The sequence below is a fragment of the Rhinopithecus roxellana genome, chromosome 20 (assembly GCF_007565055.1).
Source record: "Rhinopithecus roxellana isolate Shanxi Qingling chromosome 20, ASM756505v1, whole genome shotgun sequence".
Classification (NCBI taxonomy): Eukaryota; Metazoa; Chordata; class Mammalia; order Primates; family Cercopithecidae; genus Rhinopithecus; species Rhinopithecus roxellana.
This window is the reverse complement of record NC_044568.1, coordinates 53,663,029-53,733,974: the sequence shown is the minus strand read 5'-3', so window position 1 is coordinate 53,733,974 and position 70,946 is coordinate 53,663,029. Positions and strand designations below refer to the sequence as shown.

Below are 70,946 nucleotides of genomic sequence, written 5' to 3'. Positions count from 1 at the left end.
CACCTCCTCCCACTCATTCATCCCATTTCACCTCCTCCCACTCATTCATCCCATTTCACCTCCTCCCACTCATTCATCCCATTTCACCTCCTCCCACTCATTCATCCCATTTCACCTCCTCCCACTCATTCATCCCATTTCACCTCCTCCCACTCATTCATCCCATTTCACCTCCTCCCACTCATTCATCCCATTTCACCTCCTCCCACTCATTCATCCCATTTCACCTCCTCCCACTCATTCATCCCATTTCACCTCCTCCCACTCATTCATCCCATTTCACCTCCTCCCACTCATTCATCCCATTTCACCTCCTCCCACTCATTCATCCCATTTCACCTCCTCCCACTCATTCATCCCATGCATTCACTGTATCTTGTGATTCAGGCAGTTCTATGGTATTTATTCACTCTAGGCCATGCCTCTGATTTTATCATTCTATTCATTCATGATAGTCCATTTCACTCCATTTTATCCACTTCATTCCTTTTCATTGCCTTCATTCCCTGTATTCCACTTATTCAGGTGTTTATTCCACTCTACCTTGTTATTGAATGAAAGCCGCATACTCCATTCTATGTGCCAGTGGCGTGCCAGGCACCAGGGCTTAGTTCTAGACTGTTGTGAGGTTGCATCCACTGGATTTTAGGGCAGAAGGTGGCACCTGGTTTACCTGCTCAAGGGTGTGTGTGTGTGTGTGTGTGTGTGCATGCATGTGTGTGTTGGGCACATGCATGCTGCTTTCCTAGGACGGGGAGGGGCTGTGCGGGCCCACACTCACTGTTCCTTGGTTTCTTCTGCTTTAGGGGAAGCTGTGTGTTGCTGAGGCAGTAAGTTGCATATGAACCTAGGTCAAGATGCCTAGTACCCATGGGGGTCAGATTCTAGTCCTTGGCCTCTCTGAAGCTAAATAAATGTGATTAATTGAACTGACCTAAAACAAATGATTTTGCAAAATCTTGGAAAACAGTTTCATTCCTTTTGGTAGGTCAAACACTTCTCCTGTAATCCCATTTCAATGCTAGAGAGGTACTTTATCATGTTATATATGTGAGCTGTCATTTATAGAAAAATGGGAGAGCAGAGGCAAGTAAAAAAGGGAGGATTCCTGATGCCACCCCCTAGAAATAACCAATGCTAATGTATTGGTGTGTATTTCTTCACATTTTCCAACGCACATGTGTACATAAAAATATGTGTTTTATGCCAGTGGCTCACGCCTGTAATCCCAACACTTTGGGAGGCTTAGGTGTGGGGATCACCTGAGGTCAGGAGTTAGAGACCAGCCTGGCTAACATGGTGAAACCTCGTCTCTACTTAAAAAAAAAAAAACAAAAAGTTAGCCGGGTATGGTGGCGTGTGCCTGTAATCCCAGCTACTCGGGAGGCTGAGGCAGGAGAATCGCTTGAATCGCACTCCAGCTTGGGCAACAAGAGTGAAACTCCATCCCAAAAAACAAACAATGGTTTTTTGCAAAAACTGAAATATAGAATACATTATTATATATAATTCATTTTTATCAATTAGCAATACATTGTGAGCATTTTTCCAAATCAATAATTATGTACCATTTCAATAGGGGCATAGAATTCCATTGCATAAATCTATATAATTCCATAACCAATTCCTTAAGCTTGAACATTTGCCCCACCCCGCCACTCCAACATTTTATGATCATAAGGTATGTCCCTGATGGGCATCAGTGAGCGCCACCTTCTTCTGTAGTTGTCTTTCTTGTTATTTCACTTAGCCAATCAGGTGGAGATGACAGATAAAACTCAAACCAGCTCTGTTCACATCATGACAAATTTCATTTTATAAAGGGAGGAGATTAACGAGGTCAGTTAAGTTGGAATCAGGCAGTATTATACTCTAGTTTAAATGCCTCACTTCTTCCCTTAGTAGCATCTGGCTTCTTCCAGCAGGGGGCGTTGTGAGCCAGAGCCTCATCAGGCGTGGACACTCTGCAGGCGCCTAATTGCATGGTGGGTTCCCGTCCCCTACCTGGGGCCCTACCTGTCTCACTGTCTGTTGGCAACTCTTTCTTTAATTCATTATTATTATTATTATTATTAAAAGTTCTTTCTTTAATTCATTATTATTATTATTATTATTAAAAGTTCTTTCTTTAATTCATTATTATTATTATTATTATTTTGAGATAGAGTCTGGCTCTGTCACCCAGGCTGGAATGTGATGGTGTAATGTCAGCTCACTGCAGCCTCAACCTCCCGGGCTCAAGCCATCCTCCCACCTCAGCCTCCTTAGTAGCTGTGATTACAGGCATGTGCCACTGTGCGCCTCTAATTTTTTTAATTTATAGTAGAGATGGGGTTTCCCTGTGTTGCCAGGCTGGTCTTGAACTCCTGGGCTCAAGCGATCTGCCTGCCTTGGCCTCCTAAAGTGCTGGGATCACAGGCGTGAACCACCATGCCCGGACTCTTGCTTTCTCTCTCTCCCTTCTCTTTTTCTTTCTGTTAATTCGATTATGCTCACTTACATCTACCCTGGACCAGGTCTCCCAGATTCTGCTAAATACACTTATCAAGGTAGCAAAAGCTAGAGTGCTATTGTGGCAATTATCCTAATACCTTTTAAAAGTTTCACCATTTTAAAGTTTTTAGCATTTAAGATTTTTCCTTTGAAGCCTCCTTTCATCTAGGGAGTAGTGTTAGCCACAGTAACGATATACAGGTGGCTGTCCTGTGGCCATGAGAGGTGTGGATATACCAAACAGAAATGTGTCCAGTGTTCGGGAAAGATATTGGTTCTGGTAATGCCTCTCAATATTGGGATCTGTTAATTTTGTAGATCTTAATTCTTTTCTGCTCTCCTCATTTAGAGACATGGTTTGCTTAAAATGCTGGCAGCAAACATCAGAGTCAATAGGAGCTTGCTTTGTGGGAAGGACTGATGTGATTTGTGGATGGAGATGATAGTGATCAATTTCTTAGTTTTCATTGGGCTGTTTTTCTTTTCATGGGTAGTCATTTTTAATTTGCATAGCACTCCTGTGCAGCAGGTATGGTTATCCCATTTGATGGGGAGGGAACTGAGGCTTGGAGAACTCACACACTTGCCTCAGTCTCATTTATGGGAAGCAGCAGGGCTGGGGCTTGAACGCAGGGCCATGCACCTCAGGGTCTTTGCACCTGCCATGCCCCCTGACTGGATATGCCTTTACTTCTCTCTGCAAGAGAGTTCCTTTTCATCCTTCCAGCCTTGACTAGGATGTCAGCTGCTCAGGGAGGGCCTCCCTGCCCCCCACCCTACACAAGCCGTTCTCATCACTCACCACTTGCTTTTCTTCATAGCACTCACCACTGCGTGGGGGTTATCTTGTTTGTTCATTTCTGTCTTGTTTATTGTGTCACATCCCCACTCCCCCCTAGAATGAAAAGTCCAAGGGAGCAGCGACCTTGTCTTTGACCTCTCTGAGTCTCAGTACCCAGCACATGGCAGATGCTCAGTAACTATTTACTTATTAAATGAACGGAAAGTTTCTGCCATCACTTTGGAATCTATCAGCTTTTGATCCAGTTGCGGCGGGTGAGGAGGCGGGGTGGGTGGGAAGAAGAAGAAAGGGAGATAGAAAATAAAGATGGAAAACCTTTTTGAGCAGGGAGGGCATGTATTTTGCAGTGAATACATGTGCTGCTCCTGAGTCTGCTGTCCCTTCCCTTCCCCCACTCCTGCTCTGCAGGACATCACAAAGGGACTGCCTCTTGCAAGCAGTGTGTCCCTGGCTCTCCTTCTGTCACTAGGCTCAGCCAATAGGCAGCATTGTGGGGAGGCTGAAGGGGAGGAAGAGGGAAGCCAGGGCATTTCTTCTCGCCTCTCTGGACAAGTCTCTCCTTGGATGGGGTTTCTACCAGTGGCCATGCACCCTCCGTGGCCCCAGCTTTACCGGGCAGGCTACTGTGACTCCAGCTTCCTTCTGCAGCCCTAGATCCTGGCTGGTAGAAACGCCCCCTCCTCTGTTTGTTGCTCGCCCTGCAGATGGGGTGGCACTTCTTGCCATTCGTCTCTGGGTTGCCCTTGTCACCCCTTTTGTGGCTTCTTGACCCTTCTCTTCCTTGTACAGCCAATTCTCTGCATCTCCTCTGTTTTCAATATCCAAGGTTGTTTCCATTTTCCCACTGATTAATAAAAAACCTGTGCCTTTGTTGTTAGAATAATGAAAATATAGGCCAGGTTCAGTGGCTCATACCCATAATCCCAGCACTTTGGGAGGTCAAGCGGGGGTGGATCATCTGAGGTCAGGAGTTTGAGACCAGCCTGGCCAACACAGTGAAACCCTGTCTCTCCTAAAAATACAAAAATTAGCCGGGCGTGGTGGTGGGAGCCTGTAATCCCAGCTACTTGGGAGGCTGAGGCAGGAGAATCGCTTGAACCCGGGAGGTGGAGGTTGCAGTGAGCTGATATCGTGCCACTGCACTCCAGCCTGGGCGACAAGAGCAAAACTCCATCTGAAAAATAAATAAATAAAATAAAAAATAAGCGTTAGAGAAACCATGGGAAGCCGGTTCTTGAGGAAGGAGAGAGGCTGAGCAGGTGCGTGGGCTTGAGCGGGGGCTGTCACCTTTCCCACAGGCCTGCTGTGTGTGAGCCCCGCACGCCTGGCCAGGCAGCAGCCAGGAGCTTGAGTTCTGGATTTATGCGCCCGTCACACTGTGATTTATTATCGGACAGCTTGTTTTTGCAAGCAATAGATTTATTTGCACCAGGAGCTGCATAATAAGGATCAAGGACTCTTTCTTTCTCTTTTATTTTTTTAAACTCCTGCCATGCTAACGTGTTCCCCAAGGTCCCTGCCAGGAAGGGCATCAGAGAACTCAGTGTGCTCTGCTGTCCCATGGATCACTCCAAGCCGTCACTGGCCTCCAGGAAGGAAGAAGGAAGGGTTCCATGAGGAGTCTCCATGCAGGTCGTGACAGTGGGGTCCATGGTTGAATGGCATCCAGTTGAGCTTCTGATCTCTCTTGGGTGGGCTCCTGGCTCTGGATGGCTGTGGATCATCAGGCAGGTCAGTGTCCTCAGCTCTTGGGTAACAAAGGATATTCCCAAAAAAAAGATGGCTCAGCTCAAGCTGAGGCTTCCCTTCCCTGCCAGGGCAGCTCTGTCACTGTTCTCCGGAAAGCAGGTTGGCCAGGTGCATAAGTGGATCTAGGTTCACATCCCAGTCCCACCGGGTGGAATCAGGCAGGGTCTTCACCTCTCAGCCTCTGTTTCCTCTTCTGTTAAGTGGGGACACAATAGTAATACGCACCTCAAAGGGCTGGTAAGAGGATTAAGGAGAGATCTACAGGGTAGGGCACACAGTAGTTGCTCATGAAATATGAGTCACTTCACTCCCTTTTCCCTTTTCCCTTCTGCTTTCACAGCTGCTCATCAGTCCGGCTGGATGAGAACGTGGTGTGTGTCAGTCAGGATATATTTGGTGGTCGGCAACAAAAAGCTCAACTCAACTAGCTTAACCCTAAAGAAGATTAGTTTGTCCCATGTAGCAAGAAGTCCAGAGGTAGGCTGGCTCCGAGACTGACTAAATTCAACAGCTCAGTGATGACACCAAGGACTCAGGGTCATCCCCGCCCGCCCCCACCCCGTGCCCCCACTGCCAAACACCATCATTTCAGTGTTGGTCTCACATTCTGACTGGCTTTCCTCACAGTCACAGAGTGGCTGCTGCAGATCTGGGCATCGTATCCCTACTGAGTAAAGTCCAGATGTGCACCTGAACCATCACTTTCCTGCATCTCTGAGATATGAGGACCACTTTCCCAGAAGCCGCTAACTTGACTTCCCTCCCACCTCATTGATCCAAATCCGACGACAGACTGATTCCTGAACCGATCACCAATAAGAGGGGGAAGGATACCTGGTTGGCTGTTGGGATATCAGCTGCCATCACCACTAAGGAGGGGCTCACTTTGAAACCCTGCTGCCATTGCCCTTCAATTTCTCCACTCATCTCTGGGTCCAGCAAGAGCCTTCCTGCCCCTCAAGACCCTCATGAGTTTACAGTCCAACAGGTATTAGGACCAGGGGCAGGTGTCAGGGAAATTCCTTCCACCACGGTCCACTTGCTTGACTGGCCAGCTTCCTCTCCTCTGTGGGTTTAGAAGTCACCCCGTGGACACCGCTCCTTCCTGCCCTGCCTTAAGGGGGTTTTCCAATTCCCTAACGTGCCTGAAGTCACTTTCCCAGGCTTTCTTAGGCTTTTGCGTCCTTACAGCATCGGTCTTCATGATCTTTGCCTTCCGACTGATGGCCACCTTCATGACGGAGGGATCCCGCTCACATTTTGTCCAGGTCACCTCGCCTACCAGGACCCCTACCCCTCATCACCAGGGCCCGCCGTGGGGCACCCCCAGAAACACAGGTGGAGCTGGCGTGTAGGAAGGTGGGAAGCAGTTACTTTCCTGGAAAGTTGGTGTCCTCTGGGAAGAGCTTGTGAAATTGCAAGCCCACCTCCTGGGAGACGCATCAGCACAGGGGGATGGTCTGACATCCAGCTTTTCTGGACTTAGAGTTGGTTATTTGTTAATGACATTCTTGGCAAGTGACAGCTTTGAATGGTTCTGCCTGGATCAGCTTTTATGAAGCCAACACCAACATCTTCCTGGATTGTCTGACTTTGACCCACTGCAGAGGACCTTGAGCCCCCAACCAGCCCACCACAGCGAGGTGGGGAGGATTAGCGATGGACTGACAGAAGCAATGACACTGGGGGTGCTGACACTTAGTTTTCCTGCCCTGACCTGGAGTGTGGGGTGTGGAGTCCTCAAATCAGTTTCTGCTAGCCAAGTCCTTTTATTTTCTACCTTATTTTTCATTGAAGTAAAACTCAAAAAGTTACTCATTGTAAGCTGAGCACCGTGGCTCCCACCTGTAATCCCAGCACTTTGGTAGGCCAAGGCGGGTGGATCACTTGAGGCCAGGAGTTTGAGACCAGCCTGGCCAACATGGCAAAACCCCATCTCTACTAAAAATACAAAAATTAGCCGGGTGTGGTGGCACATGCCTGTAATCCCAGCTACTATACTCAGGAGGCTGAGGTAGGAGAATCGCTTGCAACCGGGATGGGGAAGCTGCAGTAAGCCGAGATCACAGCACTGCACTCCAGCCTTGGTGAGACAGAGCGAGACTCCATCTCCAAAACAAAAAGTTCACTGCTGGAAAGTGTAAAATCCAATGGCATTTAGTACATTTGCAATGTTGTGCTGCTGCAGATGCGGGGGCCAGGCCAACCAGGTCTGCGAAGTGTGATGTCAGGAAGTGGATGACCCTCAGGTTGCTGGGTGTCTGAGGAAGTCCCTGCAAAGTCAGGACAGGAGCACCCATGCCTGCATTCGGTGAACGTTCTCTGAGCTACTGTGTGCGCTAGGTGCGCGGTAGATGAGAAGGAAAACAAAAACAAGAACAAAAAAGACTCAGTCCCTGTCCTTAGGGTGCCCACCATCCTGTGGCAGAGTCAGGCACTGACAGAAAAAAATGTCCCTTCCACCTTCAGGGTTGCATAGGTGCTGTCAAGCAGTGGGACAAGGCGCTATGAAAGTCTTTTCTAGGGGAACTGAGCTGGCCTGGAGATCAGGGAACATTTCCAGGAGAAAGGGACCGACTGTCTTGCTAAGGGCTGAGATCTGTGAAAGTTTTAACAATTTTTTCAGCAAAGAAAACAGAGTGCCCTGGGGAGCGAGAACGGGGTATGCAAAGGCTGTGTGGTGAAGAGTGCATGGTGAGTAGGCACATGGAGAGGGTCATTGTGCTGGGCTGGGAGGAGCGAGAAGGAGCACGGAGCGGGTGGGGGCAGGTTGGGGAGAGGCCAGATTTGTTGGGCCTCCTGGCCCTGGCTGCTTAGTAGAATCATGGGGGAGCTTTGGAACTAACTGGTTGGGATGTAACTGAGTCGGCTTCTGATTCGCTTGGTCTGGGGTGAACCCGGATGCGGGTGTTGTTGAAACGCACCTGCTGCAGGTGATGTCAGCATGCAGCCAGGCTGAGAAAGGCTGGGTCTTTCAAGGCCTTTGTCCTAAGAAGGCAGGGGCAAGGTTTTCAGCTTGGGAGGTGGGAGAGTGGGGGCGGGTCTCACAATCAGATTTGCTTTTGGAGGAAAAATGAAAACAAATGACTGAATGACTGAGCCACAAGCCCTACTTTGGGGGTCGTCCAGGTCCTGAGCTTACAATCAAGAGAAGAGCAGCAGAGGCCCAGCCCCTGCAGCTGGAGCGGGGCTGCGTCTGCTGAAGTTCTGGGCCTGGGTTTGGTGGGGGGAAGGGCGGCAAGGCCAGCCTGGCTTTTGGACTCACGCACTCCTGGTTTCCCGGCTTCCTACTGCTTGAAAGACGACCATGTTTTCCTGCAGCAGTCCCACATGGCAGAATGAAGCATGGGAGGCCATACTGACCTGAGCCCAGGGGTCAGTTTCTGGGTGGTCTGGCCCTGGGTGGGTCGCCCTGTGGGAGCGGGAGAGGGAGAAGAGCAGGCTCTTTGGAGTGTGAGGAAGTGACCCGGAGTCCCCTGCCTGGGAGGACTGTGTGGGAAGGGGGATAGGACCATAAGTGAAGGTCAGTAACAGGGCAGCAGGGATGAAGTGGGGTCGAGGTCTGGCTCTCTAAGAAGGCAGCCCCAGGGAACATCTGTTTCCATTCACAGCCTGGAGCGGGGCTGGGCGGGGCCAGCCTAAAGGCCAGTTGTGCAATGGGAGGTGCCTTTCCCATATCCCTGCTCCCTGCTCTTTGCGAAGGCCACAGTGAGGAGGGAACCACTGTGAACTAGGCACCTCCTAAGTGCTGAGGGCCTTTGGGCTGATCTACACTGTCTCATTTAATTTTCCTGACTTCCTGGCTCAGAGAGTTTGAAGGCTGGCCTCAAGTCACACAGCACAGTGTTTGGAGCCACGGCTGATTCCGCCCATAGACACAGCAGACACAGTGTCCAGGGTCTGTGAGACTTGGAGGGGCCCAGGAAGGTGTTTTAATTTTTCTAAAATAGGGGGGAAAAAAAGAATATAATCCAGCTTGTATTATTCATCTTTTAAATCAACGCACCTGTAAAAGATGATTGTGAATGTATTTTTTTCAGTAGAGAAAGGGGCCTGCAAAGGCAGAAGCGTTAGGGCTGGTCACGTAATGTGGCTCTATTTGGATGGTGCCATCCTACCACTCAAGCAAGGCCCAAACCTAGGGTCTGCTGGCCTCTTCCTTCCTCTCCTCCCCATGGCCAGTGGGCTCTAGCCCTTCTCTTGCCTTTGGCTCCATGATCCCTCCAGCTACATCAAATCCGTTACTCTGTGCCCGTACTGCACCTGACCTTCCTATAAGCGTATCGTGTAAGGGTTTCAAGCACAGGTTCTGAACACCAGTGTCTGGGTTCGAATCCAGCTCTGCCACTGATGAACTGTGCTCAGTTGACAAATTCTTAATCTCTCCAACTCTCATCCCTTGTCTGTAAAGTGGGGATAGTAGGAGAACCTACTTATCAGAGTTTTGGTGGATGAATGGTGAATGTTTTAAAACCACTTGATTGTTAATCTAAGACTCAGTTTCCTTATCTATAAAATGGGGGTGATGATAGTGCTCACCTAGAAGAGTTATAATAGGTTAAATGAGTGAATATTCTTATTTTGTTTTATTTATTTATTTTTTGAGATGGAGTCTTGCTCTGTTGCCCAGGCTGGAGTGCAGTGGCACAATCTTGGCTCACTGCAACCTCTGCCTCCTGGGTTCAAGTGATTCTCCTGCCTCAGCCTCCTGAGTAGCTAGGACTACAGGCACACACCACCACACCTGGCTAATTTTTGTATTTTTAGTAGAGAGGGGGTTTCACCATGCTGGTCAGGCTGGTTTTGAACTCCTGGGCTCATGTGATCTGCTCCCCTCAGCCTCCTAAAGTGCTGGGATTACAGGCATGAGCCACCATGCCCGGCTAGAGTGATTATTTTTAAAGCCCTCAAAACCATGTGTGGCACCAAATGGTACCATCTGAGTGATTATTAAAAATACTGATTAGTATCTGGCCCCTCTGTGTGGCAGTGAGCCTTAGAGGGGCTGTGGCTGGGCCTGGTTTTACTCTCCTTGGTGTCCTCAGGCATGACGCATAGTAAGTACTCACATATTTGAATGAATGAATGAATGTACTCTGCTCCTCCTCCTCATGCCAGTATGTTTCTCTCTGCTGGAAGTCATTCACATTTTAGTGTGAAGTATGAATGAGTGCTGCCTGTCCCCTTTGCATGATCTGATCACTATGGAAAAAAAGGTTCTACCTCCCTGGGAAAGGAATATGAGGCCTCAGTGACCAGGTTGGGGCATTTTATTGGCGGTAAGGATGTTTTCCTGGACTCTACACCTAGGAGCATGTCCTCTGCCTCCTTAGAGCGAGGCATCGAAGCACTTGTGCCCTTTATATTTTTAAAGATAATGACCAGGCGCGGTGACTCACACCTGTAATCCCAGCACTTTGGGAGGCCAAGGTGGGCGGATCACCTGAGGTCGGGAGTTCGAGACCAGCCTGACCAACATGGAGAAATCCCATCTCTACTAAAAATACAAAATTAGCCAGGCTTGGTGGCACATGCCTGTAATCCCTGCTACTTGGGAGACTGAGGCAGGAGAATTTCTTGAACCCAGTAGGCGGAGATTGTGGTAAGCTGAGATCATGCCATTGCATTCTAGCCTGGGCAACAGAGTGAGATTCTGTCTCAAAAATCATAATAATAAAAATAAAATAAAACAAATAAATAAATAAAGATAACATTTTCCTCCTTTTTCTGAGGGACAGAAGCCTTTGGCCGGCAGCACAGGTCAAACCCCAGCTCAGAGGAGACGAGAGGCCCAGCCAGTTCCAAGGCCTTCCCAGAGGAAACCTCGCCCACAGATCCGCAGGAAGTTGCAGTAATGAGGTGGTGAGTCCCCAGGAGGACTGCCCGCTAAGTTGGGATCAAGTTCAGGCTGCCAGGCCTCAGATAAACTAGAAGGGCCTCTGCCACTTGGGACATAAAGTTCTGAGCCTGGCAGGAAGCCGGGAAGGGGTGGTGGCCCTGAAATCATGATGGCACGCAAGCCCTGGGGAGCAACCTCAGGCCCCAGCTGGGAGCATCCAGTCCGGCTGTCAGGCTGCAGTCCTGCCTTGTCACTGATCAAAGGAAAGCAGTTGGTTTCCCTGGCAGATTTGTTCTGTGTTTATTTCTCCTCTTGGAGCTTTTCTTCTCGCACACAAGACCCGCAGTACTGCTGTGTTCTCCGAGTAGTTACCTTTCTTGTGTCAAAGGCTTCAGGAGGTGGTTTTATAAGTTAATGTTTGCAAGAAATGAACTGAAGAGTCACTGCTCAGCATCCTGGGTCCCTGTAGTCTGAACACCGCTGCGGAGCGGATAGCTCAATTGAAGGACATTTATTGAGTGCCTCATGTGTGCCAAGCCCTGTGTATATTGAGGAAAGCACTTTGGAGTTCAGTCACTAGCTGGGACTTTGGAAAATGCACCTAAATTCTGTGGCCTTCCATTTCTTTATAGAATAGGGATCATTCCTGGCAGGGCCGGGATGATGACATTGATTCTGTCCATCGGTCTGGGACTTACTGAGGGCTGATGACCCCGAGTCCCTGTGCAAGGCACTGGGTTGCAGGCAGTAAGAGATGCAGATACTTGACCTTGCAGAGCCTATATCCCACTTGTGGATGTAGGACCTTCCTCTTCTTTTAAAAAAATTTTTAAATTATTTACTTATTTATTTTTACCAGAGTCTGGATCTGTCGCCCAGGCTGGAGTGCAGTGGGGCCATCTTGGCTCACTGCAACTCCGTCTCCCAGGTTCAAGCAATTCTTCTGCCTCAGCCTCCCGAGTAACTGGGACTGCAGGCGCCCACCACCATGCCCAGCTAATTTTTGTATTTTTCATACAGATGGGGTTTCCCCATGTTGGCCAGGCTGGTCTCGAACTCCTGACTTCAAGTGATCTGCCCACCTCAGCCTCCCAAAGTACGATCTTCCTCTTGATGCTGTAACAAATGACCATAAACTTAGTGACATGGATGGAGCTGGAGGCTATGATCTTAAGTGACCTAACGCAGGAACAGAAAACCAAAGACCACACATTCTAACTTCTAAGTGGACGCTAAATGTCGACTACGAGTGATTGTAAAGATGGGAATGATAGACACTGGGGACCACTAGATGGAGAAGGGAGGAAAAGGGGGCATGGGCTGAAGAACCACCCGTTGGATGCTATGCTTATGGCCCGGGTGATGGGATCCTTGGGATCTAAAGCCTCAGCATCATGCAATTTACCAATTGTGAACTCAACAAGTTCACAAGTCTATGATTTTACAGTTCAGTTGATTAGAGGTCCCATCTGAGTCCCACTGGGGTAAACTCTGGGGGTTTGCAGGGCTGTGCTCCCTCTGAGGCTCTAGGGGATCACTTCCCTTGACTTTTCCAGCTTCCAGAGGCCGCCTGCATTCCTTGGCTCTTGGTCCCTTCCTCCATCTCCAAAGCCACAGCATCCGTGTCAAATCAACTTTCCCTTGACTTCCACCCCCACCCGACTTCCACCATTCATCTCCTTCTCTGACTCTCACTCTCTACTTCCCTCTTACAACGACCCTCGTGATTACATCGGTCCCACCCAGATAATCCAGGATATTCTCCCCATCTCAAGATCTTTGATTTAATCCCTTCTGCAAAGTCCCTTTTGCCAGGTAAGGCCACATGGTCACAGATCCTAGGGATTCGGACGTGGACATCTTTTAAGGGCCCATGATTCTGACTACCATGGGGAAAGAGACAATCAGTGATAAACATCATAAGTACATTATGGAAAAAGCAGGACAAAGGGGATTGGGAATTTACAGTGGTGTAAAAGAGACAGATGGTGATTTTAAAAGGTCAGTTGGGGTAAGCCTCATTGAGAAAGCAAAATTGGAGCACAGACTGGAAGGAACTGAGGGACCAGCTAAGCAGGTGTCTGGGGAGAGAGCAACTCGGGGGCTGTGCAAAGGCCCTGGGTTGGAAGCTGTCAAGGAAGAAGCTAGAGCAGAGCAAGCACGATGAAGAGAAGTGGAGATGGTGATCTCAAGAGCCCAGCACTGTGCCAGGCATATAGTAAATGCTCACTAAAAGAGGTTCCTGTCCATGTCCCCAAGAAAGCTTCAGAGATAGACAACACTCAGCCCTGTCCTCAAAAGTTTATGGTCAAGTGAGGACAGAGGAACATGTATAACCGTCTTCTACATACTATTCATTCAACACTCATGACAACCCTGTGAGGCAAGTATGCTACTCCCATTTTACAGATGCGTCAACCAAAGAACAGAGAGGGCAGGTGACTTGCCCAAGGTCATACAGCTAGGAGATCTCAGAGCAAGTATCTACACCCAAGCAAGCTGGCTCCAGAGTCTCTGTTCTTCTTTTTTAAAATTTCAACTTTTATTACAGATTAAAGGGTATGTATGGGCAGATTTGTGATGTGGGTAAACCACATGCTGCTGAGCCTTGGGGTCCCAGTGCCCAGCGGGTGGCTCTTCAGCCCATGTCCACTTTCCTCCCTCTCCCATCTACTGGACCCCAGTGTCCGTTGTTTCCATCTTTATGTTCATATGTATGCAGTGTTTCGCTCCTGCTTACAAGTGAGAACGTGTGGTGTTTGGTTTTCTGTTCCTGCATTGGGCCACTTAGGATCATGGCCTCCACCTCCATCCATTGGAGCCCTTGCTGCAGAGGGCATGACTTTGCTGTTTCTTATGGCTGCACAGTATTCCACGGTGTGCAGATACCACGTTTTCTTTATCCAGTCCGCTGCTGAGGAGCAGTCAGGTTGATTCTATGTCCTTGCCATTGTGAACAGCACTGTGTAACAAATATATGAGTGCACTTATCTTTATGATAGAATGAATTACTGTCCTTTGGGGATTGAATCTTAGAGAGGGAGTTTGATATCTCAGACCAGCACCACTTACTAGAAACTTAAGGCAAGCCACATGTGTAATTGTAAATTTTCTAGTAGCCATGTGAAACAGGTACGAAGCTGGGTGCAGTGGCTCATACCTGTAATCCCAGCACTTTGGGAGGCTGAGGTGGGTGTATGGCTTGAGCCCAGGAGTTCAAGATCAGCCTGGGCAATATAGTGAGACCCTATCTCAAAAAAGAAACAGGTACAGTTAATTTAATACCATATTATATTTAACCCAATATAGCATAAACATTAACAGTTGAATGCACAACCAACATAAAAACGCCTAATGAAATGTTGGCATTTTTTTTCTCCTATCTCTAGCCAACAATAGATGTTGGCAAGGCTGTGGAGAAAAGGGAACGCCAAGGCAGGAGAATTGCTTGAACCCGGGAGGCAGAGGTTGTAGTGAGCTGTGATTACGCCACTGAACTCCAGCCTGGGCGACAGAGCGAGATCCCACTGTCGGTGGGAAGGCAAACTAGCTCAGCCACTGTGGAATGCAGTTTGGAGATTTCTTGAAGAACTTAAAGTAGAACTACCATTCAACCCAGCAATCCCACGACTGGGAATATGCCCAAAGGACAGTAATTCATTCTGCCATAAAGACACATGTGCTCCTATGTCTTCCAAATCTGGTCTGCATTTTATTCTTATGACTGATCTCAATTCGGACCAACCGTGTTTCACAGGGAAGTACAGTCAGAGAGCGACAGCCACGTCGAGCCATCAAGCAAGCAGATGAAATGTGTTATGCATGACTCTTCATTCCACAGTCTTTATTGAGTGTCTGCTTTGCACCAGGCACTGCTTAGGCATCGGCGATTCCAAAGTGAACAAACAGATCCCCAAAAGCTGCCCCCTTGGAGCTGACATCCTAAGGTGGAGATATAGACAATAAACACAGAAAGCAAAGTCAGTAAAATACAGAATCTGTCAGATGGAGATGATCGCGAAGAATCTTAAAACCGAGAGGGGCAGCGTGAGTCCCAGTGGTATGGAAATGGTGGTTTTCAATCCTGGGGTCAGAGAGGACCACAGCAAGAAAATGACACGTGAGCAAAAGTCTGGAGGAGGTGATGGGCGAGGAGTGCCGCAGCTGGGTGAACAGCATTCCGGGTGGAGGGCGTTGCAGGGGCACAGGGCTGGCGCCTTGCCCAGCAAGGATGCTGAGAGAGGGCATCTGGAACCTCATCTACCCAGAGGGAGGGGAGTCATACTCTTGGCAGAAATGGGGCCACCCAGGGATTGAGAGAGAGAGAGAGAAAGGCAGGAAATGGGCCAAGACTGTAACATCAACGGGAAACGCCTACATTTTAAGGGGAAGATGGAGGAGATGGAGGATGAGCAAAAACCACTTGGGAGGCGTTGGCTGCCTTAGGAGAGTGCAAGACCCCAGGTTCCAAGGAGCAGGAAGTTTCTCAAATGGAACCTGGGCCAAGGGTGGCACTCTGCCTGGAGAACAGGGTGAGGGTAGAGGAGGCCCAAGTGGTGGTGGCGCAGAACGCTCATCTCCTAACAGCAAGCATGTGCTAAGCCTAGATCGTCACGTTAAGTGCAGCTGGGCCTCGTGGCAAACCTGCGGGTAGGTTCTGGCTCCATACCCCTGTTTCACAGATGAGAAAATAGAGGCACAGAGATGGGGCAGGACCTGTTCCAGGTCGTCCTGGTAAGTAGGGGTAGCAGCTCCACATCACCTATGTGGGTGGCTCCTGGCTTCTAAATAAACAGCCTCACCCTGCAGGGAGGGGCATTGAGACTGCGTCCCAAAAAGCTGAAAGAAGAGGCAGTGCAGCACCCTGGACAAGGCCCGCGTAAGGGCTCAGCCAGTAGTTTCCCGATGAAGAAATGAAGGAATATTCTAGAATCTAGGGTAAGGTAATGACCAGGGCTGGGCCTAGTGGGAGGCAAAGGAGGCATCTAGGGTCTAAAATGTAAAAAGACTCTCTTGGGTTCCTGCATTTACAGGACTCTGATGGTGAACTTAAATTTTGCATTGCTCACTGGGCAAGTGTCTTAACCTCTCTGTGCATGGGGTCCTAGACAGCACCTGCTTATAAGGCTAATATGAGACCTAAATGCATTAAAATGCAGGAAGTGCTTCAAACATTGCCTAACCCACAGACTATATGGTTTCTAAGTTGTTTGTTTTTGTTTTGTTTTGTTTTGATATAGGGTCTTGCTCTGTGACCCAGGCTAGAGTACAGTGGTATGGCTCACTGCAACCTCTGCCTCCCAGGTTCAAGTGATTCTCCTGCCTCGGCCTAACAAGTAGCTGGGATTACAAGCATGTGCCACCATGCCTGGCTAATTTTTGTATTTTTAGTAGAGACAGGGTTTCACCATGCTGGGCAGGCTGGTCTCAAACTCCTGATCTTAAGTGTTCTGCCCACCTTGGCCTCCCAAAGTGATCACGGCTCTCTGCAGCCTCAACCTCCCAAGCTCAGGCGATCCTCCCGTCTCAGTCTCCCAAGTAGCTGGGACTACAGGTGTGCATCACCACGCCTGGCTACTTTTTTTTTATTTTGTATTTTTTGTAGAGATGGGGTCTCACTATGTTGCCCAGACTGGTCTTGAACTCCTGGGCTCAAGGGATCCTCTGCCTCCCTAAGTGCTAGGGTTACAAGTGTGAGCCACCGCACCTGACCTACACGGACTATATGTGTCTGCTACTATTGTCATTCACCAAAAGGCCGAGAGGGGTTGATGGTACCTGCCCAGGGCATTCTAAAGGCTGTGCTGGCCAAGGGGTGGGGGATGAGGGTCTCTAGGGAGGGAGGAACCAACCTTTCTCGAGCACTCACTCTGTGCAAGTGTTGGGCATGGCTGGCACCCTCTCCTGTAGCCCCACATCGACCTCATGAGGCAGGTGCTTTCACATGCCCCTTTTACAGATGAAAGAACTGAGGACCGTGAGCAGGAGGCTTTCCAGCATCTCACAGAGGCTGAGCTGGGATCAGGCAGCTGCGTCAAGCCTAGTGCTTGTGCCCCTTCTGCTTCACCCAGGGGGTGCCACAGGGTCTGACCTACCTGGGTTCCAGCCTCCTCTCTGCTGCTGTTGCATGACCTCAGGCAGCACCCTCTGTTTCCTCATCTGGAAAGTGGGCATCAAAACAGTATCTGTTTTGGGGCCAGGCGCGGTGGCTCACGCCTGTAATCCCAGCACTTTGGGAGGCCGAGGCGGGCAGATCACTTAAGGTCAGGAGTTCGAGACCAGCCTGGCCAGCATGGTGAAACCCAGTCTCTACTAAAAATACAAAAATTAGCCAGGCGTGGTGGCATATGCCTGTAATCCCAGATACTTGGAAGGCCGACGCAGGAGAATCGCTTGAACCCGGGAGGCAGAGGTTGTAGTGAGCTGTGATCACGCCACTGCACTCCAGCCTGGGTGGCAGAGCGAGATCCGTCTCGAAAAAACAAAACAAAAAACCAGTATCTGTCTTGGAAGTGCTGAGAACAGACAAGGGAATATAAAGTTTGTGAAATGTTGAGCCCACTGTGCTACATTCCTGTAAAACACACACGTGCACACACGCACACACACGCACACATATGCACACATGTGCAGATACACAGGCTGACAGTGACAGCACACTCCTGTGTGCGAAATGCTTCATGTGCTCAATTTCATTTAAATCTCACAAGAAACACACGCTGTGAGGAACTACCCACAGGCCCACATCAGAGAGGAAGACCCTGGGGGGTGCAAGGGTGGGAGTCATCTCTTCACGGCCACACCCTTGGCCAGTCCCCGTCCAGCAGCCTCTTCCAAAGGAGCTTTTATGGGCAGATAGTTTGTTAGCCCAGCTTGAAATGTGAACAAGGTAACAGCCGAGCCCCCATCCATCCTGCTGCACTCCCCTGCGTGTCCAGCCCCAAGCCCTGCGTCAAGCACACCTCCTCGGGAGGAGACCGCCCCAGCCTGCAAGGAAGTGCTCATTATGGAGAGTGGAGAGTGACAGGCCACTCCCGGCCACGTCTCCAAGCAAGCCGGTGCCCCCTCCTCCTGCTGCCACCGCCCACTGAGCTGCCTGGACTGCAGACGCCCTGGTCGGAGCCTCTGGGGCCAGATGTTATAGGGCAAGCTAAAAATAACCGGGCAGGCCGGCCACCATCGAGGAAGGGGCATGTGCTGGACGCGGACACATGATCCAAGGGACTCTACTGGGTGGAACTAAGAAAGTCCAGCAGGCTGTGCACGCTCCTGTCCCCACTCGCAGGCCCACGCAGCGAGAGGGGCCCCTCTTCTGTGTGTGTCTGGAAGGTTGCTGTCCAGTGAGGAAATGCCTTTAACCAGCGTGGGGCCGGGCAGCCGCAGGAGGCAGATCATCCAGGCTCTGTGCCTCTTGCTACTTCTGCTCCACGCCGGCTCTGCCAAGAATATCTGGAAACGGGCATTGCCTGCGAGGCTGGCCGAGAAATCCCGTGTAAGTGCCTGGGATGGGGAGACTGGGGCAGCCTCTGTGGGTGGGAGGCAGCCTTGAGGAGAGGTGATCCCCGGACACTGCCTTCTCCTGTAAGTGCTCTCCCAAAACGTGGCAGGGCAGGCGTCCTCCTATCCATGTGTGTCTGAGTTGTGTGGTGGGCAGATGGGGTTCACCCCCCAAAAAGGACCCTTGCCTGTGAGTCAAGAGGCAGAAGACAAATCACATATATGCAAAAGAATCATGCCTTGCTTTTGCCTTATTACAAAAGTATACATGCTCCTGAAAGACAGCATCTAATTTCAGAGCCCCAGGACTTAAATGGAGCATTCCGTCTCCGTGATCAGTACCAAATGTTTGTGAAATATACTTACGCATTCATGTGGTTGTTTATTCATTCTGCAAACAGAGTGAATACATTCTGCTAAACAGAATTTAGCAGAAACCGCTCTGGGAAGGCACTGTCTGGGGTCCTGTGGGTGTAAGATGAAGGAGGTACCAGCCCCCATCCTCAAAGGTGGCGTGGCCGAGGTGCAGAGGCAGTTGGGTGACAAACAATGGCAGTACAAAGAGAAGGCACGAGGCAGCGAGTGGCAAGAAACACATGCCCTGGGGCCAGCTGTCTTGGTGTGAATCGGGCTCTGCTGTTCGTTAGCTGTGTGACTTCTCTCAGGCAAGCTGCTTGACATCTCTGAAGCCCAGCGATCTCATCTGCAAAAGAGAGAGGGATGCACTCCTTCTCACAACTATGTCTGGGTCGCCATTGTTTACCAGGCACTGGCCTAGGCTGTGGGGATACAGACCTCAGATCTCTGCCTGGGGAACTCACTGAGGGGCTGGGGGCAGCAGAGAATAAATGAGAGAGATCTCATTTATTAGTGTGTACAGTTGGCGAGTGCTGAGGAAACAATAAACCAGGAAGGGAACTAGGAGAGAGAATGGGGTGGAGGAGCCGATCATTTTTGCTTCCTCCCGCTCCCCAGAGATCACAGATCCGCAGGGACAGAGTGAGCCAGGACACTATCAGCACACAGAGGGATCGAGAAGGTAATGCTGGCACCCACAGCACCTGCGTGAGGATTAAATGACTCAGTATGCAGAACGTCTTTGCAACATAGCAAGCTGGCAGTGCATCTTGGCAGCTTTCAATCAAATAATTGTGACTTTGGTTGGTGTTGCCTAACAGGGTAGCATGTAGGTTCCTTGGGGTAGGGCGGGATTCTGTTTCACTAGCGTGTGCCCCTGGTGCCTGCCATTAAGTTGGCGCCTGGTACATTCTTGTGGGTGAATTATGAGCAGATGCAGTGGTAGCAGGGGATGTGTGTGCAGCTCTTCCCCAGGAGAGTCGGACAGGGTTTTCAGGGTTGGGGACATGGACCTGGGGCTTTAAAGGATAAATAGGAGTTTGCCAGCTGGAGAAGAGGGAAGGGAGAATGATTAATGACCCCAGGCACGGTGGGGTGCCCGAAACTGTATTGAGGCAAATCTGGGCCTCCAGGGCTCATATTCTCCATGTTGGGCACGTGCTTGTGGTGGGAGACAGGAGGCCTCCAAGAGGTGGAGAGAGTAGTAGAGTGAAATGATGAGGTGCTTGGAGAAAGGAAAGCTCATGTGAGATGGTGTAGTCACCTAAGGCCTCTTGGAGGAGGTGGAGACCCTGCCTGGAGCTTGGGGAAGGATTAAGAATTAGGAGGAGGAAGGCCATTCCTGGAAGAAGGCTCAGCATGAGCCGAGGCTCAGCTCATAGGCAGAAGTGGTGCATCTGAGAGCTGCTTGGGAGACCAGACCTGGCCAGAGGGGAGGCATTGAGGAGGGGTGAGAGACTCTTGCCTTCCATTCCCATGGGAGGCCCTTAGGGGAGGCTTCTAATGAGAAGTGCTGGGTCTCCGGCCTTCTATGTCTAAGACCTTCCAGAGGTTCCTTCTCCTATCTGAGCCTCAGTTTCTTCATCTGCAGCATGGGACACAGCAGTGCCTTCTTTGCAGGGTTCAGTAAAAAGGCCATGGAGCCTATGGTTCCCTGCCTGGCACAGAACTGCATTCCCTACATGTGTACTACAGACAAATTTAAAAACCCATTCCAGGCCAGCCACAGTGGCTCGTGCCTGTAATCCCAGCTACTCGAGAGGCTGAGGTAGGAAAATCGCTAGAACCTGGGAGGCAGAGGTTGCAGTGAGCCGAGATCGTGCCTTTGGACTCCAGCCTGGGCAAGAAGAGTGCAACTCCATCTCAAACAAACAAACAAACTAGCAAACAAACAACCCCATTCCAGAACCAAATATTTATGAGACTGAATAAAACAGACGCAAAATGTTTGTAAATAGTCCAATAACCTTTCCATGGAGCTCAGTCGTTTCTGTGGAGTTGGTATTTTTTGGCTTTTCTTTGCTGGCATTACATAAAACTCCTGAGAACAATGATTTACTGAGTGCTTATGCTGTGTCGGGACAAGCATTTGCCATGCATTCGCTCTTGGGAGCCTCTTGACGAATCCACCAGGTGGGGACCACGGCAGCCACATGTGGGTCTGGGTGCTGCGCAGCGTCTGGACTGGGCAGGACGGCCCCTGCTGTCAGTGTGACTGTGGGTCTGTTTTCCCCTCTAAGCACCCATCCAGGGCAACTGGAAATGGTGGTTCAGTTTGCACCCTACCCAGAGATGCCTGTCCTGCTGAGGGGGCCTCGCAGGGGCTACAGCAGCCAGGAGCAACAGATGCCACTTTCTCTTTCAAATGCATCCTGCCAGGCAGGGGGGCCCCATTGCAACTCATCTGTCTGGAGGCACCCCCTGTGCTAATAGCAGTAGGGGACTGTAGGAGCCAGCGGTGGCCCACACAACTTGCATTCCTCAGTTCCCCAACCTAGTTCTCCTTTCCCCCATTATTTCTGTGAGCTCTTGAAAGCCTTCCAAACATCCTTTTATTTTTTGCTGAGATAGCAAGAGTGGGAGAGGCAGATGGCCTGGAGCTGTGCTCTCAACATTCTGTGAGTTCTGACCTTCACCTTCACCTTCATCTTTATACCGTCAGCATCTGGGTCTGCTGGCCTGAAGGCTTTCTCTGGCTGCAGGAGCATGCTCAGCCCACACACAGGCAGGCCAAGGTGCCAGGGAGGTAACACCTGTAGGAGCAAATGGAACTGGAGCCCGATGGCCCGGCTGGCTTCTCACCTTTGGTGGGACACGGGTGAGGAGTGTTCCACACGGTTTCTCCAAGGTCCACTGGGTTTGAGCTCCAGTGCCCAGGTAGTCACCTGCCCATTAGCACTCCCTGAAGGGGCACCTTCCCTTTCCTGCCCAGCTTCACCACTCCCCAAATGGGGCTTCCTGGTATCCCCTCCCAAATTATTCCCTGCCCTCAAATTCTGTCAGATCCATGCTGTGGGTTGAACTGTGTCCCCCAAAAGATACATCCAACCCCTAACTCCTGGTCCTTGTGAATGGGACCTTATTTGGAAACAGGTTCATTACAGGTATAATTAGTCAAAATAAGATGAAGTCATGCTGGAGGTGGGTGGGTAGTTAATATGACCGGTGTCCTTATAAGAAAAGGAGAAGAGGCCAGGCATGGTGGCTCACACCTGTTATCCCAGCACTTTGGGAGGCCGAGGTGGACAAAGCGAGGTCAGGAGTTCGAGACCAGCTTGGCCAACATGGCGAAACCCTGTCTCTACTAAAAATACAAAAATTAGCTGGGCGTGGTAGTGCATGCCTGTAATCACAGCTACTTGGGAGGCTGAGGCAGGAGAATCACTTGAACCCCGGAGGCAAGGTGGAGGTTGCAGTGAACCGAGATCGTGCCATTGCACTCCAGCCTGGGCGACAGAATGAGACTTCATCTCCCAAAACAAAAACAAAAACAAAACAAAGGAGAAGAGACACAGAAGCAGAGACACATGGAGAGAAAGCCACACAAAGACAGAGAGTTGCAGAGATCAGAGTGATGTGTCTATAAGCCAGAGAACACGGGGGACTGCCAGCCACCGCTGGAAGCTGGGAGAGGCATGGAAAGGTTTTCTCCTTAGAGCCTCCACAAAGGAACCAAGCCTGCCAAACACCTGGATCTTGGCCTTCTGGCTTCCAGAGCTGGGAAAGAATCCATTTCTGTTGTTGGAAGCCCCCAGTGTGTGGCATTCTGTTGCAGCTCCCTGGGACACGAATCCAGTCTGCTCTGGGAGTGAAGGGAGTTAGCTTCTGTTGATTGCAGCTGGCAACCCTGATTGAGAGACATTTCACAGACAAGGAAAGTGAGACCATTGAAGAGAATGACTTACCTGTGCTGTTTGGCTGGGGGGACAGGTGGGGCTATCACTATATCCCCAGTCTCTGGGAGCTTTCTCTGCTCCTCGAACCATGTGAGCTCACACCCTGCAGGACTTCATCATCAAGACTATTAAGATGCTTCTGTCTTGGGGGTCAGCGGGTGCTCAGTGGGCTCCGGAGACCCCCAGCAGCACCCAAGAGGGAGTCTCCAGGGCTCATGGTTGAGAATCCCATAAAAGCCCAGGAGCTGCTGGGGTGCTGGAGAAAGGGGGGTATGTCGTACTGATGTGAAGCAAACTCATTGTAACCTTGGCCACACCCTGGTGTCTAGCCCAGAACCTGGCATGGATGGGCGAGTGGAAGGAATGAAAAGTCCATGAATAGCTGACTTTTGGGGGGACCTTGGACAAATCACTTTCTCCTTGCCGGGCCTGAGATTCCTCATCTGAGGTTCCAGCCCTGAAATTCCAAGCAGACATCAACGAGTAAAGAAGCATCCCAGGTCCCTGCGTGGTTATCACCCAGGAGAGGGAGACAGGAAAGCAGGACACCTCTGTGCCAGGACTCACCGGCGCCACAGGGCGGAGGCAGATGGATGCCCATGGGCTGAGCACATCGCAGTCTGTCCACTCAGGGGACCAGAACTCAGCCATAGAAAGGTACGGAGCCTGGACACACACCACTGCACAGATGAACCTGGAAGACACGATGCTGAGCACACAAAGGCCACAGGCATGTGGCACCGTTTGGATGCAATGTCCAGAAGAGGCAAATCCAGCAGGATGGGAAGGAGATTCCTGGTTGCCAGGGACTGGGGGAGGGAGGAATAGGGGGCAGCTGTCTGATGAGAACAGAGGTTTTGCCTGGGGTGATGAAAAAGCCGCAGAAATAGCTCATGGAGGTGATTGCACACATCATGAATCCAATTAATGCCACCAACTCGCACACTTAAGATGACTGAAATGGAAAATTGCATGTTATATTTATTTTACCACAATAATTTTTTCTAAAAAGCAGCGAGAACCTGAGGCACCTCTCAGGAATTCTGTGGTGGCACATAGAGTCCTGTGAGTTCTCTGTGTCCCCAGCACCAAGAGGCAGCCTTTCAGCAAGTGTCCGCGCACGGTGCCCACTCCGGCTCGTGGGCTATGGCAGCTTCATGCCCACCTCCTCCGAGGCCTCTCCGCGAACGCCTCGTTATGATTTCCCTTAAGCGTTTGCATAACAGCCCAGCTCTTCCTTCTTGGCATTTAGCTCTGTTGTTGTTATTGGTATGATTTGTTTAGGTTTCTCTCTAACTGCTTTTGCAGATGACCACAAAAAGCAATTCGTTCGTCTTATCTGTGTGCTGTTTTGTGCGGTGTCTGTGACTTGTCCTGAAACTGAGCCACGTGAAGGCAGGGCCAATGTCTTCTGATTTAACTCGGAACTCCCCATTTCCCGCCCAGTGCCTGAAATGCAGTGGGCCTGGGAATTATGAATTTACTATTGAATGAATGAATAAATTATGTTAAAACTTTCCGGAACAGAATAGATGGGATGGAAAGTTCTAGAGGACTCTCGGGTGCACTGATTGACAACGACATTGTCGGGAAGAGTTGGTCGAGTTTGCAGTCTTGTGAATTTCTTTCTTTTTTTTTTGGTCTCCCTCTGAGGAAGTCCTATTAACCTTGTGCCAAATTCTGTCCCCAGGGCCCAGTGCTAAGGGCGCCGGGCACCAGGAAATGGCATTCATCTACGCACGCTGAACTCTAAGCCCACAGTTCCAGGGAGAGACATATTTTTAGATGTTTGACGTCCAAATTCCAGAGGAAGAGCAAGTAATGCTTAGAGGAAAATTGGCTTTCTTCCTCCACCATGCAAACCAGTGCTGGGGTGCATTTCTATTGGTCTGGCTGCTAAGCTGCTGGAACTTTCCAAAGAAGGGTAAAAGCTCCTGCATGTGGAAGGAAGGGGGTGGTGAGCACTGAGGGAGGGATGTGGGTAGATTTGGTGGCAGCTCTGGAGATTGGATTCTTTTTCCCTAAATGGAAATGGTTTAAAATTCTTCTACTGATTATTAAAAGAACGATGTTTACTGTAAAAAAAAAATTCAGACAACACAGAAAGTTATAAATTAGTAAAAATGATCTGAATTCTTCCTCCAAGAAGAATTCTGGTGACCAAACTCTGGTGACATTCTGGGGCATCTGTCTAGATTGTTTCATGAAGCAGTTACAGCACACATGTTTCTTCTTAGTGGTATTTTATTCATACTGATTCAAATTTCTTGTATTGAAATGAAGTTCACATGACAGACAATTCACCCTTTCAAATGTACAATTCAGTGGTGTTTAGTATATTCACAGGGTCGTGCCTACAGGCAACCCCACAGCCATTAGCCTTCAGTTCTTCTTCTCTCTTCCTGCAGCCTCTGGCAACCACCAATCTACTTTCTGTCTTTATGGATCTGCCTTTTGTAGACGTTTCATAGAAATGGAATCATCCAGTATGTGCTATTTGGTGTCTGGCCTATTCACACTGTTTTATGTGTTGCATTTTCACTTAATAATCTGTGGGAAGTATGTTAACATGGTAGATTGGCATCTTCCTTTCTTTTCTTTTTTTTTTTTTTTTTTTGAGACGAAGTCTCAGTCTGTTGCCCAGGCTGGAATGCAGTGGCACAATCTCGGCTCACCCCAAGTAGCTGGGATTACAGGCACCCGCCACCATGCCTGGCTAATTTTTTGTATTTTTAGTAGAGAGGAGGTTTCACCATCTTGGTCAGGCTGGTCTTGAACTCCTGACCTTGTGATCCACCCACCTCGGCCACCCAAAGTGCTGGGATTACAGGCGTGAGCCACTGCGCCTGGCCGGGCATCTTCCTTTCTAAGGCCTGTATGGTGTTCCCTGTGCCTGGATACTTATGTATCCAGCCTCCTTTGGTTACACATCCAGCTTGTTTGCTTTAATAGAATCTGGACTTCGGCTTGCTGAATTAGGGTTCCCACTGCCGGAGCCCAGAATGGGCATTTCCCCACCTGCTTCCTAGGGATATCAGTGGCAGAATGGCTTTGCAAATCTATTTTTGTTCATCTATATGAACAAAATAGCCACCAGGTCGAAAATCTTAAGGGAATCTTTTTTTTTTTTTTTTTCTGAGACCGAGTTTCACTCTTGTCACCCAGGCTGGATTGCAGTGGTGCCATCTCAGTTCACTGCAACCTCTGCCTCCCTGGTTCAAGTGATTCTCCTGCCTCAGCCTCCTGAGTAGCTGGGATTATAGGCGCCCGCCACCACACCTGGCTAATTTTTGTATTTTTAGTCGAGACAGGGTTCCACCATATTGGCCAGGCTGGTCTCGAACTCCTGACCTCAGGTGATCCACCTGCCTTGGCCTCCCAAAGTGCTGGGATTGTAGGTGTGAGCCACCGCACCCGGCCGGGAATCATTTTTATCCAGGTAAGGCATACAGAACTGGAGAGCTCTTATCTGAGTTGTACCATGAATGTGTGCTCAGTGGCTGCTTTGAAATAGACTTACCATACAATCCCTGAGCAGGAATGAAAATAAAAGCTGCAAATCACGGGTTGCTCTGTGGTTTTCACGAAAGTGTCGTCCGTCTGGGGTGAGTGTCCTCCTTTCTCAGAGGGATTTCATGTGGCATTATTTTGTTTTCATCTGAGAGGCAACATAAGCTGGGAGGGAAGGGCTGCAAAGAAGGGGCCAGGACAAATGTGTACCTGGGGCCCCCCATTTTGACTCCATCCTGAGCTGGGGAGGGCAGAGGGAACACTTTGGGAGGGGGAGGGAGCCCCTGGACTGAAGGAATGGGAAGAAATTGACAGGCACCGCTGGGAAGCAACTCCCAGTTCCAGGCTCCTGGGTCAGGAATGCCCCTGGAGGAGTAGGACAGACCCAGGTTCGAATTCTGCCTCTGACACTTCACAGCTGCTTGCTTTTGGGCAAATGCTTTTAGTTTTTTTTTGTACCTCAGTTTCCTCATCAGTAAAGTGGGTTTAGAATAGCAGCAGCCCCAGAGGGTGACACTGAAGATTTGATATATGAGGACCCAGCACAGCATCGGCTCACAGTAAGAGCTTACTAAATGCTGCCTCCCTTGCCATGAGCTTGAATCACACAGCCCAGGCTCTAAGCCTGGTGTCTTTGTATGGTGACCGCGTACCTCCGTTTCCTCACCTATGCAATGGGGACAGCAGTGGTACCTACCGGAGAGGGCTGGAGGCAACTTCAGGTGATCCTCCGAGGCAATGCTCTTGCACGCGCTGGGTGGCTGTTTCCGCATGGCCCCTTCTCTTAGGAACCTGCGAGTTGTTTGCCCTGGTCTTATCCAGAAATGAGGAGGTTATCCAATCCCACATTTCACTGGTGGGTTTGCTGGTGGGTTTCTTGTATGTGTATCTGCAGCCTCAGCTGGATTGGAGCTCCTTAGGTTTCCTTTGCACCTGCTGAGCATCTAACCTAACTCGGAACGCTTCCTAACTCTTTTTCACAGCTGAGCTTACTCATCCTTTCGGGCAAGAACTTAGGAGCCATATCCCAAGATGGAAGGGACCGAAGCTCATGACCTCTTATACAGCAAAGGCTGCTTTGCACGGGGATTAAGGGCTCAGGTGTAGGAATCCAACACGTCTGGGTTTGAACCCCACGCTATGCTATGAACCCCATCTCCATGCTATGGAGATGGTGGGCGTTCACTAAATCATCAGTGAGTGAATTGAGGGAGGATACAGGGGAAGTGAAGAAAGACTGGAAGAGATGAAGAATGAAGTTACTATGAGACGAGAGGCTTCTGAGTCCATTGATTAAAAATAATAAAAGGAGCCAGGCATGGTGGCTGACACTTGTAACACCAGTACTTTGGGAGGCTGAAGCGGGCAGATCACCTGAGCTCAGGAGTTCAAGACCAGCCTGGGCAACAAGGCAAAACCCCATCTCTACTAAAAATACAAAAAATTAGCCAGGCGTGGTGGTGGGCACCTGTAGTCCCAGCTACTTGGGAGGCTGAAGCATGAGAACTGATTGAGCCTGGGAGGCGGAGGTTGCAGTGAGCCAAGATCGTGCCCTTGCACTCCAGCCTGGGTGACAGAGTGAGACCTTATCTCAATAATAATAAAAGAAATAAAAATCAAGTGAACTATGGATTAGCATTGCCAGTGCTGAGCCGAGCACACACAGGTGTGATCTCTTTTGATCTTCACCACAAACACCGGCAGCAGGTATTACTTTTGTGTCTATTTTGCAGATGAGGCTCAGATAAGTTAGTGACTTTCCTGCATGATCACACAGCCGTGGGGTTCAAACCCAGACGTGTTGGATTCCTACACCTGAGCCCTTAATCCCCGTGCAAAGCAGCCTTTGCTGTATAAGAGGTCATGAGCTTCGGTCCCTTCCATCTTGGGATATGGCTCCTAAGTTCTTGCCCGAAAGGATGAGGAAGCTCAGCTGTGAAAAAGAGTTAGGAAGCGTTCCGAGTGGAAGGAACAGCATGCGGAAGGCTCCAAGGCCAGGTGGAGCAGCGAGTCTTCAGAAACTGAGGACGGCAGAGTCCAGCTTTACATTTTGAAAGCATCCCTCCTCATCTCTGGAGTGTGGGATATTAAGACCCACTCCCCTAGTTCACATCCACATTAAGTGAGCATAGGAGTGTGATGATGCTTGCCCATAGCACAGCCTTACACAAACACAAAGGGCTGCCCTTGCACCTGTGTAGGACCCCCCGCTCTCCAGAACCCACTGCACAGGGCCCATGTGCAGATCAGCCAGTTAATGCGTGTTAGGCACTTAGAAGGGTGCCCAGCAAGCTGCCAGGGTGTGTTGACCATCATCATCCTCATCTTCATCATCATCATCATCACAGCTTTTATTCCACCCAAAGAATACGTACTGAGTACTTGCTATGTGCCAGGCACTGCTCTAGGAGCCAGGGACACAGGTCAGAACAAAACCAAGTTCCTGTCCCTAGGAGGGAGAAAAACAGCAAACCAATGAGTTCCTAAATACACAGTCCACCGAAGAGTGATGAGGGGTGTGAAGCTCCACCAACAGGGAGAGGAGGAAGAGAGGGCTGTGTGAGCAGACCCCGAGGAGGTGAGAGCCAGGCAGATATGGTGGGTGGGTGGGGAAAGAGCCAGTGCAAAGGCCCAGAGGTGGGACTGGGTGGCTGGAGAGAATGAGTCAGGAGGGGAGTGCTGGAAGAGACGTCAGAGACGTGGAGGAGGTCACGGACGCCAATTGCAGTCCAACCTCCAGGCCAAGAACCTTGGCTGTTGACTCCTTTAACCCTTGGGGGCCAGGAATAAATTGGAGGGTAAGCTGTTTGTTTCTCTGAGTAAAAGTTCTCTCTCAGAACTCCAGAAAATACCCTTTGTTTAGAACCCTCTTTGAGTGTCACCTTGCGTGACATGAAATATTTTTCAAAACATGTAATCCTTTAATCTGGACCTCTCAGTGAAATCAGTGCTTTATCACTCACGACCATCTGTTGTTTCAGCCACGCAGTAAATAACTCAGTAAATAAGATGGGGCTTCTCAGGCGCTTATCTCTTCGTTCTCTCCAAATTCTGAGAAACGACATTTGAATTTTCCTCTGAGACAGGGGCGCATCTAAAATTGATCTCTGCGTACCCTCCCGTCTGGGGCTGCCATTAAGGAAGTCACGGGACTGGGAGGCATTTGAGGTGGCTGAAAAGTGTTTTGCTTCTGATCACCCGGTTCCATTAAATTTCATAAATGAGGCTTGATGGAAAAATAAGCTGGGCAGAAAAGTAAGCCACTCCCTCTCGACGACGTACGGTGCATTCTTAACCACCCTCCGAAGGAGGCTGGGGCGGCTGTCATCTTAGATGAGGATTAAAAATAGTGGACCCCATCATGGGTCCAATTTAGTTAATTCCACAGCGAGTGAACTAAGAGCTAATGGCATGGGATTATACACCTGCTGCGACTGGAAAGTTATTAGTGATGGTTACAGGGGTGAGGGAGATTGGGCGGAGAAGGGGGTGATAAAAGGACTGATCCATGCTCTGGTCTCCCTTCTGTCTTTGGGGAAAACCACTCACCTCCTTAAGGCCTCGTCTCCATATCCACCAAATACCAGCTTAGTGGTCATTTTCAGTTTTCGTGAATTTAACAGCCAATGTCTACAAGAGTGAAAAGAGGGGTTCTTTGGGTGAAGCCCTCCCCAGGCTTTCCTGCCGCACAGGCCCCCCTCCTGCTTGGCCATTCCTGCTCTCCACCCCTCATGCCCTCAGTCTCAGGCCCTGAGGCTCCCTGGGGGCAGCTGAAAACCTCTGGCCTTGGTGATCCCACCGGTTCCCAGGGGCAACAGGCCAGGACCTGTTCCCGGGGACCTGCTGCCCCCTGCAGGGCATTGGCGGCACCGCGTGCAGTTTGCAGCTACCCAGATAGGGACGCAGGACTGCGCTCCGCCCCAGCCAGGCAGGGAGAGACACAGCCTCTGCTCTCAGTGTGGGGTGGCGAGGGCCTAAAAATGAAGAAGGATCATACTAGAAACATCCTGACGAGTCTGGGGAAAGCTGCCCTCAGAAGGCCGTTTAAGCTGAGGACTGAAGGGTGGTTTGGCCAGTAGAAGCGGATGGGAAGCCTTCCAGGCAGAGGACCAGCATGTGGCGATGAAGATCAGTGGCACTGTGCTAGACACCAGCCTGGGTATAGACAGCGTCCTTGGTGTAGATGCCATCCTGGGCATAGACGCCAGCCTGGGTGTAGACTCAGGGTACCCCAGGAGGGAAGTTCTATAGGGGGAAACTGATGCTTGCCCACAGTCACACAGCAAGTGAGTGGCAGAGAGGATTTAAGCCCTAGAACCGGGATTTGAACCAAGCCCGTTGGCTGCAGAGCCCACTCTGGTTGCCCCTCTGCTCTGCTGGATGAGACAAGCTCAGTTGGAGGAAACGGTTTGAAGAGAGGAATGTGCTTGGAGGGCGTGGGGAGGAGGAAGGGCAGTTTGCTGGTGTATAAGGACAGGAGGGTCGGGGCGATGAGATGAGGCCAGTATATCCTATATCTAAGTTATCAAATTGAAAAAGTAACATGTACCTGGTTGGCACAGGGCTCGGAGGTCAAGTGGGGAGCTGGGACTTTGTCCTGAGAGTACTGGGAAGCCTCTGGGGGCTTGGAGCACAGAGGTGACCGAATCCACAGGTGCCTTTCATAAAGTCTCTTTGGGCTGCAGTTTGGAGAATGGATGGATTTGGAGGCAGCGAGCCAGGGATGAGGCCACTGTGGAGGCACTGATGGGGACTTGGGCCTGGGGTGGCATTCATTTACAGAATGTGCCTGGCAGAGGGACAGATACCAAGTTTCCAGGGGCTGCTGTTACAAATGACCACAAACTGGGGTGGGAGGGGCGGTTAAACCAACAGAAATGAATTGTCTCATGGTTCCAGGGGCCAGAAGTTCAGCATCAGTTTCACTGGACTGAGATCAAGAGGTCAGCAGAGCCGCGCCCCCCACTCCAGAGATTCCTTCCTTGCCAATCCCTCTTCCAGTGGCTGCTGGCGATGATGGTCATTCCTTGGTCTGTAGACGCCATCTCTGCCTCCCTCTTCACATGACTTTCATGTGTGTGCATGTGCATGTGTGTGTGCATGTGTGTGTGCATGTGCATGTGTGTGTGCATGCGTGTGTGTGCATGTGTGTGTGTGCGTGTGTAATCTCCCTCTGCTCTCCTTTTCTCAGACACTTGTGATGGGATTTAGGACCCACCCAGAAAATGCAGGATTATCTCCCTATGTCAGGCTCCTTAACCTAATCACGTCTGCAAAGACCCTTTTTCTTTTGCATTTAGGATTCCAGGGAGTAGGGCCTGGTGTCTTTGGGGACTTTTATTCAGCCAACTGTATGTGCACGAGGAGACACAGGAGACTCGAGGGTTACGGAGCAAGAGTGACAAGGGAGGACGGGTGTGGGACACAGAAGTGGGCAGGAGGGGGAGGGGAGGGGCGTGGCTCTACCCCTGGCCTGGGAGGGCTGGTGTTAAGGAAGCACATCCCAGCTGTAAGCACTGATTTGAGTCTGGGGGAATGGTCCCTCTGAAGACCTGAAGGAATGGGTATTCGGCAGAGGACGCAGCCTGGGCAAAGGCCAGGAGGTGACGGCGCCCACACTGTCATCAAAGCAGCTTCAGTAGCTTTGTGAGGTTCTGTGAGTCAAGTCTAGATTGAGCAGGGGCTTGGACGATGTGCTCTCACTCTGTATGGAGACCATCTTTAAATTGAAAAAGTAATGTGTACATGGTAAAAAGATATTGAACCAGTGCAGAAGAGTATACAATAGGAAGAAATCTCTCTCAGCTTTACACCCTATTCTTCTCTCCAGAGGCAGCTTTCATAATGGTTTCTTGTGTGATCTTGTGTATCCTTCCAAAAACGTTCTAAGCCTATGCCAATATATACATATTACATCTGTGTGCATTTTTGAAAACACAGATGGGGCAGAACCTACACACTGTTCCGAACTGTGGCTTTCTTCATCAGCCACCACATCCTGGCAATCTTTCATATGTGGCACATTGAGTCTTATTTCGTTTTTTGCCAACACCTTAAGGGCAGGTTTTCATGGCTGTATACTATTCCAATTTGCAGATATGCCCTATGTACTTGGCCAGCACAAGCGGGCCAGATTTTGAATATGTTGGGGGAGGATTTGTGGGGAGTTAAGTAGGCAAAGCATTTTAGATGAAGGGAACAGTTTAGGCAGAGGCCAGGAGGCAGGGCAAGCCAAGGTGGTTTTTTTCCAAGTAATCTATCCTGTATCTAACTCTGTGTGTGTGTGCGAATGTGCACAACCTGCCCACCACACACCCCATTTTCACAGAAGCAGAACAGTGTTACTGGCGTGGATGGGGTCTGGTGTCAGGGGACCCAGGGCAGTTTGCCTGGTCGTTTAAACTTTCTCAGTCTTACCTTTAAAATATTGATCTTATTGGTCACTCACCCATATTCCTGTATGTTAAGCACAGTACTATATCTTTTTTTCTTTTCTTTTCTTTTCTTTTTTTTTTTTTGAGACAGGGTCTCATTCTATTGCCCAGGCTGGAGTGCAGTGGTGTGATCACGGCTCACTGCAGCCTTGACCTCCTGGGATCAAGCCATCCTCCTGCCTCAGCTTCCCAAGTACCTAGGACTATGGGAGTGAATGAGCATGTCACGACTAATTTTTGTTTGTTTGTTTTTTAGCAAAGAAAGGGTTTCGCTATGTTGGCCAGGCTGGTCTCAAACTTCTGAGCTCAAGAGATTCACCCACCTCGATCTCCGAAAGTGCTGGGATTATAGGCGTGTGTGCCACAGTGCCTGGCCCCTATATCTTATTTTTGAACTTTTTATTACAACATAATACTTCAGGCCGGGCATGGTGGCTTAAACCTGTAATCCCAGCACTTTGGGAAGCCGAGGTGGGTGAATTACCCGAGGTCAGGAGGTCAAGACCAGCCTGACCAACATACAGAAACCCTGTCTCTACTAAAAATACAAAATTAGCCAGGTGTGGTGGCGCATGCCTGTAATCCCAGCTATTCAGGAGGCTGAGGCAGGAGAATCGCTTGAACCTGGGAGGTGGAGATTGTGGTGAACCGAGATCACGCCATTGCACTCCAGCCTGGGCAACAAGAGTGAAACTCCATCTCAAAAACAAAACAAACAAACAAAAATAATACTTCAAAGCACATAAATCCTAAGTGTTCAGCTCCACGAATTCCCACAAAATAAACACACCATGTAACCAGTCCCCAGGCCAAGAAATAGAACAGAGCCAGCCCCTAGACCACGTGTCCCCAGCCAGTCACTGTCCACCAGATTCCTGACCTCTTATGCCAGACATCATCTTGGCCTGTTTTTGAACTATAAATATAAGTGAAATCCCACTGTGGTGTTCTCTTTTGATCTGGCTTTTATCTTTTCATTATTTTCTGAGATGTTTCGAAGTTGTTGCATGGATTTAATCATGTATGTATACATATATGTATACATATATACCATATATATTATGTATTATATATAATCTATCTCTCACACAGGGCAGATACTTAAGTAATTGTCCTCCAGCGAACACACCAAGATTCGCTTATCCTTTTGCTCTGGGCTTTCAGTTATTTCGTGCGGGCTGTTATAAAGAGAACCATGGTATCGCTGACCCCCGGAGCCGCCCTCCGAGTCTGGCTCTGCCTGCTTGCTGTTTCTCACCCGAGGAAACGCAGCCTCAGAGAGGCCCTGCGCACTGGCCCTCCCCGTGCACCCTCCGGGCGGGCCGGGACTCTCCCAGAGTTGCTGACACCGCCCTCTCCCCGCAGGCCGAGGAGGTGGGCGCGCCCGGCTTCTCCCGGCAGCCCCGAGCCGACCGCTGCCCGCCGCCCCCGCGGACGATGCCCCCTGGCGCCTGCCAGGCCGTGCGCTGCCAGGCTGACTCGGAGTGCCCGCGGCACCGGCGCTGCTGCTACAACGGATGTGCCTACGCCTGCCTAGAGGCCATGCCGCCCCCGCCAGGTAGGTCCTGGGCCCGAGGGAGGGGCCTGAGGGAGAAGAACAGGTAAACAGAGCTGTCCGGGTGGGAGAGAGCCTGACTCTGGGGAGAGGAAAGAGGAACTGAGCTTTAAGCTGTGCCACCTGGGTGGGTCCCTGGCGCCTCCACTGCGCACCTGTGAACTGGGATGGGCGCTCCTTGAGCAGGGATGACGCTGCTGTGCACTTGCTGTGTGTCCCACTGCCCTTGGGGACCTGCGTTGTGGGAGACGCCCTTCCATAGAAAATACCACTTCGGGCCGGGCGCGGTGGCTCAAGCCTGTAATCCCAGCACTTTGGGAGGCCGAGACGGGCGGATCACGAGGTCAGGAGATCGAGACCATCCTGGCTAACACGGTGAAACCCCGTCTCTACTAAAAAATACAAAAAATTAGCCGGGCGAGATGGCGGGCGCCTGTAGTCCCAGCTACTCGGGAGGCTGAGGCAGGAGAATGGCGTGAACCCGGGAGGCGGAGCTTGTAGTGAGCTGAGATCCGGCCACTGCACTCCAGCCTGGGCGACAGAGCGAGACTCCGTCTCAAAAAAAAAAAAAAAAAAAAAAAAAAAAAAAAAAAAAAAAAAAAAAAAAAAAAAAGAAAATACCACTTCGTATGAAAATGGGGTGGGGTCAGGGACCCCACATGCCTCCAGGGAGCCACAGTCCAGCAGACACCCATTCCTGGGAAAATGCCCGCTGATAGGAGGATGGGGGTGCAGTGGAATTTCTCATTTAAAAGATCCAAATTCGAGGTTTTTCCTTAAAATATCGGCTGCCACCAGCTGGAACCTCAGGTGCCCCTGGATGAGGAGGTGTCCTCTAGCTTCCCACTCACCCCACCAGGCCTGCCACACTTCTCATGCCTGGTCCTGGGGTATTTGAGGTGGAGACCCCGGGTGCTTAGCAATCCAGATGGGGTGTGCCCCAGAGAGGAGCGGGTGCTTGGCTTCAGATCCACTGGCCAGCTGTGACTTTCTTAAGTCTCCTCTCCTGTGAAACGGGTGGATTACCTGAGGTCAGGAGTTCAAGACCAGCCTGGGCAAAATGGTGAAACCCCGTCTCTACTAAAAATACAAAAATTAGCTGGGCATGGTGTCAGGAGCCTATAATTCCAGCTACTTGGGAGACTGAGGCAGGAGAATCACTTGAACCCAGGAGCGGAGGTTGCAATGAGCCAAGGTTGTGCCATTGCACTCCAAGATGACAGAGTGAGACTCTGTGTCAAAAAAAAAAAAAAAAAAAAAAAAAGAGAGAGAGAAAAGAAAAGAAAAAAGGGGAAGGAAAGGGAAAGGGAAGGGACAACGTGCAGCTCACGGTGGAGCTGCCACTCGGAAGTGCTCAGTGCTGCACGGGGCTGGGAGAGGATAATGAGATGTGTGTTGAATCAGGACACCAACCTCTTGGGGAGAAACAATGTTCAGGGAGTCGTCATTGGCAGGACGGAGTTTCAGATCCCTTTTGGAAAGAAGGTTTGGGAAGGGAAGGAGGTGACCCTATGGGGGACAGTAAGTGGGGGGTAGGGTGGACAAGTAGCTATTTCCTGTGGAAAATGTGCCCTTGGGTGGAGAGAATGTGCCCCTAAGTGGGTAGGATTTGGGGCAAGGAAGTTTTCTCCACCCTCAGCTCTGCTCAGGGTGATAACAACAGCTGTTTGGACTGTACCTTCGGTGAGAGGCTGTGGGTTCCCATGGGCCTTAATTAGGGAAGTCAGCTCAAGAAGTAGCCCAGCCCCTCCTCCCAAGGCCGAGAGGAGAGTTGGAGATGGCAAGAATGACCTCACTTTGTTTCCTTTGGGGTGAGGCCACAGCGATGACGGGGGACTCGGCACACTTAATCATGCTCACAATTACAGTCTTATAATGCTTATCAAAACAGACAGGGACTGTTTCAGTACTGCCTCTGGGCAGGACCTGGCCACTGCTCCAGGCCAGGCAGCCTCCTACTCAGCCTTCATAAGAAAAACTAAATGTTGCGCCTTATGGTGGACAAGCACATAAAGGCACTCCTCTCTGGGTGGGTGCCCCTTCCTCTGGAATGTGACCTGGCATAGGGATTCTAACCTTGCTTCCTGCCTAGACCAGGTGCTTTTGAGCAGTGCACAGGTGACACAACTGTACATGGCATTCCCAATAGCCTTTTCATGCATCATCTCAATTCATGCTCACACGGCTTGATGAGATAGATGACTGTTATCAGCCCTATGCCACAATTGAAGCTCAGAGAAGCTGAATCATTTGCCCAAGGTCACGCAGCAGGCAGAACTGCAGTTTCTATCCAGTTGTTTGACTGTAGAGAAGTGTTCATTGCCTTAGGCCGTGAGTGTGGGAATGTGGGGCCCCTGCCCTGGCACCTGGGACCACATGTGGGGTCCTTCATTACCAGGAATATCCTCCCCCAGACACCCCATGGCTCACTTCCTTGCCTCCTTTAGACCTATTTCCAAAGGCCGCTTCTCAGGAAAGATTTCCCTCTCTAAATGACAACCCTTCCTTGGCCATTTTTTAACCCTCCGTCGCTGTTTAATTGTTCTCTGTAGCATAATCTGGAAGACTGTGTTTTACTGGTTTGTTCATTGACCGTTTTCTCGCCACTTGAAGGTCAGCCCCACAGGGCAGGGAGTTTGTCTGTTTCATTCACTGCTGTAACCCCAGCGTCTAAAATGGTCTCCGGGCACATAGTACTCAATAAATATTGACTCATTCATTCATTCACTGGCCAGCAGGAAAAGCAATCTATCTAACAACGCTATCTAACGCCAGATTTCACAATCTTGGCATATTGACATTTGGGGTTGGATGATTCTGCTTGCTGGGAAGGGGAGGGGGGCACTGTCCTGTACACTGTAGGATGGGCAGCGGCTTCCCTGGCCCCTCCCTGCTAGATGCCAGACAACCAAAACGGTCTCTAATCTTTCCTAAATGCCTCCTGGGGAACAAAATTGCTCTGCGTTGAGAACCACTGGTCTAACGTAAGATGGCGTGGAGCACAGCAGGCCCTATTCCAGGCACCTTACTGCTTCATTGCCATCTGGATTTGGGTCCGTCCAAAGCAGACCCAGAGACAAGGACTTGGGCCCAGGTCATTTATTTGGGAGGTGATCCCAGGTAGTTCCAGTGAGGGCATGAAGAGCTGAGACCCCGGGGCCACCAGGCCTTTAAGGGTCTTCAACTAGAGCGATGGGGAGCCCGGACCAAGTTTTGCTTATTTCCCTGCTGCTCAGAAGCCTTTGATCAAGGCGAAAGAGAATACAAACAGCACATATTACTGCGTTTCTTACCTGAAAATGTTTCCTAACACATGGTCCGATGTAGTCGGGGGAAGGAGGGAAGAACCGAAAGGTTGGGCATAGAGGCCGCAGAACCATCATGTCATTCGCGTTTCGGAGGTCACAGACTGCTGGCTCCTTTCTCCGCTGTTCCAACTTCCACTGTCATAATCAGCGAGTGCTCCTTTACAGAAAAAGCCAACGAGCATTTTTACCAGTACCCATCAATGTACTTTAAAAGATGCTAGATAATCATTTTTCTCTTCTCTTTATCAAGATAAATACTAGTAATTTTATTTTTGTCTTATTTTGGAGTCAAACAAATGCAGAGGTCACAAGCAAATGTGATCCCAGAACCGTTTTGATCTCCAACATGCTTAAAGTTTTCTGCCCAGGCATGGTGGCTCACACCTGTAATCCCAGCACTTTGGGAGGCCAAAGCAGGAGGATCATGCGAGGCCAGGAGTTCGGGACCAGCCTGGGCAACATAGGGAGACGCCCTATCTCTACAGAATAATAATAATAATAATCATTAATAAAAAAGTTTTAAAATTACTTGTCAACACTTAAAAACCAGAAGATTTCTATTTTAAAATTGGCCGGGTGCGGTGGCTCACGCCTGTAATCCCATCACTTTGGGAGGCTGAGGTGGGTGGATCACCTGAGGTCAGGAGTTTTGGACCACCCTGGCCAACATGGCAAAACCCCATCTCTACTAAAAATACAAAAATTAGCTGGGCATGGTGGTGTACGCCTGTAATCCCAGCTACTTGGGAGACTGAGACAGGAAAATTGCTTGAACCTGGGAGGCAGAGGTTGCAATGAGCCGAGATTGCACGATTGCACTCCAGTCTGGGTGACAACAGTGAAACATTGTCTCAGAAAAATAAATAAATAAATAAATAAATAAATAAATAAATAAATAAATACAGACTTACAGTCTGGGAGCAGTGGCTCACTCCTGTTATCCCAGCACTTTGGGAGGCTGAAGGGGGTGGAACTCTTGAGGCCAGGAGTTTGAGACCAGCCTGGGCAACATGGCGAAACCCCATCTCTGCTAAAAATACAAAAATTAGCCAGGTGTGGTGGCATATGCCTGTAATCCCAGCTACTCGGGAGACTGAGACAGGAGAACTGCTTGAACCCAGGAGGCGGAGGTTGCAATAAGCTGAGATCGTGCCACTACCCTCCAGCCTGGGTGACAGAGCGAGACTCTGTCTCCAAATAAATAAATAATAAGTAAATAAATAAATAGAATAAGAACTTACAGTAAGAAAAAAAAAAAAAGAAAACAGTCTGAGAGCATTGGAAATGACTGGTCAGGGCTAACCAGCAGCTAATTCATCCAGGCAGGAGGCACTCTGCTTTGCCGTGGCCCTGCCTGATCTGCTTTCCTGTTGAATGTCATCTACCTGTCCCCTAGAGGCATTTGACTTTTTGACCCCTGCCTTTTGAAGGCCTTCCCATAAACTGTGTGGATGACTCTTTCTGTTAAAAATGTATTGGTTATACCTGGGTAACGGGATCACCTGTGCACCAAACTTCACCCATACACCAAACTTCAGCGACATGCAATTTATCCGTGCAACAAACCTGCACGTGTGTACCCCCGAACCTAAAAGTTAAAAAAATAAAGTGTTAGTTAGAGAACAGGCTATGCTGCTGCAATAAAAAAACCCGTAAATACAGAGACCCAGCCTGTGAGGCGTTTGCTTCTCTCAACTGTTAGTGTGGAGGTCGACACTGCAGCAGGCAGGTAGCTTTGCTCACAGAGCCATCTAGGGACCTGGCTTCCTTCCTTCTTGCCACTCTGCAGTCTGAGTGATGTCCTTGTCCACATGGTCAGGATGGCTCCCAGTCTGCAGGAAGGAAAAGAGGGAGGGAGGGGAGCAGAGAGCCCCTAATCGGAGGGCAAGATGGGAAGTTGCATGGTCACTGCTGCTCACATCCTTGTGGCCAGAACCCTGTCACATGGCCACACATAGCTGCAAGGGAGGCAGGGAAGGCTAGTGCCCAGCGTGGAGGCCCAGTGCCCAGCCCTCACTAAAAGCAAGGGGTGAAGGTGTGCCAGGAACCATGGTTATCTCTTCCACGGGGAGACTGTGCTATCATGAAATGGGGGCACCCCCACCCTCCAAGCCTGGGCATTTCTCAGCTGCCTGAGGAGGGCCTTGATCTGACCCTGTATTGTGTTAGTCTTAGACTGGCTGGTGCAGCCGAAACCTCGATGGCTTGGTGGCAATGGCTGGCTCCTGGATGGCCCTGAGGAGGTGTTGCAAGGTACCTGCCGGGTAAAGCCCAGACCCTACGTCCAAGCCTCGATCCCTCCTTCTCAGCTGCTTCCAGAAAGCTGGCAGCACCAGGCTGGCTGTCCCCCATGCACGGGCCCTTCGGCTAAACACTTAGCCGTCTTTGATCCTCCCCACCCCAGTGCAGACGGGTTGATGGCTGGGGGCTCGGCCAGAATCAAAGCCCAGGACAGAATAAGGGCTTCGACTCTCCCCAAGAGTGAGGCCTCCTCCTGGATGGCGAATTGAAGGGGAGGGCATTTAGGGTTGGTTTTCAAATTCCTAGAATTATAGGGGGTTCACGGCTGTCTAATGATGAGGCCTCCCTGGGGGTGGGGGAGGTACCAGGAGGCAGAGGGCAGTTTCTGGAAGGAAGAGCATACATGCCGGGAGCCTGGAGGCCTAGGAGGTGAGAGCGGGAACCCTTGCACACCCGTGGCTGTGCTTCTGACTCCACACCCATCTGTGTGTTGTGTGTGTCCAGCTAGACACAGAGTGTGCAGCTGTGTGTGCAACTGTGTGGCTGTCCTTGTGGCTATGGCTGAATATTTGTGTGTGTGTGTGTGTGTGCACGTGCTTGCAAAAGTGTGTGACTGTATTGTGAGTGTGTACACATGTGGGTGAATGTGTGTGTACGTGGGTGTGGATATGTGTGTACAGGATTTGTGTGTGGGGATGAACATGTATATATGTCTGTGTGTATTTGTGTGTCTGACATGCTTGTGTAAATGTGTGTGTGCCCGTGCAACTGTAGGGGTAAGTGTGTGTTTCAGGGTGTATGGGTGAACATATCTATATGGATACTGCTGAGCCTGTGAGAGTATGTTTGGGATCAGGTGAGCTTGGACTGCCTGTGTTTGTGTGCGTGTTTGTGGATGTGCACATATGCCACATGCAACGGAGACCCAGGGCCTAGCCTGGAACCTGGGGTGCAGAGGCGAGGCCGTCTCTCTGGGCGAGCTGCGTTCCCTGCACCCGTCCCAGGGGTCTGCCCTCTAGACCCCAGCGTGTGTCCCTCCCACAGCAGAGGCATGCAGCACCACGGAGGATGGGGCCGAACCGCTGCTCTGTCCCTCGGGCTATGAGTGCCACATCCTGAGCCCAGGTGACGTGGCCGAAGGCATCCCTAACCGTGGGCAGTGCGTCAAGCAGCGCCGACAAGCAGGTGAGTGTGGCACCCCCGCCCTGATCCTGGCCCCTGCCGCTGTCCCCTGCCCCTGTCCCCTTCTCCCTGTAAGTGCCTCTCACCCCCACGGACGACCTGCCCCGGGAAGCAGCCCCGGCTCCTGAGCCTGACCGAGAGCTTCTTACATCTTCCCCCTGCCTGGCTCCTTCTTTCATGGCCCCTACCCTTTCCCTGCCACACCAGCATGTGACAGAAGCTCTTGAACCAGCAGACTGGTTGCAAACCCCAGCTCTGTACCTCCCAGCTGGGTGACACTGGGATTAATTTCCTCCTTTCGCTGAGCCTCAGTTTTCTCATCTGTAAAATGGGGCTACTTCATGCTTGTGGGGGGGCATAACTGAAATCATAAGTGCAGAGCTGTTGGAGCAGCCCTAAGGAATAGTAGGTGGTCAGTAAACACTGGATATTTTATATCCACGTATGTGTAGATGGGCCCCGACTTACGATGGTCAACATATGATGGTTAGACTTTACGCTGGTGCAGAAGCAACATGCATTCAGTAGAAACTGTACTTCAAGTTCCCATTGAACCATTCTGTTTTTCACTTTCAGTATGGTAATCAATCAATTACATGAGACATTCAGTATTTTATTATAAAATAGACTTTGTGTTAGATGACTTTGCCCAACTCTAGGTGAATGTAAGTGTTCTGAGCACATTTAAGGTAGGCTCGGCTAAGCTATGGTGTTCGGTAGGTTAACTGTGTTCGATGCAGTTTGACTTAAGATATGTTCAGCTTGCAGGGGGCTTATCAGTACATAACTCCATTGTAAGTCAAGAAGCATCTGTGTCTATTTTAAAGGAGCATCTGTATCTGTTTTCAAACTGCATAGAATTAGAACTATCTGAGAATCCTTAACTTCCCAGAACTGCTGCCAGGACTGTTCAGTTTGACTTAACTTGGGTTTGTCTTTGGACACAAAGGCAATAAATAGATGAGTGAATGGTGTTGCTTTCATTGGCATAATTTTCCTAAGAAAAGAAAGAACAATGGCACAGCGATTCCTGGTGGTATCTAAAACCATCTCGAACCCCACGCAAGGCAATCAACTTGAAAGACTCCAGTGTGCTTTATGGCATGGAGTTTGGATGAACTGTGTGGCGAGCCAGGAATCTGGGGCTTCAGGGTGGCCGGGTTCACCTTGTCAAAGTCAAGGTCAATCAGACTGAGACCACACCCAGGGGCCCCTGTCTCCACTTCTGCATCTCATATCCCCAATAGCTAAGGACAGGACCCTCAGACAAGATTGGTGGTAATTACAGTGATTCTGTTTGCCAAAAGCATACTGGAGGGTGCATGATCTGGCAAAACCTCTTTTTTTTTTTTTTTTTTCTGATTTGAGAATGTATTTCTCTGAAGTGTTTCAAGAAAGGCATAGACATAAAATCAGTCATGCATTTGATGTCATTATCATTGCAGATAAAGTGATGAGAATCCTGGAATCCTGAACTTTGAAGAAATTATCTACAGAAGGCTTTGAAATAAAGAGATGCCTTTTTGGTTTCCTCTACGTCCCACTTGCTATTTGCAGGACTTTGTTTGGGTTATAGGGTGACTTCTCCAGCCAGATAGCCTGGGCTCCCACAGCTACTCAGCCCCTTACTGCTGTGGGCAGCAAATAACATAACCTTTTCAGGCCTCATTTGCCTTATCTGTAAAATGGGTTCATAATACTTGCGGTACTTCACGGGGCTCTTTGAGGAGTGAGTTAATCCATGTAGAGTGTCCATCACTTCACAAGCACAGAACACAACCTTCACTGTTTCATCACTGCTTGTCTCTATCCACTCGATCCCACCGTGGGTGGGTGGGGTATGTGGTCCTTTGGATGTGAAACCCCAAGGGCCTGCCAGCCTGTCTGAGGCTGCTGGAGTGTGGAAGGGATAGTCTTTTCCAAAAGAGAGCTGTGGGGTGATTTACGAGCTCGTTGGACTATGCCACCATTTTAATACTGACAGCATAATAGGAATGCCTTGGGCACTTGTCTTTTTCATCCCCTGATCTTTTCATTCAGCCCTGTAATGTCTAAGACCAAGGTCAAACCAAGTCAAACCAGTTCTTTTTTTTTTTTTTTTTGAGACGGAGTCTCGCTCTGCCGCCCAGGCTAGAGTGCAGTGGCTGGATCTTGGCTCACTGCAAGCTCTGCCTCCTGGGTTTACGGCATTCTCCTGCCTCAGTCTCCTGAGTAGCTGGGACTACAGGCGCCCGCCACCTCGCCCGGCTAGTTTTTTGTATTTTTTTAGTAGAGACGGGGTTTCACCTTGTTAGCCAGGATGGTCTCGATCTCCTGACCTCGTGATCCGCCCGTCTCGGCCTCCCAAAGTGCTGGGATTACAGACTTGAGCCACCGCGCCCGGCCTCAAACCAGTTCTTAAGGGTTCAAACCAATTCAAAAAATTCCCATTTCAAGACAGAGCTAACTAAGCAAAGAGAGCCAGTCGTTCAGTGATGACCACACCAATGATGCCTACTGTTAACACACACCTTTGGAGGGCTCTCTTTAAATTAAACTTTGCTGCAAGCCTGCAGAAGGAGAAGTAGAACCAGGAGGCAGTGCTGCATAGGTTTCAGAGTACAGGCTGAGAACCACAGACAGAAATCCAAAGCCTGTAACTTTCTTCCTCGATGGCCTTGAGCAGGTCACCCAACCTTTCTTAACCTCAGTTCCTTCATCCGTAAAATAGAGATGGCGATGGTAACCATAGTCACAACTTCATGGGGTGGTTGTGGGGCTTGAGTGAGAGAAAACACCTGTGAAGTGTTAGATTAGCACCTGGCCCACAGTAGGTCCTCAGCGAATGTGTGCCACCATCATCCCTGTCTTAGGAAAGGGAGGGTATGAGTTCAGGAATTTACCCAGAAGATGCAGAGCTGGAATTCCAAGCCTGTCCACCAGCCTCAGAGCCTCTGTGTGTGTGTGTGTGTGTGTGTGTGTGTGTGAGCTTCCCCTCGCAAAGGAATGATCTGAGCCTTCCAAATGGAAATGTAAGTGCAATTCCCCCTAGTCTTGTTCTCGGGGAGCTGACACTTAGCGATAATTACTGGTAATTTATTGGTAATTATATATACGTTTGAAAACATTTTGAATTCCAGCAACTTCCCTTGGAGCAAAAATCTCAGCGGAAGAGTGGTCCCCTTGTCCCAGCCTTACCAAGGAAGAAGCTTTTTATTTAAGGTTTTAAAAACTGCATATTTGAAATAATTTTAGACGTTTTGTTTGCAACAAACAAAAATGTTGCAAAAGTAGTACCTTGAACCCGCCACCCAGATTCACCAGTGGTTAAAAAACTGCCGTTACATTTTCTTTTATGCTCTCTCCCCACTTAAAAATCTATGTGTGTATTTTTCTGGACCATTTGAGAGTAAGCGACAGACCCTGTGCCCACACCTAAGATGCCATCCTCCCCTAAGAGAGGCTTCTAGTGGGTACCCATAGTCCTTCAAGTTTGACCATCTGGCAGCTGGAACCAGGCATTTGAGGGGTGCATGTTTTATGCAAGAGGAAAATGAACATTGACATGTATACTAAATCTGGTTTTTCAGAGAGCGGGGTCAGGGAAAAATCGGTGCATTTTTCTGAGTAGGTTTGAGGTCATAAAGAAGCTGAGCTGTGGGGGCTGGCCCTTCCTTGTCCTGCCCAAGACACTGCTTCAGAAGAATGAAGTGGGGCTCGTCTAGCCTTCAGTGGGAGGAAATTTGAGAAAAGTGATGAATAATCACTTTTGGTAACAAATTATAAGTGATTATATTTGGCCTGAGGAGGGGGTCCAGGGTCCCCATTTACTTCTGTCTCCTTGTGGTGTTATGGGCCAGAATTCATCCCCAGGTAAAGGGGGAGCAGGAAAGTTTCCGGGAGCTCCCCCAGCCTGCAAAAACCCTAGCCATTTGCTTTGGAAAATAGTTATTGCTGCAGTTTTTGATCAGCAGGTACTGACCCACCGAGTGGTTCCATGGAGCGTTAGCACCTTGACCAATCAATGTCCCTGCTGGTCCCAAACATCCTGATGACTTTTAGTATGGCCACAAAACAAAAGAAAAAGAAAATGTCTGGCTACTGCGCATATGTGCTTGATTGACCTTACAGCAGAGAAGGCAGCGCTGATCACCAGGATGGAGAAGTGAGCTAAATTGGGGAGAGACTGCCACATTCAAACATCCACCTGTCCTGGTCACATTCCTGTGGAATGCTTTCCTGCTACCATGGGGTGGGGGCCGAGGAAGGGGTAGAGGCCAGTGATATACAACAGTGGGAGTTATGGAGTGGGGACTCACGGCTAGTCATGGGACATGTATGAAATTGTCAGCAGTTGACCACTTTTTACGCACAATGATAGCATTTTCACATGGCTCCTCCTAATACTACATAGATACGTTTTAAATGAAATTGTTTCTTTTAATTCTCACAATAACTTTAAGAGGTACTAATTTTATGCCTATTTTTAGGTGAGGAAACTGAGGCTCAGAGGATGAGTGAGGATTCATACTCAAGCTACTTTGTCATTTGCAGTAATGACATCAGAGTTTCTCTTGGACAGACTCAAAAGAGTGCCATCTCTTCCCCCGTGAACATATTTTGTAATGACATTTACTCAACAGGGTGTTGAAATTTGGCTTCCAGTTCATCTGTTAAGACAGTGGTTTTGGCCGGGCCCGGCAGCTCACGCCTATAATCCCAGCACTTTGGGAGGCTGAGGCGGGTGGATCACCTGATGTCCGCAGTTCAAGACTAGCCTGGCCAACATGGCAAAACCCCATCTCTACTAAAAATACAAAATTGGCTGGGCGTGGTGGCACAGGCCTGTAATCCCAGCTACTCGGGAGGCTGAAGCAGGAGAATCGCTTGAACCCGGGAGGCAGAGGTTGCAGTGAGCTGAGATCATGCCACTGCACTCCAGCCTGGGCAACAGAGTGAGACTTCGTCTAAAAGAAAAACACAAAAAACAAAGACAGTAGTTCTGAAACTTTTTGCTCTCAAGACTGCTTTACCCTCAAAGATGTTAAGGAGATCTCACAGGGCTTTCCTTTATGGGTGGATGGCTCTGGATATTATCATATTAGAAACTAGAGCTGAGACATTAAAAATGCTCATGTAGCCTCTGATTCCACTGTACACTAGTGAGATGGTGAGAGTGAAAAACACCAGTAATTCCTCAGTATTATTATGAAAACAGCTTTGGCCTTCTAAACTCCTAAAAGAAGCTTTTTTCTCTCACTTGTTTTCCAGATGGTCGAATCCTACGACACAAACTTTACAAAGAATATCCAGGTAAAAGAAGAAACTGTTCTTTTTTGCAGAGGGCACAAAAAAAAAAAAAGGCCATAAACGTTTCTTATGTGAAGAAAAAAAATAAAAGCCCAGGGCTGAGATATAGGGAACAAAGTAGGACCTGGGTTTAAGAAATAAAATAGAGCTGTGGTCTGATGGTGGGCAAGGAGGTGTGGGTCACAGAGGGACTCGTAGTAAACATGACCTCGTGCTGAAGAGCAGAGCCTCGGACTGCTCATATTTAAGCCTCTGCTACTTTCATTCAGAGAACTGGAAAGCATAGCTAATACCACTCTTCTATTCATCCATCTAATCATCCATCCATCCATCCATCCATCCATCCATCCATCGTCTCTCCATCTATTCTTTCCTCCATCCAGTCATCCTTCCAGCCATCTACCCACCTGTCTACCCACCATCCATCCATCCATCCATCCATCCATCCATCCATCCATCCATCTAATCATCCATCCATCCATCCATCCATCCATTTCTCCATCTATTCTTTCCTCCATCCAGTCATCCCTCCAGCCATCTACCCACCTATCTACCCACCATCCATCCATCCATCCGCCCACCCATTCATCCATCCATCCACTCACTCATCCATTCACATATCCATCTATTCTTTCATCTATCTACCTGCTCTTTCATCCATTCATTCCTCTACAGTCTAATAGTGATAATCCTTCCTGACATCACATGCTGGATGCCATGAAGACACCTTAGACCAGGTTGTGAGGAAAGACTTCCCAAGGAGGGGACATGAAAGCTTAGCCTAAAGAATAAGAAATAGTGGGCGGCAGAATGGCGTGTGTGAAGCTCTTGAGGTTGGAAGCAATTTGGCCATCCCCAAAGCTGGAGTGTGTGGTGAGCCATGGAGGTGGTGGGAAGTGAGCCCAGAAACATAGACAGAGCTGGTGACACCAGCTGGGGGGCCTGGGGAGGGAGAGGAGGCACCGCAGGTGGGGACTGAGTGACCTCAGCTGGGGGAGGGAGGAGAGGGCCAGGTCACCAGGCTTCATTTGCCAGTCGCTGGTGAGCCACTCGGGGCATTAGAGCAGGAATAGATACATCTGCCCCAACAGAGCTGTGTTCTTTTCACAGAAGGTGACTCAAAGAATGTGGCAGAACCTGGAAGGGGACAACAGAGGCACTTTCAATAAAGCAACAGCAGGCAGGTGAGTGGGAGGAGACCAAGATTGGTGGCCAGGGTAAATGTGGGCAACCAGGTGTCCTGGCAGCTTTCACCACCAGGTTGAGCAGCAGGAGGGTGAGAGTATCGTTTTCCCTACTGGTACAATTTGAAATTCCCTTCTGCAGTAAGTCCTCACCTAGCATCCTCAATAGGTTCTTGGAAACTGACTTTAAATGCAACGACGTACTGTATGCACTGTATGCTGTAGAAGCTTAACTCGTTTATTTTTTTAAGAGATGGGGTCTCACTCTGTCACCCAGGCTGGAGTGCACTGGCACAATCATTGTTCACTGCAGCCTCAGACTCCTGGGCTCAAGCCATCCTCCCGCCTCAGCCTCAGTCCCAGGAGCTGGGACTACAGACATACACCACCGCGCCTGGTGAATTTTTTTTTTTTTTTTTTTTTTTTGTATTTTTTGTAGAGATGAGTTCTCACTGTTACTCAAGCTGGTCTTGAACTCCTGGCCTGAGGCAATCCTCCCACTTTGACCTCCCAAGGTGCTGCCTGGCCTTAAGTCTTGTTTATCTCCATTAGCTTATGGTAAAATTGTTTTCGTTATATGGTAAGTCATTTTGCTTGAAGTTGCAGTTTCCAATAAGCTCTCCATGATGTTGAATGAGGACCTACTGCAATTTCAAGGCAGGAACATAGGAGAACTTTGTGTGTGATCAGAAGCGGGAGCAATTCTGTATCCCTCTGAATTAAAACCCAAGACCAGACTAGGTCACAACTTTCCTTTCCATTCCTTTGCCTTGATGTCTCCAGGAAGCCTTGTCTATCTCTTCTCACTTCTGTCAAACAATTCTGTTGGGTGCCAACTATCTGATGGTCATGGTTCCAGCCTCTTGGTTGCTCAGCGGTAGTTCATGCCAGGGTGGCATGGTGAACAAATCGCACAGAGCCCCTGCTCTCAGGGAGGCCACATCCTGGTGGGGGAAGGCTACACAAGCCAACAGATCAATCAATAGAAAGGCAGGTGTGGTGAAGAAGTGAACAGGCAATGTGGGGCAGAGTCCCTGGGCAGGGGCAGAGCCTGGGGCAGGGGCTGCTTCATTTGGGGGCAGGGAAGGCCCTGTGGTGTTTGAAGTCTGAGCCAAGATCCCAGGTGAGAAGGTGCTGCCTGAGGAGGACAGGTGCCCAGGTGGAGGGAGTTGGAAGAGTGAAAGTACCAAGGCGGGAGGGACGCTGGCTTCGGGGAGCCAAAAGAAGGCCACTGGGGTAGAGACAGGAAGGTGGCAGGCAGGCTGACTCCAGAGGAGGCGCAGGGGAGGCACAGGCTTGCTCTCAGGTGCCCTCAAAGGTGAGGTGCAGGTGCATGCAAAGGACTTTGGAGTTGCAGCCCTAAACCTGAAAATCCAGCCCCTAAACCCAGCCCCTGTGAATGCTGGATAGCCACAGAGGGCAAAAAGGAGCCCCTAAAAGCAGGTGACAGCCTCCCAGGACGTCATTGAAAAGCAAATGTCAGATTTCAGATTCCAGAGGCCTCCCGGAAAATCTGCAGCCCGTAGGGACTGACGCCAGCTTGTCTATTACCTGCTGCTGACAGGAGCCGTCCCTGGAGTAGGTCAGATGCAACTGAGGACTGAGCTTCTAACAGGGAAGGAGGAGGCCAGTGGATGAGGAAGAGGCCTTGAGAGGCAGTTTAGGATGGTTTAGAAGCTGAGGCTTTTGGCTGGGCGCAGCTGCTCCTGCCTGTAATCCCAACATTTTGGGAGGCCAAGGCAGACGTATGGTATGATCCCAGGAGTTCAAGCCCAGCCTGGTCTGGCCAGCATGGTGAAACCCTATCTCTACAAAAAATACAAAATTGCCCAGGCATGGTGGCGCACACCTGTGGTCCCAGCTACTTGGGAGGCTGTGGTGGGAGGATCACCTGAGCCCAGGGAGGTTAAGGCTGCAGTGAGCCATGTCTGCACCATTGCACTCCAGCCTGGGTGACAGAGTGAGACTCTGTCCCAAGAAAAAAAAAGTACAGCCTTTGGAGAAAGCTAGGCCTGGATTTCAATTCCTGCTCCACCACTGTGTGACCTTCAGGAAATAATTCCAGCTCTCCAAGCCTCAGCTTCCTCATCTACAAAATGGGACTGATGGTAAGGGAGGAGTTAGGAACTAAACAAGATGATGCCGTAAGATGTCACAGTGAGTTCAGAACTGGGTCTTCTCAGAAAGGGGCATCTTCCTGGTGTGTCTGGTGGTGGCGGTGGTGGCAGGGAGATGAAAGATTTGTGACTCTGCGGTCTGCCCTGCAGCGGCTCACCCTGATCCTTGTTACTCCCTTTCCAGCTGGGTTGCAAGAACACTCCTCCACTTTCTGCTAAGCCTTGGAAACAGTTGGGAAAAGCAGTTTGACCCTCAAAGTTCACATGCAGCTCAGCAGAGCAAGACCCCAGAGATGCTTAGAGACGGGACACCTAGCCGTCAATCCCAGTTTGGCCCAGCCTGGTTGGGCGACTTTGTGGGAGCCGCTTAACAGCTCTGGGTCCCTGTTTTACCATCCTGGGAGCAAGGCCCTGCAACTCCACAAGACCTCTGCCCTGGGAAGAAGCCACTGCCCATGCAAGCATTTCTGAAGCCCCTTTCTAAGACAAGGCTCAGCGTCTTGATATTTTTGACAGATTTCTCCCAAGTCTGGCTCTGGGAGGTATGTACCCATCTCAGATGTTCCCAGAATAAATTCATCCATCAGGAAATGGAAATGAACTTGCCTACTAATGTGTGATGCCTAGTTCTAGCCACCTGATGTGCTGAGGCCTAAATGTTAGCAGATGGGAGGAGGCCACAGAACAATAAAAACAACCAAATAAGATGCTGAGTCTCTGATGTTTTGTGATACTTTGTCACTGTTTAATTCAGGGGCGGGAAGCAGCTGGGTATCACTGGGATGACGTGTCAGCTGGGCTCTGCTCCTGGAACCCTGTGTTAACATAGAGCCCCTGAAGCAGACCCTGGGAGGGGGATTTGTTGAAAGTGATTCGTTAGGGAGGTTCCTGGGAAAAACCGGCACGAGAGTGGGGACGTGGAACGGGAGGAGACAGTCAGACGGGGGAGAGGGGACGAGGGCACCTTTGCTGCAATCCCTCTGGGGGTTGTGGAGGAAGCCTGAGTCCCAGCAGGGCTGTCTCCAGGGCTGTGCAGCCTGTGCTGTCATTCAGAAGGACCCTATGCTTGGTTTAGTGATCTGCTGTCACCATTTAAAAACTCTTAGTCATTGTTGAATAAGGGGCCTGCTTGTTCATTTTGCAAATGATGTCAGTAGCCCTGAGCCACACGGTGGAGTCGGCCCCACTGGGGCTGGACAGCGGAACCCGAGTATGCGGAACGCTTCCAGCACCCATCGGTGAGTGGCGAGGCTCCCCTAAGGGAGGAGGCAGCCCACCTGCTGCCAAGGAGGGAGAGGTACAAAGGCACCCACGGGGACATGGGCAGAGCCCCTGGGGAATCTGTTCCACAATCCAGATTCCAATGGTGTCTGCACAGAATGTACACACACACATATACACAGGCTCGTGTGAGAAATGATTAAATTCAACCAACAACCCACTCTGTTCAAAACAACCTCATGGAAATTGGTACTAATCAATTATTTGACAGGATTCAACCTTTTCAATTCTAAAATGCACTGGTGTGGAGACAACACCCAAGTGTCTGCATTTGAAAAGACCTGCCCGTGCACCCCCACTCACAGCCCGTGCACCGCCACTCACAGCCCGTGCACCCCCACTCACAGCCCGTGCACCGCCACTCACAGCCCGTGCACCGCCACTCACAGCCCGTGTACCCCCACTCACAGCCCGTGCACCCCCACTCACAGCCCGTGCACCGCCACTCACAGCCCGTGCACCGCCACTCACACTCTCTCCCCATTAAATCCACATTCTCTTCGAAACACTCCAAATCCAGTTTCAGGTGGAGATGGGTGACTAACAGCCTTTGTGTCTTTGTCATTTCTGAGCATCAGGGCATTCATATTATTCAAGAATTATTTTCTTCTTGCTTTTGGTATGTGTGTGTTCAAGTGACTCGTGTAAAAGCCGTATAAAGGGGGCATTTGTCATACGGCCAGGAGAGGTTTTGACTTTTCCTTGGATGGAAAAGCAAGATGACATCCCCCAAGAGTAGCAAGTTCAACAAATACAACACAAGGAGACAAATACAATCTCCATTTTGGAGGGTGAGGTTTATGTGGATTTCAGGCTTGAGTCCCTTCATGAAATTTTGGCACATGAGCTCTGTGGGGTAAGCCGGGGGTCACAGCCAGGGTCACCCATTAAATCATGGGTGCCCCAACTGTGCTAGATGGCTTGCTGTTACTGGCCTGGGGTTGGCTGAAGTCCCCAGGGCTCACCAGAGCTGAGGACAGAGGCCCTAAGGGACTGTCCACCCCCAGCTAGCCACATACAGTGGAAGCGAATAATTACAACCAGCAGAGACTCCAGGGGGCCCGGCAATGTCTGTGCATCTCTCAGATGAGGAAACCGTGGATCTTGGACATCTGAAAGGACCCACCCAAAGCTGTGAAGTCAGTAAGAGCCAAAGCCAGGATTCCAAGCAGGCAGTCCCACTCTACACTCAGGCTCCAGACACCCTGCTCTTCTGCTAGCCTGGCCTGTCAAAGCTGTCTCCCTCCCGCCACTGAGGTGTAGAAGGTGTAGACAGTGTGCCATCCTGCAGAGGACTCTGGATTGAAGGGACTGAGCTGAGCTCATCCCTACTCCCTGGAGGGCTGCTCACTAGATGGGGTGGAGACACTGGAGCCTGTTCAGCCTGAGTTCCAATCCCGGGCAAGGCACTTGCCCTCTCAGAGCCTCAGTCTCCTCTTCTCTGAACTGGGTGTAATAAAAATAGCTGCCTTTGAGAGTTCCTGTAGCTATTGTGTGAGATGCTATATAGTAAGTGCTCAGCACACAGGGGTGGTTATAATTATTATCATTAGCCTGGCACAATACACACTAGTTCTCTTAATACTCACAAAACCTCATGAAAAGAGTATGAACATCTGCATTTTCCAGCTGTGGAAATTCAGCCTCAGGGAAGTTAAGCAAGTTGCCTAGAATCAAAAAGAAAGCAAATGACAGAGCTGGGCTTTGAGCCCAGAGCTGCTGATGCCCAAGTCTAGACAGGCTGGTCCTACTTTGTGTTGAGTCCCCAGCACCAGCTGGGCGGCCCTCACAGGTTACTGAACATGCCCCAGCCTCAGGGTCCACATTTCTAAAGTGTCAGTGAGAACTCCAACCTCATTGTAATTATTACTGTGAACTTAATCAAGATCATATGAATGGGACTGAACTGTCAAGATGCAAATACCAAGGCCGAAGGTGGTCGTATACTGCCATGTGGTGAAAAGTAAGACCTGCTTTCTGCTCTCAAGGAGCCCACAGTCCCTGAGGGAGTCAGAGAAATAAGAGAGTTATGATCCAGGGTGGGGAAGGCACAGATGGGAGCAGGGGCCGGAGGTGCCGAGGGAGCCCAGTGAGGGATGCTAAGCCTAGGCAGGAGGCAGGGAAGGGAGCAATCAGGGAAGACATCCTGGAGGTGGAGATGTGCTAGTTGGTCATAATATCTGAACACATCTGGGAACATGTGCATTTCAAGGGGAACTGCTGTCCGTTTGGCTCAAGGCAGAGGTTCTCAACCTTGTCACTATTGGTATTTTGTGCAGGATCATTCTTTGTGGTGGGGGCTGCTCTGTGCAGTGTAGGATATTGAGCAGCACACCAGCCTCTACCCACTAGATGCCAGAAGCACCCTCCCCCAAGCTGGGACCACCAAAAATGTGATTTTGCCAAAGTCCCATGGGGTACAGTTACCCAGTGAGAACTTCTGGTTTAAGCCCAAAATAATGAAGCTCGACTGCTTTGCATCATTTCGTCCATCAGCAGGTTCTCCCGGGGCACTTTCCCTTAGGCTCAGAGTAATTAACTTTTCCGCTCACTCATCACTTGTTTATGCACTGACTCATGCACTCATTCTATCAAGTAATATTCCCAGGCATCAACCACCTTTTCTTGAATCAAATCTGAGGCACCATTTTTTTTTCACCTTTTGACATTCCTGAAATTGTGGCTTGTCTTATGGCCACTGTCCTCCAGGCCCAGACACAATGGAGGCATCATTGCCTGTACATATGAATATCAAAACATGTAGGTTGCGTGTCAGCACCCAACTTCCAGAAACAACAGAGGAACCACAAATTCTGCATCACCAATGCTCTCAGAAAGATGTCCTACGAAATACCTTATCTCATTTATTGCACTTATATTTTTTATTTGATGCACACATAAGAATGATGCATGATGAGGCCAGGCGCGGTGGCCCACACCTGTAATCCCAGCACTGTGGGAGGCCGAGACAGGCGGATCATTATACGGACATAGGTTTAAGTCTAAGAGAGGCCTTTAATGACCTTGAAATCAAAAGGGAAAGGGCAAGATGGCCACGTAAAAGCCCACTCCATCCATCTCCCCTGTGGGAACACCAAACTTTAGCAACTGACGACACACAGAAAGCACCACTACCAGAACAAAAACTCAGGTGAGCAATCACAGCACCTGGTTTTCACTTCATGTTGCAGAAACAGGCATGGAAGAGGCTAGGAAAGACAGTCTTGAATGGCCAGTGCCACCCCTCCTTCATCCCTCAGCAGCAGCCACGAGGCATGGGGAAATCTGTGCACTTGGGAGAGGAGGACTGCAGCGACTAGGAGGCTTCACATTAAACTCAGTGCTGTCCTGTCACAGCAGAGAGCAAGGCCGTGGTGGCTTTAGCCAGTGCCCAGGCACAGAGGGCGCATTCGGGCCAACACTAGGCAGAGGGGACTCACCCATCCCAGGGGTCAGAACTTGAGTTTCTCAGCAAGCCCTGCCACCATGGACTAAAGTGCTTTGAGGTACTAGGTAAACTTGAAAAGCTGTCTGGGACACAAGGACTTAATTCCTAGGCAACTCGTAGTACTAGGCTGGGCTTAGAGCCAGAGGACCTGTGGGGCACATGACCTAGGGCGACACCAGGCTTTGAGGCTAAGGGACTGCTTGAACCACCCCTCCTCCAACTCCAGGCAGCACAGTTGGCAGCAATGAAAGTGACTCCTTCCTTCTGCTTGGGGAGAGGAGAGTTAAAACTAAAGAGGACATTACGTTGCATCTTGGATTCCAGCTCAACCACAGTTGGAGAGGGTACTGGGCAGAGTCATGAGGTCCCCATTGCAGGCCCTAGCTCATGAGTGACATTTCTAGGTACACCCTGGGCTAGAAAGGAACCCACTCCCTTGAAGGGAAGGACCTAGTCCCAGCAGGATTCATCACCTGCTCACTAAAGAGCTCTTAGACCCTGAATAACCAACAGTGATACCCAGGTAATATGCCACAGGCCTTGGGCCCTGAGATGTGCTCGTGTCAGGTGTGACCCAGTACATTCCCAGCTATGGTGGCTATAGGGAGAGACCCCTTCTGCTTGAGAAAAGTGGAAGGAAAAGTAACGGGGACTTTGTCTATAGGGAGAGACCCCTTCTGCTTGAGAAAAGTGGAAGGAAAAGTAACGGGGACTTTGTCTTGCACATTTGGCCACAGTGGGGTAGAGCAGCAAGCAGGCCCTTAGGGTCTTTGAGTCCAGGCCTAGGCTCTTAGACAGCATTTCTGGAGCTGCCCTGGGCCAGAGGGGAGCCCAATGCCCTGGAGGGTGAGTCCCAGGCCTGGCAGCATTCATTACAAGCTGATGGAAGAGCCCTTGGGCTTTAAGTGAACACCAGCAATGGCCTGGCAGAACCCCTGACCACGGGCCAGTGATGATAGTGGCCACAGGCAGAGGCTCCTTTGCCTATGGAAAGGGGAGGAAAGAGCAGGAAGGACATTGTCTTGTGATTTGAGTGTCAGTTTAGCCACAGCAGAATAGATCATCAGGTAGATGTCTAAGACTGTAATTTCTGCCTCCCAGGCAGCATCTCTGGGCCTATCCAGGGCCTGAGGGAACTCATTGCCCTGAAGGGAGAGACACAAACCTTGCTGGATTCACCACCTGCTGATCATAGAGCCCTAGGGCCTTCAGTGAACATAGGTGCTAGCCAGGTAGTGGTTACAGTGGGCCCTGGGCAAGACCCAGTGCTGTACTGGCTTCAGGTCTGAACCAGTGCAGTCCCAGTGGTGGTGGCTACAGGGATGCTTATTCCCCCAATCCCAGTTCCAGGTGGCTCAGCACAGACAGAGAGACTCCATTTGTTTGGGAGAAAGAAAGATAAAAGAATAAGGATTGCTGCCTGGTAATCCAGATAATTCTTCCAGTTCTTATCCAAGACCACCAAGGTGATACTTCTATGAGTCTGCAAGAACCACAGTGTCATTGAGTTTGTGGCCCTAAGTCCCTTCAAATACCTGGAAAGTCTTCCCAAGAAGGACAGGCAGCCCAGGTCCAGTGGCTCACACCTGTAATCCTAACACTTTGGGAGGCCAAGGCAGGCAGATTGCTTGAGCCCAAGAGTTCGAAACCAGCCTTGGCAACATGGCAAAAACCTGTCTCTACCAAACATACAAAAAGTAGTCGGGCGTGGTGACATGCACCTGTAGTCCCAGCTACTTGGGAGGCTGAGGTGGGAGGATGGCTTGATCCCTGAGGTCAAGGCTGCAGTGAGCTGTGATCACACCACTGTACTCCAGCCTGGGCAACAGAGTAAGACCCTATCTCAAAAAAAAAAAAAAAAAAAAAAAAAAAAAGGAAGAGGAAGAAGGACAGGTACAAACAAATCCAGACTGTGAAGACCGTAATAAATACCTAATTCTCCAATGCCCAGACACCAACAAACTTCTACAAGAATCAACACCATCCAGGAAAACATGACCTCACCAAATGAACCATAATAAGGCATGAGGGACTAATTCTGGCACCTCACCATACATCAGCCACAAGGGATCAATTCTGGATAAATAGAGGTAGGTGATCTCTTTCAGACAGAGAATTCAAAATAGCTGTGTTGAGGAAGTTCAAAGAAATTCAAGATAACGCAGATAAGGAATTCAGAATTATCTCAGATAAGTTTAACATAGAGATTGAAATGATGAAAAAGAATCAAGCAGAAATTCTAGAGTTGAAAAATGCGATTGACATACTGAAGAATGCATCAGAGTCTCTTAGTAACAGAACTGATCGAGCAAAAGAAAGAATTAGTGAGCGTAGAGACAGGCTATTTGAAAATACACGGTCAGAAGAAGAAGAAATAATAAAAAAAGAATGAAGCGTGGCCTACAGGATCTCAATAATAGTCGCAAAAGGGCAAATCTAAGAGTTATTGGCCTTGAAGAGGAGGTAAGTGCCTGCATCAAAAAATAATAAAAACTTCAAATAAATAGCGATGCATCTTCAAGAACTAGAAAAACAAGAGCAAATCAAACCCAAAATTAGTGGAAGAAAAGATATCATAAAAGTCAGAACAGAAACAAATGAATTTGAAATGAACAAAACCAATACAAAAGATCAACAAAGCAAAAATTTGTTTTTTGAAAAGACAAATAAAATTGACAAGCCTTTAGCCAGACTAAGAAAACAAGTAGAAGACCCAAATAAATAAAATGAAAGATTTAAAAGGAGGCATTCAACTGGTACTGCAGAAATTCCAAGAATCATTAGTAGCTTCTGTGAGCAACTGGATGCCAACAAATTGGAAAATCTAGAGGAAATGGATAAATTCCTGCACACACAGAACCTACCAAGATTGAACCATGAGTTGGGTGTGGTGGCTCATGCCTGTAATTCCAGCACTTTGGGAGGCCAAGATGGGTGGATCACCTGAGGTCAGGAGTTCAAGACCAGCCTGGGCAATATTGTGAAACCCCATCTCTACAAAAGATACCAAAATTAGCCAGGCATGGTAGCGTGTGCCTGTCATCCCAGCTACTCAAAAGGCTGAGGCACAAGAATTGCTTGAACCGCGATGTGGAGGTTGCAGTGAGCCGAGATCATGCCATTGCACTCCAGCCTGGGCAACAGAGCAAGACTCTGTTTAAAAAAAAAAAAAAGATTGAACCACAAAAAAATCCAAAACCTGGCCGGGTGCAGTGGCTAATGCATGTAATCCTGGCACTTTGGGAGACCAAGACAGATAGATTACTTGAGGTCAGGAGTTTCAGACCAGCCTGGCCAACATGGTAAAACCCTATCTTTATTAAAAATACAAAAATTAGGCTGGGCACGGTGGTTTACACCTATAATTCCAGCACTTTGGGAGGCCAAGGCAGGCAGATCATCTGAGGTCACAAGTTCAAAACCAGCCTGGCCAACATGGTGAAACCCTGTCTCTACAAAAATACAAAAATCAGCTGGGTATGATGGCGGGTGCCTATAATCCCAGCTACTCAGGAGGCTGAGACATGAGAATTGCTTGAACCCGGAAGGTGGAGGTTGCAGTGAGCCAAGGTTGTACCACTGTACTCCAGCCTGGGTGATGGAGTGAGACTCTGTCTCAAAGAAAAATAAAAGAAAGAAATCCAAAACCTGAACAGGCCAATAACAAGTAACAGGATTGAAGTCATAATAAAAAGTCTCCCAGTTAGGAAAAGCTCAGGACCTGATGGCTTCAGTGCTGAATTCTACCAAACTTTTAAAGAAGAACTAATTCCAATCCTACTCAAACCATTGTGAAAAATAGAGAAAGGAATACTTCCAAATTCATTCTACAAAACCTTGATATCAAAAACAGACATAGACACATCAAAAAAGAAAGAAAGAAAGAAAGAAAGAAAGAAAGAAAGAAAGAAAGAAAGAAAGAAAGAAAGAAAGAAAGAAAGAGAAAGAAAGAAAGAAAGAAAAGAAAAGAAAAGAAAAGAAAAGAAAAGAAAAAGAAAACTCTAGGCCATTATCTCTGATAAATATTGATGAAAAAATCCTCAACAAAATACTAGGAAACTGAACAGCATATTAAAAAGATCGTTCATCATGACCAAGTGGGATTTACCCCAGGGATGCAAGGGTGGTTCAACATACTCAAATCAATTAATGTGATACATCATATCAACAGAATGAAGGACAAAAACCATATGATCATTTCCATTGATGCTGAAAAACATCTGATATAACTCAACATCTTTTCATAATAAAAACCCTCAAAAAACTGGGTATAGAAGAAACATATCTCAACATAATAAAAGTCGTGCATGACAGACCCATAGCTAGTGTCACCAAATGGGGAAAAACTGAAAGCCTTTCCTCAAAGATCTGGAACATGATGAAGATGTCCACTTTCACCACTGCTATTCAACATAGTTCTGAAAGTTCTAGCTAGAGCAATCAGACAAGAGAGAAAAAGCGCACCCAAACTGGAAAGAAGTCAAATTATACTTTTTTGCAAATGATATGATCTTATATTTGGAAAAGCCTAAAGACTCCACCAAAAAACCATTAGAATTGATACATAAATTCAGTAACGTTTCAGGATACAAAATCAACTTTCAAAAATCAGTAGTTTTCTTTTTTTTTTTTTTTTTTTTTTCTGAGACGGAGTCTCCCTCTGTTGCCAGGCTGAGTACAGTGGCACCATCTCGGCTCACCGCAACCTCCACCTCCCAGGTTCAAGCAATTCTTCTACCTCAGCCTTCTGAATAGCTGGGACTACAGGCACACACTGCCATGCCCGGCTGATTTTTTTTGTTTGTATTTTAGTAGAGACAGGGTTTCATCATGTTGCCCAGATGGGTTGCGAAATCCTGAATTCAGGTAATCCGCCTGCCTCGACCTTCCAAAGTGCTAGGATTATAGGTGTGAGCCACTGTGCCTGGCCTAAAATCAGTAGTATTTCTATACACCAAAATGAACAATCTGAAAAAGAAATCAGGAAAGTAATCCCGCTTACAACAGCTAAAATTAAATACCTTGGAATAGGCCAGGCATAGTGGCTCACACCTGTAATCCCAGCACTTTGGGAGGCCAAGGTGGGTGGATCATGAGGTCAGGAGTTTAAGACCAGTCTGGCCACATGGTGAAACCCTGTCTCTACTAAAAATACCAAAATTAGCCTGGTGTGGTGGTGCATGCCTGTAATCCTAGCTACTCAGGAAGCTGAGGCAGGAGAATTGCTTGAACCTGGGAGGCAGAGGTCGCAGTGAGCTGAGATCACGCCACTGCACTCCAGCCTGGAGGACAGAGCTAGACTCCATCTCAAAAAACAAACGAACAAACAAGCAAACAAACAAACAAAAAACCTAGAAATTAACCAAAAAAGTGAAAGAGCTCGACGATGAAAACTGTAAATCACTGATGCAAGAAGTTGAAGAGGACCCACCAAAAGGGAAAGATATTCCATGTTTGTGGATTGGAAGAGTCAATGTTAAAATGTCCATAGTATCCAAAGCAATCTAGAGATTTATGCAATCCCTATCAACATACCAACGACATTCCTCATAGAAATTAAAAAAAATCCTAAAATTATATGGAACCACAAAAGACCCAGAATAGCCAAAGCCATCCTGAGCAAAAAGAAAAAAACTGCAAGAACCACTTTACCTGACTTCGTATCATACTACAGAGCTATAGTAACCAAAACAACAAGGTACAGGCATAAAAATAGACACATAGCCCAATGGAACAGAATGGAGAACCCAGACACAAATCCATACCCCTACAGTGAACTCATTTTGTTTCCGCATGTACCCACAAAAATTTTAAATTAAAAAAAAAATTAGAGTTAATTTTTTAAGGTGAAAGCATTATAATAACAGCCTGGTTAGTGGTGCTTTTTCTTTTAATTGTGTATAAAGTTGCACATGAGTTGTGGTATCTGCTGTCTGTCACTGTTTCAGCCTGGAACAGCCTAGAAACAGTCCCAGCTGCACGGTGCCTATAGTCTAGAGGGACACGGTACATGGAGAAGCAGGGATTTGAACCATGGCCTGCTGATTCCCAGGGACTCTCCCCTTCATCACACTGCCCCTGGGATGACTAAACAGCCTCCCTTCCCTCCTCCCTGGCCTTTCCTGCTTCTTTCCTGCCTGGGAGGAGAGACACAGATGGATAAGTGATCACAGGCAGCTGCTGTGTGCCCGGCCCGTCTGGGAAGCAGGTGTATTTTTTTGGCCTTGAACCAAATACAGTTTCCCCTTGAAAGCCTCCCTTGGAGCTGATTGTTTTGGAGACAGGTGACAGTGTCTCTCTCCTTAGCTGAAATCTGAGCAGACACCCCGCTGCCTGAGGATGTTGGAGCGCTCTGGACTGGAGCTGACTTCCGTGGTGGCCCTGCTGGTCCTTAGCTGCGTATCCCTGGACAAAGGGTTTAGCCACCCTGAGCCTCAGTTTCCACTGCTTTGAAATGGGTGTAACATCTGCCGTGCCTTCCATAGGACCAGATGAGATGAGGGTGTGAAAACGGTCAGGAAACTTACAAGGCTGGGAGGCAAAGAAACGCAGCAGGGTCACTGAAGACCCCAGCTAGGGACTCAAGGGCCCTGAGGGGCTGGATGATCCCCGCACTTTGGTGATGATGACAGAAACCCAGCTGGAACCAGGTGGGGCAGATAGGGCTGCAGGATGGGCCGTGTGCAGGAGTGGTGAGGTGCTGTGGTCCTGGGCTGATGGGGTTCAAGACCTGGTTCTGAAAGACAAACAAATTTGTTCCCTTTTATTGCCATTAATTGTCAAAGTCAAATTATATTTTATACTAAGTTCATTTGGCTGGATTTTTTTCTTTAAAAAAATTTTTTAAGAAAACTCCTTGCTTTGAAATTCTGATACATTTACAAGACATGCAAAGAAATATACAGGGAGGTCCTGATCCCTCCACCCCTCCTCCCCCATGGTAACATCTCACACGGCTATGACATGACATCAAAACCGGGAAGGTGACGCTGGCACTCTCCATGGAGCATACTCATCTGTGTCCCGTTCTGCATGGGCGCGTGTGTGCGTGAGCATACTCATTTGTGTCCCGTTCTGCATGGGCGCGTGTGTGCGTGTATGTGTGTTTGCATGTGTGTGTAGCTCTGCCATCTTGCTGCAAGAGCAACCATCACCACCCAAAGATCCTGACTGCACTGTCGCCTCCTCCTCACTAGGTGGTTTTCTTACCCATGTGTGGATGGAGTATGAGGAAGATGGGAGTATGTGGCAATCTCCCTACGGCTTCACAGCTGGAAACTGGCGGGGCAGGTTTTGGGACATCAGAGCCCCACTTCTCATTCTCCCACTCTTCCGGGAACAGAAGGAGGCCGGCCCCACTTCTCTGAATCTCTGTCTGGAGTTTTCTCTCTTGCGGCACAAGTTCTCCTATATTGAGGAAGCAACTTCTCCCTTGCAGCCACCTCTCTAACCACCTGGGGACAGTTCCACAGCCACAGGGGGCAGGGGTGGGCAGGGCCTGAGAGGACTTTGTCCCTCCTGACAGCAAACAGGGTCTCAAAGCATGGCTGCGGGATGGGACCCTGGGTGTTTTGGGTCCCCACTGCAAGACAGGGCACCAGGACGCTGGAAATTAGTGGGCAAGCCTGTGGGCCACTCCAGGCCTGCTGGAGACAAACCTCCCCATGCCATCCAAGTCCCCTGAAAGCAGCTTTTTCCATAAGGGCAAACTTAACCAAATCATCCCTTTGGGCCGGGCATGATGGCTCATGCCTATAATCCCAGCACTTTGGGAGGCCGAGGTGGAAGGATTGCTTGAGCCCAGGAGTTCAAGGCCAGCCTGGGCAATAAAGTGAGACTTTGTCTCTTAAAAAAAAAAAAAAAAAAATTCGGCATGGTGGTGCACAACTTCAGGTCCCAGCACAGGAGGCTGAAGTGGGAGGGTCACTTGAGCCCAGGAGGTCGAGGCTGCAGTGAGCCATGATTGTGCCACAGCACTCCAGCCTGGACAGCAAAGGAAGACCCTGTCTCAGAATAATAATAATAATAATAATCCCTTTGGACCTTGGTTATTCAGATGTGGCCACATTCCTTCCTGGGTTGCTTTCCATCTGAGTTGCCAGTATAAGCTTGCACCCTGAGCCTTTTTTCTAGAACATTCTCATAGAGATCAGTAAGTTGGTCCAAAGAGAAGGCGGGTGGATCCATTTCAGGTGACTGTCTTTTAGGACAAATCTGATCTTACAGCCCCCACAGAGGTTCTTCCCGAGCTGACACCTGGAGTAGGAGCCTGGGTGAGAAGGAGCCCGGCCGCCAAAACATCCTTCCCGCAGGCCCCTGTGAGCTGCCTGAAGTTCCACCATTACAGAACCATGTTTTGTTGACAGCTGTGAGACCTGTTAGACTGTGGACTTCTCTGGGAGAGGCTGCTGTAACCTAAGCCGTTAGGGAGTCCTGCCCTTCAGTTTACATTCTGGAGTGGAGCCACACAGGTGCGTCGCTGATCATGGCCACTGAAGTAAGAGGTAGGAGAAGGTCATACTGGGCTCTGGGCGTCCAGTCGAGGTGAGAAGTCAGGGAGGGCTTCCCAGAGGAGGCAATGTCTGAGCGAAGTTTCTGAGTATGAGTTTCTGTGGCTGCTGCAACAAATGCCCACACACCAAGTGATCTGAAACAACAACCATGCATTCACACAGTTCTGGAGGCCAGAAAGCCAAAACCAAGGTGTCTGCACGGCTGGGTCCTTCCGGAGGCTCTGAGGGAGAATCCACCCTGTGCCTCTCTCTGGGCTTCGAGAGAGAATCTGCCCGGTGCCTCTCTCCCGGCTTCCGATGGCAGCCCGCCACTTCGGTGCTCCCGGCCTTGAGGATGTGCCCCTCCCATCTCTGCAGCGTCTTCCTGTGGCCTTCGCCTCTGTCTCTGTGTCCCAGATTTCCCTCTGGGATTTCTTCTCTTTGATGGACACCTGTCATTGGACTTAGGGCCCTCCTAAGTCCAGGATAATCTCAGCTCAAGACCTTTAACTTCATCCCATCTGCAAAAAACCCTGTTTCCAAATAATGTCACATCTGCACCTTCAGGGGTGAGGACATGGACATTCTGGGGAGACACCATTGAACCAGCTCCAGGGAGCAAGTGGCTAGGTCAGGAGAGGGAAGAGGAGAAAAGGCATTCCAGACAGAGGGAAGAGCATTGGCAAAGGCACAGGGCAGAGAAGTTCAAGGACCTCCGAGCAGGTGGGCGAGGCCAGGGCAAGGGGGCACCCGAGAGCGAGAGGATGTAGGGCTGGAAAGCTAAGCCGATGCCAGAGGGTTCACACACTGAGTTTCAACTTGACCCTGTTGATCTAAGGGAAAATGACAGAGGCAAAATTAACTTAATTACTTAGTTAAACTAAGTGAAGAGTTTATTTGGGCCAAGCATGAGGATTCCAACCTGAGAGCATGGATTCAAGCTGCTCTGAATAGACACTCCACTCAGCAGCAGCTACAAGTAGGTTTTTAAAGGGAAAAAGGAGAGGCAGTTCCCAAGCTGTTTACCAAGAATTTATATGAAAATAACAGAATCTGTTGCTTCGCTAGGCATTGTTCTTTGTGTCAGAAATTCCCGGAACATGAAGATAGACGGTGAGGCAGCAAGTCAGGAACGAAATGCCCGTAACTGGCCCTAGGCCTGAGGGCAGGGGCATAACTCAGGCCCCACATTGTGGTCTTTCCAGTCCTGATGAATTCTGCGCACCCCACGAAGCTCAGACTACACCAAGCCATTTTTCTTTTCTCAACCCTGAAAATGATGTGGAGATGCTGAAAGTTTTACCTGGGTCATTATGTCACTTGACTCTCCCTACATCCCTGAGAGGTCAGAATTATGGCCCCATTCACAAATGGAGACTCTGAGGCCCAGGGAGGCAAAGTCACTGACCCAAGAGTGGATCCTTAGAGAAATGGCAGGCGTGGCATTGGAGCTCAGGCCTCATCCAACTGCATGAATGGGAAGATGGAGGCAGCAGGGTTCTGGGTGTCTGTGGCAGGCAGAGGTGGGTTAGCCAGGAGAAAGGAAGGGAGCAAGGCTTTCGGGACTGGGTACCTGGCCTTCTCTTGAGTCTTTGATGCTGGAGGGTGACGCACAGGGCAACTGATTTAGAGCCTGGCTCCGGACTGAGGCACTCAGTGGCATGGGCTCAGGCAGCTTCTTGCACCACCTCTCTGTGAACCTCTCTGTGTTGCTTTCATTTCCTTCTCTGGAAGTGAGAAAGATGAAACCAGCACTTTCCTCCCAGCCTGTGGTGGAACTAAGTGAACTCCTGATGGTGATACTTCCTGCTGTACGCTTGGTACTTGGAAAACACTGGGCAAACCTTAGTCCTAACCTAGTGGCTGTCTGAACAGAGAGGATGGAACTTGGAGCTCCTGCCTTTAATCTTTGAGGTGAGGAGGAGGGGGAGAGAGAAAGAGACAGAGAAGCCAAGAAAGGAGGAGGAAGAGGAGAGAGAAAGAGACCCACAGATAGGGAGTGGGGGAGAGGAGAGAGACAGAGAAAGAAAAGCCACCTTCTCCGTTTTCTTTGGTGTCCCAGCCACCGTGATAGTTTTCTAGGATTCGCTTCCAGTTGTTAGGCGACGGGGCTGCCCTCTTCGAACTTGGGTTCCAGGCAATGAGTCCATGGTCCTGGTAGCAAGCACCTCTGACTCTGGCTTAGGCTAGCACACATGGATTTCTGTTATTTGCAACCAAAACCAAACCGAACCAACACTCAAAAAGCACTTCGACTGATACAGTTTAGCAGGCCAAGAGCCCCGTGAACTCTGTTGGAAACCTCACTAATCTGGATGCCAGGGAATTCCTGCCCCAGACCCCGTCACCACGTAAAGAAAAACCCAGCAGGCCTTAGCCTCGGTGTGGGGCAGCCGCGGGAGCTCCTAGTCAGAACCTCCTGGCTGTGCAGGCCAAGAGGCCTTCTGTCGTGCATCCCATACCCGCACCTCCTGCTCCCAGATGGACAGGTTTCTGGCAAGCTCCACACTCAACCCAGGAACCCGTTGAGCAGATGCCTTGAAATGGGCAGCACCCCTACCCATTGGGCACAGGAGGGCCTGCCCTGGCCAGGTGGGGACTGCAGAATGTGTGAGCAAGGAGCAAATTCGGGTAATTACAGCTTCATTAATTGCCCACCAAGCTGAGTGCCACTCAGCATCCGTGATCTCCTCAACAATCAGCCCAACTGGGAAGATGCCAGTATCCCCATTGGACGGGAGAAAGAACCAAGGCTTCAATATCCTAATAAGTCAGCATCTTACTCTAGGTCAGACAGTTACTAAACGAGGGAGCCAGAACATTTTGTTTCTACATGAAGTAAGGCTTATTATTAACACTTTAAAAATAAACAATGCATCAAAAACAGTGTAATGGGTGGCTTTGCACTTCTCAACAGTTGCCATTGTTTCACCCTCAACTTTTTGCAGGGACAGGAGCTGGAATATTTTAAAGCAAATCTCAGATATCACCTATGTCTCCTGTAAATGCTTCAGAATGCATCCTTTTTTGTTTTGAGACGGAGTCTCGCTCTGTCACCCAGGCTGGAGTGCAGTGGCGCGATCTTGGCTTACTGCCACCTCTGCCTTCCAGGTTCAAGTGATTCTTCTGTCTCAGCCTCCTGAATAGCTGCGATTACAAGTTCACGCCGCCATGCTCAGCTAATTTTTTGTATTTTTAGTAGAGACAAGTTTTTACCATGTTGCTCAGGCTGGTCTCAAACTCCTGAACTCAGGCAATCCACCCGCCTTGGCCTCCCAAAGTGCTGGGATTATAGGCGTGAGCTATTGTGGTGGGCCCAGAATGCACCTTGAACACATGAGGATGATATATTCGTTTATCTTTCTTAACATAACCACGAGGTCATCGTCACAGGACCACTTGGTTTGGGCAGTTCCAGCTGAGACCACCACACCTTGTATCCTAGGAGGGACCAGGGCAGTACCAGCCTAGTCCTAGTCTCCCTCGATGGTCAAAAGTTCACAAAAGGCCAGACGCGGTGGCTCACACCTGCTCTCCCAGCACTTTAGGAGACCAAAGTGGAATGATTGCTTGAGCTCAAGACCAGCCTGGGCAACAGAGGGAGACCCTATTATCTACGTGAAATTTAAAATTAAATTTAAAAATTAGCCTGGCCTGGTGGTGCTTGCTTGCAGTCCCAGCTATTTGGGAGGCTGAAGTGGGAGGATTGCTTGAGCCCGGGAGGTGGAGGCTGCAATGGGCTGTGATGGTGCCACTGCACTCCAGCCTGGGCAACACAACAAGACCCTGTTTCAAAAAAAAATTACAAGAGCAGCAGTTCCCAAAGTGAGGTTCCTAGATCCAGCAGAATCCACGTCACTGGAGACTGCATTAGAAAGGCAGATTCTCATGCGCATTCCAGATCCGCTAAGCCAGACGCTCCAGCCGTGGACCTGGCAATCCTCATTTGTTTCTCTGTTTTTCCCAATCTCATGACAGGTTACGGCGATCTGTGTTTTAACTCACCCTCCAGGTGATCCTGATGCCAACCCCAATTCAAGAACTGCTGCTCTAGAGAGAAACAGGTGGCACAAAGAGATGGTTCCACTCTTGCATTCAGGGTATTCTTTTTTTTTTTTTTTTTTTTTTTTTGAGACAGAATCTCACTCTGCCACCCAGGCTGGAGTGCAGTCATGCGATCTTGGCTCACTGCAACCTCCGCCTCCTGGGTTCAAGCTATTCTCATGTCTCAGCCTCCCGAGTAGCTGGGATTACAAGCTCACCAACACACCCGGCTAATTTTTGTAGTTTTAGTAGAGATGGGGTTTTGCCATGTTGGCCAGGCTGGTCTCGAACTCCTGACTCCAAGTGATCTGCTCACCTCAGCCTCCTAAAGTGCTGAGATTATAGGCATGAGCCACTATGACCGGCCTCAGTCAGTTTATTCTTTATGCATGTTCTGGCTTCTTCTTCAAAGGATGCTGAGGACTAGTCCTGAGCAGTCTTGTCCTCTGGTTAGATGCACTGACCCTGGAGCTCACTGTCAGCGAGTAAGACCCGACTCTTCTTCTCATTCCCCAGGTGACCCCTGTGCCTTGGTCTCCTCTTTCATAAACTGTGTGCAAATAATAGCACTTGCTTCACACGCTGCTCGTGAGGAGCAAACCAGCTAAGGTATAGGAACTGCTTAGAATGGTTCCTAGTGCATAGAAAGTGTGCATTAAGGCGTTAAGGCAAAGATGTGCTGTTCTTACCAAAACGGGGATGTCTGTTACCAAAATGGAGATGGCCGGATCTCTAGGCTGCCATAGGACCCGGGAGTCAGATCACAGCAAGTCACTAGGAGTCTGTTGTGTGAGGGAGGGGCCAGGAGAGAACAGAAGGAGATTGGGGGCTTCCTTTGCAGCCTTGGCGAGTGCAGGATTAAAGAGGGGCTCAAGGCCGGGCACGGTGGCTCAAGCCTGTAATCCCAGCACTTTGGGAGGCCAAGGTGGGTGGATCACCTGCGGTCAGGCATTTGAGACCAGCCAGGCCAATATGGTGAAACCCTGTCTCTACTAACAACAACAAAAAATTAGCCAGGCATGATGGCACACACCTGTAATCCCAGCTACTTGGGAGGCTGAGACAGGAGAATTGCTTGAACCCAGGAAGTGGAGGTTGCAGCGAGCCCAGACCGCACCACTGCACCCCAGCCTGGGGAACAGAGCAAGACTCTGTCTCAAAATAAAAAATAAATAAACAAAAAGGACATGGGCTCTCAAACTCTGTCTAGCAGAGGGATAGACACCTTGTCTTTATCCCATGCATAGATACCCATGCATGAGGGAGACACTGAAAGCTCCCCAGTTGTCTGTCTTAGCAAAGAAAACACATAGGCTTTACACCTTGGGAAGGACAGAAATTCCAACTCAATAAGGCAACGAGTTATGAAATGAGACGGCTGATCCAAATGCAGACATTTCAGAGGTTCATGATATGACCTCAGGAGGTTGGTTTGTTTGAGACAAGGTCTCACTCTGTCGCTCAGGCTGGAGTACAGTGGCATAAGGAACGCTCACTGCAGCCTCGAACCCCCAGGCTCAAGCGATCCTCCTGCCTCAGCCTGCCAAGCATCTGGGACTACAGGTGCATATCACCATGCATGGCTAATTTTCTTATGTTTTGTAGAGACAGGGGTCTCGGTATTTTGCCCAGGGTGGTCTTGAATTCCTGGGCTCCAGTGATCCTCCCGCCCTGGCTTCCTAGGATTACGGGTGTAAGCCACTGCACTCGGCCAAGATATTTTATTTAAAAATTTTTTTATTTTATATTTATATCAGCTAGCCCTGACCATTGAAAAGGCCTAGAAAAAGTAGTTGCCTCAGTAGCCTAACACACAAATTATGGTCTTGAAATGCCGTTTCTCATTTGAAACACTAAAATTTTAAAGCACGGTGTCTTGGAGAAATAGCTGACTCCAGGACTGGGAAGGTGCCGGCCAGTGTACAAGACAAGGCTGGATTATCTTATGACACCAAATAGCAAGGGAGCTGTCAATGACTTCTAGAATTATGCCAAAGAACTCAGGGCCAATCCAAAGACATTCCCACCAGCCAAAGCGGTGTGACAATGTTAGCCTCAATATGAATAATACCTGCAACGGATAGAAATGCACCTATGTTTAAACTCACAAGTTCACAAATGTATTTTTAAAACTTGCATATGTACATGTGATCAAAAAAAGAAAAAAATAAAATATTTAAAAACTATCTGATCACTTTCAGGGAATGATGAGAAACCAACACGTTATCTTGAAAAGTAGCTAATAAAGGGAAGGAATCCAGCAAGTCTTCTTCCTTTCCTGTACCAATCGGTAACAAAATTGCGAATGAAGAAATGCCTTTCTTTATAGAAGTATTCCAATCGATAAATTTAAAAGCAATGATGGAGCAGTACGGTTTTGCAATCCCCAATGAATTAGTGAATCTAGGCTTTGAGCAACAACAAGTACATGACAAAAAGAGACGCTCTCCAGGCATCCTGAGCCTCCTGATGCAGGAGCACAGAACCAAAGCCATCCATCCAGAGGCTGGGCAACCCTCTGGATCCCAATTTGCAGGGAATAGTGAGGACAAAGGGATACACGGAAAGGCACTGGGAGCGTGCAACCAGCAAAATCCAGACTGTGGCTGGGTACAGTGGCTCACGCCTGTAATCCCAGCACTTTGGGAAGCCAAGGCGGGCAGACCACCTGAAGTTGGGAGTTCGAGACCAGCCTGACCAACATGGAGAAATCCCATCTCTACTTAAAATACAAAATCAGCCAGGCATGGTGGCGCACACCTGGAATCCCAGCTATTTGGTAGGCAGAGGTTGTGGTGAGTAGTGATCACACCACTACACTCCAGCTGGGCAACAGACTGAAACTCTGTCTCAAAAAAAGAAAAAAAAAATCCAGACTCTAGGAGTGTGCAGGTCAAATGGCCAGGATTCCTCCACAGATAAACTGTAAGCAAGAAAGATGGATGATGTGTTAGACAGAATAATGGCTCCCAAAAGATGTCCACGTCCTAATCTCCAGCACCTGTGAATGTGTCCGCGGCATGGCAGAAGGAGCTTCACAGTTCACAGGTGTGATTGGGTTGAGGATCCTGAGATGGAGAGAGTCACCTGGATTAGCCAGGTGGGTCCAATAGCATCACAAGGATCCTTACAAGGGGGGTTGGTGGGGTGGGCGGTTAGAGTCAGAGAGGCGAGGGGATGATGGAAACAGAGCTCAGAAAGATTCGGGGAGGGAGAGAGGGAGGAAGAGAGATTTGAAGATGGAGGAAGGGGCCATGAGCCAAGTATCACAGGCAGCTTCTAGAAGCAGAAAAAGACAAGAAAACAGATCCCGCCCCCTACAAGTTTCCAGAAGGAACACAGCCCTGCTGACACAGCTTGCATGTTGACTTTGGACATCTGACCTCCGAAACTGTAAGACAACCAACTTGTGTTGTTTTAAGCCAGTAAATTTGTAATAATCTGTTACAGCAGCAACAGAAACTAAGACAGATGGGAAACCTATAGGCTTAAGACACATAGCGGACATGGCAAATTCACAAAACAGGCACAACCAAACTAGAGTGTGTGGGCAGGCAAGGAAGGGATGAGCATGTGAATGTCAAAGTCAGGAGAATGGCCATGTTCGGAGGAGGGTGCAGACTGCGGGGCAGGGAGAGGGCCTGCAGGGAGAGGGCCTGCGGGGAGCTCGCAGGGATGGGGGCAAAGTTCCTCTCTGTCCTGGCTGCTGGCTTCCAGGGTTCGTTAAGCTCCACCTTTGTTTGGGGTGTTCCCTATGACTGTTTGATTTTACATTTAACAAGGTAAAAATCATAACCGTGGCAAGGACAGTTTCAGGGTATAGGATAGAACCTCTGTCTCTCTCTGCAGCTTTACAAGCAGCAGCAACATTTTCTTCTGATCTGAGATTTCTTGCAGCAGCAGCAGCGGCGGCAGCAGCAGCAGCAGCAGCAGCACAGGAATCAGTGCAGAGAGAAAAGAAAGGCCAGTCTTCAGAGCTCACGACTTACATTCTGCAAAGAAGTGGGCAAAGCAGGCTCACCCCCAAATGGAATATGGGATGTGCGATGTTTTGTAAAAGCCCAGTGTAAAAATGTAAAGCCCAGGGCGGCAGATGAGCCAGGCACCCCCTCCACTCCGCACCCATTCACCTCTCCTTGCAGAGGACTGCCTCCTGACCAGCGCAGGGGCTCATGCCCATAATCCCTGCACTTTGCAAGGCTGAGGCCGATGGATCACTTGAGGTAGG

The 70,946-nt window shown here is 49.4% G+C and overlaps 1 protein-coding gene across 2 annotated transcripts; it reads left to right on the top strand.

The window, feature by feature from the left end:
* The first annotated feature begins 17,849 nt into the window (after positions 1-17,849).
* On the top strand, positions 17,850-50,160 carry WFDC1 (WAP four-disulfide core domain 1). 2 transcript variants are annotated; one of them, XM_010355631.2, is made up of 7 exons: positions 17,851-18,375; positions 33,943-34,135; positions 39,610-39,693; positions 40,726-40,866; positions 46,114-46,155; positions 47,263-47,336; positions 49,638-50,160. In XM_010355631.2, exons 1-6 carry the CDS (start codon positions 18,232-18,234, stop codon positions 47,319-47,321), a joined length of 663 nt encoding a protein of 220 aa, XP_010353933.1. In that variant the 5' UTR covers positions 17,851-18,231; the 3' UTR covers positions 47,322-47,336; positions 49,638-50,160. The 2 variants fall into 2 exon arrangements, with proteins under 2 accessions (XP_010353936.1, XP_010353933.1); XM_010355634.2 differs by lacking the exon at positions 39,610-39,693 and having other exon boundaries at positions 17,850-18,375.
* Positions 50,161-70,946: the final 20,786 nt, after the last annotated feature.

What these genes read in the sequence shown, in the direction of transcription:
- WFDC1 (XM_010355631.2), top strand. Translation starts at nt 18,232, where the DNA reads ATGCCTTTAACCAGCGTGGGGCCGGGCAGCCGCAGGAGGCAGATCATC. An exon ending in GGCTGGCCGAGAAATCCCGT is followed by an intron (nt 18,376 to 33,942) that starts GTAAGTGCCTGG and finishes CTCTCCCCGCAG; the next exon opens with GCCGAGGAGGTGGGCGCGCC. An exon ending in GGCCATGCCGCCCCCGCCAG is followed by an intron (nt 34,136 to 39,609) that starts GTAGGTCCTGGG and finishes GTATTGTGTTAG; the next exon opens with TCTTAGACTGGCTGGTGCAG.